Source organism: Thrips palmi, unplaced genomic scaffold (assembly GCF_012932325.1).
Source record: "Thrips palmi isolate BJ-2018 unplaced genomic scaffold, TpBJ-2018v1 HiC_scaffold_12, whole genome shotgun sequence".
Taxonomy (NCBI): Eukaryota; Metazoa; Arthropoda; class Insecta; order Thysanoptera; family Thripidae; genus Thrips; species Thrips palmi.
This window is the reverse complement of record NW_023144623.1, coordinates 979,513-1,051,601: the sequence shown is the minus strand read 5'-3', so window position 1 is coordinate 1,051,601 and position 72,089 is coordinate 979,513. Positions and strand designations below refer to the sequence as shown.

At 44.1% G+C, this 72,089-nt stretch overlaps 2 protein-coding genes across 5 annotated transcripts; one reads left to right on the top strand and one right to left on the bottom strand.

The window, feature by feature from the left end:
- The first annotated feature begins 1,378 nt into the window (after nt 1-1,378).
- LOC117640569 lies at nt 1,379-11,090 on the top strand. Of its 2 annotated transcripts, none has more exons than XM_034377140.1 (4): nt 1,379-1,519; nt 7,119-7,399; nt 8,902-9,015; nt 10,375-11,089. In XM_034377140.1, exons 1-4 carry the CDS (start codon nt 1,508-1,510, stop codon nt 10,700-10,702), a joined length of 735 nt encoding a protein of 244 aa, XP_034233031.1. In that variant the 5' UTR covers nt 1,379-1,507; the 3' UTR covers nt 10,703-11,089. The 2 variants fall into 2 exon arrangements, with proteins under 2 accessions (XP_034233031.1, XP_034233032.1); XM_034377141.1 differs by lacking the exon at nt 1,379-1,519 and adding an exon at nt 5,165-5,195 and having other exon boundaries at nt 10,375-11,090.
- Nucleotides 11,091-15,570: 4,480 nt separating this feature from the next.
- Nucleotides 15,571-59,023, bottom strand: LOC117640554 (NFX1-type zinc finger-containing protein 1-like). 3 transcript variants are annotated; one of them, XM_034377089.1, is made up of 11 exons: nt 58,853-59,023; nt 38,713-39,172; nt 36,514-36,687; nt 35,695-35,908; nt 33,984-34,112; nt 33,015-33,195; nt 29,984-30,067; nt 24,996-25,270; nt 24,166-24,306; nt 22,290-22,464; nt 15,571-16,427 (listed from the first exon to the last, which is right to left on the bottom strand). In XM_034377089.1, exons 1-11 carry the CDS (start codon nt 58,881-58,883, stop codon nt 15,862-15,864), a joined length of 2,430 nt encoding a protein of 809 aa, XP_034232980.1. In that variant the 5' UTR covers nt 58,884-59,023; the 3' UTR covers nt 15,571-15,861. The 3 variants fall into 3 exon arrangements, with proteins under 3 accessions (XP_034232980.1, XP_034232981.1, XP_034232982.1); XM_034377090.1 differs by lacking the exon at nt 29,984-30,067; XM_034377091.1 differs by lacking the exon at nt 38,713-39,172 and having other exon boundaries at nt 58,853-58,967.
- Between the last annotated feature and the right edge of the window lie 13,066 nt (nt 59,024-72,089).

Here is a 72,089-nt window from a genome sequence, read left to right as displayed (position 1 = left end):
TCTCGCCGCACTTCGGATAATGCCACTTTCGTACGTCCTTATTTGGCAATTGACTATTTCGCTAGTTCCACTTCAACCCCACAAGCCTCCTCTTATCCAGGCGCTGAGGCTTATTGAAGGAGGCTTTTGATAGGCTGACGCGACCCGACTTCCGGTGCATGTACTTTTTCGAAGGATTGAAGTGGATCCAGCGAAATAGTCTACATATTACTATTTCTCCTGTAGGGCCTATGCGCAATGTAATGCAAACTTAATAAACGAGATTAGATTCCAGAAGCTCACACAAAAGTAGTTCTTGACGAAGTAAAGTTACGTGTCAAACACCTGGACCGGAAGTCACATAACAAAATTAAAGCTCAAGACGGCCATTAGGTACCTTCTTTCGGTAAAGGCTATATAAGCAAATCTTAGTATAACCCTCAGTGCACGCGTCGACGCTGGTTGCATGGGATATCAAAGAAAATGGACGACTTAACTTTGAATACGCTGAAACTTATTTGGGACTGGCTTTCGTTAAGGGTCGTCCATTTATTACGTTAAGTTCATTACATTAAATATGGGAGCTCATTTCAGATGTATACAAACACTACGCAAGAGTAACTAAAGCGATTACCTCAGAAATTTTCCGTGCCGGTAACGGTACGCTGTTAGAGGCCCTGGAACAGCGTAACATGGGGGGGGGGAGGAGGGATCAAAAAGTGCTCGATATGCCGAATATATTTCATGGACAGCCCCTTACTTCCGGTCCAGGGACTTGTAACGCTAGCAGCATGTTGACGGACACCCAGTACGAAAGAAAAATTCTAGTCGTGGCCGAGTGAAGAACTAAAATGATCACGAAAGACAACTTTTTAGCACTTTTTATTCAAATATTTAAGACCCTTTGCTTGGCAGAAGTTCATTAGAATATTTTATGGTGAATTCAATACATTTTCAATGAACGCATACACTCTGACTGCCCTAAATGAGTCTTATGTGATTCTTCTCGTTCTTCACCTGGCTGGTCAAATGTGGTCAAATGTGACGAAGATTCACAGAAAATCAGAATAAACTAAATGTCAGGCTTACAACATGCTTATCTAAAAATTGTTGGACCCTCATACCTTATCTGGTGGCTGAAAATGATGTGAAGGGACACTGAGACGGTTTGTTGAGGTCCAATTCGGGCCTTTGAAATCGGGGCGATGAGACGTACACAGCAGAACCCCCTTACAACAGTCTTGAAGCACTCGCGTATGAAAGTACACAGAAACGTGTAAACTGAAGCACGGTCACGGTCTCCGGCGCACTAGACCTGACGTACCGCTGCCTCCTGGCTGGCTGGCGCTCCCCCACCCAACGGCCCACGCCTCCCCCCCCCCCCCCCCCCTATCCCATGCGGTGGTGGGGGTGCATGTGTTCGCTGGACCGTGTCTTGGCGTACCAGGCTCCGCGATAGCGCGCCTTCGGCAGGATTCTCTTCACCTACGCTACCCAAAAATTTTCGTCATCAGCGCTCTGAAATAGTATGATAACCAAGGTAGGTTTACGCCAGACCGCGTCTTGTCGTAACATGCGTTGCGATGTCTCGCGGCCTGTTCCTCCAATCCACGCCTGGCGTACCTGCCTTGGCCTGCGGCGCGGCGCATGCCTGCCTTCGGCAGGCATTGGCTTGTCCATCCCCGGTTACCAGACCCCCGTACATTCTAAATAGAGTTGTTTCATCTACAGATAACACGATCTTGACCCTTGTCACTTTTAAACTTGTCGAGGCTGGGGGGCGGACCCCCCTTTCTCCAAGACAGAAGTGATCTATCTGCAAAAAAACTCGATTTTTCGCCGTTTTTTAGGTTTTTTTCGGCTATAAAAACTGAACCAGTTGAGCTAGGATAGTGAAATTTCGCGTGTGCCGAGCCAAGAACATACCTAATAAGCCTGCAAAATCTCAGCCAGATCGGCCGAGCCGTTTAGGAGGAGTAGTGTACACACACACACAGACAGACAGACGGACAGACAGACAGACAGACAAAACTTTTCAACCGCACTGGAGTAACGGGCTTCGCTATCGCTCAGCCAATTATACATAACATACACGGTAAGGTTTATGCCAGACCGCGTATTGTCGTAAACAGGCTTCGCTGATGTCTCGCGGCCTGTTTCTCCAATCCGCTCCTGGCGTACTACCTGGCCTGCGCCGCGAAGGCCTGCCTTTGGCAGGCATTGGGCTTTGTCCGTGGCGTTACTTGTTGCATGCTGGGGGGCTCCGACCCCCAGACCCCCCTTAAAGTCGATAGAGTTGCTTCATCTACAGGAAACACAATTTGACCCTTCGTAACTTTATTTACTTGTCGAGGCTGGGGGCTCCGCCCCCCAGACCCCCCTTCGTCTTCACGCCGAAGTGAATCTACCTAGAAAACTCGATTTTTCGCGTCGTTTGTTTTATGTGGTTTTTTTTCGGCTATAAAAAAACTTAACAGTTGAGCTAGGACAGTGAATTTCGCGTGTGGCGAGCCAAGAACATACCTACTAAGCCTGCAAAATCTCAGCCAGATCGGCCGAGCCGTTCAGGAGGAGTAGTGTACACCACCCCCAAGCAGACAGAAGACGGACAGACAGACAGACAAAATTTTTCAACCGCACTGGAGTAACAGGCTTCGCTATCGCTCAGCCAATAACATATAAACGTATCTGTGCATGCATAACTATGCATAAAAAAGTCCAAAAGAATTTAGTGTGCTCTGAAGCGAACCATCCTCTGTTGTTGAACCCTTCTAAACTAAGTCAGGCCGTACGAAGGAGACTGGGGGTTTCACGAGTTATTTTCAGCATATGTCATGTTACGTTATTCGAACTTCAAAACGCATCTACTAATGGGCGTGACTGCCTACCTACACGCCATTCCTGTGCCTTACCTCCTCTGCCCGCAAATTATTTTTGAAAATAGAATATTTAAACCCTTCGTAATGTACTACCCACTAAATGAAAGGGCCGCGTCACGATTTAATGACTGCGACATCGTATTCACGCTTAAAACCGTCACTAGGAACACTTTGAGTGTATGTAAAGGTACAAATTGTTGTATTGGATTGTATTGTTTATTTTCAGCATAAGTAGTTATATACAAAATTTGTACACATCGCTGATGTCACAGTAGTGAAATTAGGCTTATTTCGCCGCATTAAAAGAGACATATAGATTAAGAGAAATTCATAAATAGTATCACAGTTGACCTATCTACTACCTTCAATAAACTCATCTACAGAATAGAATTCCATGTCCATCAGCCATTGCTTCACTTTTTTTTAGGAATCTTTTGTTATCACAAGTAGGTTTACGCCAGCCCGCTCTTGTCGTAACAGGCTTTGCGATTCTCGCGGCCGTTCCTCCAATCCGCGCCTGGGTTTCCTTGGCCTGCGGCGCTAGCCTGCCCGGCAGGCATTGGCTTGTCCATCGTCGGTTACTTCTTACGGTTTCATCTGGGGGGCTCCGCCCCCCGACCCTCCTTAATTCGATAGAGTTGCTTCATCTACAGATAACACGATCTTGACCCCTTTTCACTTTTTTTCTTTTCGAGGCGGGGGGGTCCGCCCCCAGACCCCCTTTCTTCAAGACAGAGGTGATCTACCGCAGAAAACTCGATTTTTCGCCGTTTTTATGTGTTTTTCGGCTATAAAAACTGAACCAGTTGAGCTAGGATGGTGAAATTTCGCGTGTGCCGAGCCAAGAACATACCTAATAAGCCTGCAAAATCTCAGCCAGATCGGCCGAGCCGTTCAGGAGGAGTAGTGTACACACAACACAGACAGACAGACAGACGACAGACAGACAGACAGACAAAACTTTTCAACCGCACTGGAGTAACGGCTTCGCTATCGCTCAGCCAATTAATATCCTTGAATACTGATGGTAATTTATTATACATTTGGGCCGAATGATCAAAGACTGATTTATTGCTGCTGTGTTCTCTGAACACACTTTTCCCATTCCTAGTATTATATTGGTGCTTTTCACCAACAGTCAAAGAATTGCAAAGTCTAATATGTTTTACACATTGGTACAGATGTATTGAGGGAAAAGTTAGTATTTTGAGTTTTTTAAAGAGGCCCCTGCATGTTTTCCTATTGAGAGATGGGCCATAGAAGAGAAGTCTAACAGCTTTTTTCTGCTTTCTAAAGATGGATTTAGTCACAATAGTGGCACAGCTAGGGTTTCCCCATATTAGGGCACCACAGGTCAGATGGGAGTGGACATAAGCATAATAGACATATAGTGCTTCTGATCGATGTAGCATCTGAATTGCCTGAGATAAGGTATAAATCCCTCTGTTTAGTTTGGTTAGGCAGCCTTCAATGTGCGTTTTTGGCTGAGCGATAGCGAAGCCCGTTACTCCAGTGCGGTTGAAAAGTTTTGTCTGTCTGTCTGTCTGTCCGTCTGTCTGTCTGTCTGTGTGTGTGTGTACACTACTCCTCCTAAACGGCTCGGCCGATCTGGCTGAGATTTTGCAGGCTTATTAGGTATGTTCTTGGCTCGGCACACGCGAAATTTCACTATCCTAGCTCAACTGGTTCAGTTTTTATAGCCGAAAAACACCTAAAAAACGGCGAAAAATCGAGTTTTTGGCAGAAAGATCACTCCTGTCTTGGAGAAAGGGGGGTCCGCCCCCCAGCCTCGACAAGTTTAAAAGTGACAAGGGTCAAGATCGTGTTATCTGTAGATGAAACAACTCTATTTAGAATGTACGGGGGTCTGGTAACCGGGGATGGACAAGCCAATCCAGGCACTTTTAAAGTGTACAGTAACTTTTAACTTCCTTTTCATTCATTGCATACCTCGAAAAATTTCATAGTAACTTTTCTTTGAGTTGAAGTTCGATGTGAGACGCCCTCCGATTTCTTGAGTCATGCCAAGAAATCGGTAAAGGATGCCAGAGTTATTACAAGCCCTTAAATGCAGTGCAAGCATCTGGGAACAACTAGAATAATTGCAGTATTATCGTCTTTCTGACTCTACGTTACATTATTTTTTTGCTCAAGTAAATGAACGCAAGTAACCAACCCAAAAGTGATAAATTTTTATCATCATTTAAATGGAGAAAAGGAGTATTGTCATATAGAAGCACCGGTAAAAGCGATAAATGTTCTATTGAAATGTCAGGCAATTAAAATCTCACGGACTTGTAACACCTCTGGTAACGACCGCTCGCAGATACCCCCTGGGTCGGTTGGAAAGTCTGCGGACTCGTTGCGTTTACACATTTCCTCCTAAGTTTCAGCTAGCGGATTGTCTTCTCAATAGACATTGTCCTTCTAGCACACCAAAGAAACCTCTCCTTCACGGGAAAAGTTTTACTGAATTGCTGTGGTTTCAATAGCTCACTATTAAGAATTGGCTCAAAACAGTTTTGGACCTCGATTTGAGTGCATAAAAAATTGTAACCCTGCACATTTGGCATACTCTGCATATTCTTCTTCAACCCTTCACCACAAAGTGCTCTTCTCATTGCTTCAACTTAAAAATCTGTGATAGCTTGCCGAAGGCAAGCAGTAAGCGCCGCAGGCCAAGGTAGGTGTAAACGCCAGGCGTGGATTGTCGTAACTAGCGGAGCATCGCGAAGCCTGTTACGACAAGACACGGTCTGGCGTACACCTACCTTGTCCACTTGAGATCATTTGTTAGAGTCAACCCAAGGAAATTTACTTTTTTAACAATTTTGATGGTACCACTCTGGGTGCAAATTTTATCAAGGGTTTGAACTGTATTAAAGATCATTGCAAAGGTTTTATCCCAATTTAGTGCCAAATTGAGTGAAGTAAATAGATCAGCAATTTTATCAATTATTTTTTCAGCAGCTTCCCTTGCTTGGTCAAGGGTAGGTGCTTTAATGATGATGTTAGTATCATCTACATGCAATACAGATTTTCCCCCTAGTTGTCTGATAGTCTCTTCAATGCTATTAACATATATTAGAAACATAAAAGGACCAATTACGGTTCCTTGTGGCACGTTAAACTTAACTGTTTTCATATTAGATCTTATTTTGTTAATAGTACCTTCGCTATTGAGGTGTTGTATTTCAACACATTGAACTCTTTCTTGTAAAAAACTTTTCATAAGTTATGGGCGTTACCCCTTAGTCCACTCTTATACATTATATCGAGTAATATGTCGTGCTTGACACAGTCAAACGCCTTGCTAAGGTCTAAGAAAATAGCAATGACAATTTCTTTGTCACATTTAGCAGTAGCTATGGTGTCTACTGCATATGTAACTACATCTATTGTTGACTTCCCTTTTTTATACCCAAATTGAAAGTCACTTATTAGATTGTTATTTCTAAAAAAGGGTTCTACCCTATCAAGGAGGATTCTTTCGAATACCTTCGAGAATGAGGACGTTATGGTTCAGATTGTAATGCGAAGAAATTGCTCGCAAACTATGAAGTATTTTCTTTGTAAGCCAATTCATACTACACTCATGGCCTAAATTAATTTGTAACGTTTCCTGAGCACTCAAACGAACAGTGCGAAATTCACATCTTGACGAACATGAAGTCACAAGTCACATTCGTCGCGAACACACTGTAAATCCAAAGGTGATACTTTTAATACTTTTTCTGGCGATACAATTGAGCATCGCCAAAAAGTGAGCTTAAGTACACTGCTAGAAATTTTTGTTGATTTACGAAACATTTCGTTAAGTATTGTTTAAAAAAGCTATCTTGAAATTTAGAGATTATTCCGTACTTTGACATTATAAATCTTGTATTAGCCACAAAACGATATTTGTGATATTTTTAGCAAACATTTTGTAGACAAATGAAAGAGTTGTGAAATTGACAAAATACGCCGGAGAAATTGCCAAAGCCAGCTGGTCATCGAGCTTCAAATGCCCCTGCATGTTACTTACAATTATCACAAGTATAACGGAATGTTTTGTAGATTTACAAAAGTATCTTGTAAATTGATGTTTACGATGAATTTTTGGACTTTAAGGCATATTTTATCAACTACGTTTTATAAAGCTCTCGTTTGTAAAAATTTCCAGTAAAATCTTCGTAAATTTACGAAAAAATTTCCAACAGTGTATCGCCTTTGCATTTGCAGTGCAGTGGTCTTACGGCGGATTTTTCTGCATCCCAGGTGCGTAAGCTGCTGCGCCTGCACTGCTACAGTCACCTCGGGTGGAGCCTGCAGATCCTGCAGGCAGTGGCGCCGCACTTGGAGGAGCTGGACGCGATGGAGGCGGAGCGAGAGCATCTGGAGGTGGTTCGCAACATGCCGTCGCTGCGGAAGCTCCGACTGCGGACCAGCGACCTGTGGGAGGAGGCGCCGCCGCTGCCACCTCAACTGGAGGACCTGGACGTCTACCGCGGCAGCCTGGACCACACCCTATCCATTCGGCGCATGCCCCGCCTCCGCAGGTACACAGCAAATTCGCGTCAAAATATGGCGAGACATTGAAGTCTCGCCAAGTTTTGGTCCGACCTGAAAGTCTCGCCAAAATTTGGTCAGTCAAAAAAGTCTTGCCACAAAATGGTCAGACAAAAAAGTTTCGCCATTTTGTGGTGCACACTAAATTCTTATGGACTTTTTTATGCATAGTTATGCATGCAGAGATACGTTCATATGTTATGTTTAATATTATGCATCACTGAGTACATTTTATGCAGGAAGACGCTTAAAATGTGCACAGTGATGCATAATATTATACATACCCTATGGACGTTTCTGCGCATGCATAACTATGCATAAAAAATGCGTCCTTATGCATTTAAAAAGTCCATAAGAATTTAGTGTGTGAGACTTTCGTGTCTGACCATGGCCTTTAAGCCGTAACCGTCCGGCGCATTACGGCTATGTCTTGCCATTTTGTGGTGAGATTTTTGTGTCTGACCGTTCTGTGGCGAGACTTTCAGGTCTGACCAAAACTTGGCGAGATTTTCATGTCTCTGGCCTCTGGAGTGGCGAGAAGTCTGACCTTGGGATTTGTAGTGTAGGAAGGTTCGGCCTAGAATCTTCTCATCACTCTTTAATACCTATATGAAGCATTTGCTTCATACTACGTAGAAAACGAAAGCTTTGTAGAATTGCTTCGTATTATGAAGAAACGCTCCCTATTCAGAAGGATTTTTCTTCTTAATACGAAGCATTTCTTCGAAGCATTTTTCTTCTTAATACGAAGCATTTCTTCAAAGCATTTTCTTTGTAATCCGAAGCAATTCTTCGCACTCTCAGCACGTTACTGACTTTTTGCTCATTTTTCAGTACTTATGCAAGTAATTTGTGCAACCATAATACGTACTTTTCAGTGTTTGAAGAACTAATAAGAAAATTTTAAATAATGTACTGACAATTTGGTTTTGCACATAATTTTACAAACGAAGTAAGTCATACTTACTTAGAAAATACTTGGTAATATTGCTGCTTATACGAATACGTAGTTAATGAGGAAATAGTCAGTAACGTGCCGGGAGTGCGTGGAGTTTTTACTGTGGTGGTTCTTAGCGAATGAATGACCGATCCTACGGACGCCCGGAGTCTAGATTCACTGTAAAAATTAAACCGGGAATTAACAATGGCAGCTCTGGCAGAAATGTCGGTAGAGGTTCCTTTGTGAAGTTCTTGGATTGAAAATATTTGTAAATTTCCGAGAACACTCTTTAAAGCCTACGAAGCATTTGCTTCTCATAACTATGAAGAAAATGAAGGATTTTGCTTCATAGTACGAAGCATTTCTTTGTGGATTTTACATCGCCTTCATCTTTTTCGTATTACGAAGCGATTCTTTGTTGAGTTTTTATTGTGAATCTTTGTCGATTCTGCGTGAACTTACGAAGGTGCCTTCAGCAACATTCTTGCCAGAGGCACCTTCGTAAATTTCGTACATTCTTGCTACAGTCTGCATTCTTGATTGTCGCACCAGGTTGACCGTGAGTTACTGCCGCATGAAGTCCTTCCCGCCGTTGCCACCTCATCATCGCGGCCTGGAGTACCTCAACATCCGCGGCAGGGGGTGCAGCGAAGACAAAGACAGCATCCCAGTCAACAAAACATAGTCCCGGTCCGGGACGGACCATGTTCGGACTATCCCTGTAGTGGTCCCTGCATGGTCCCCTGGGGATGTCCCTCATGTACCTCCCAGGGACGTCCGCTCGGACCACCCGGCCGGTGCAACCGACGGGTCCAGCCGACAGCAGACGTCCTCCATAGGTCCGGCGGACGTTCCATCGGGACCCGTGAAAGGTTGCGAAGGGCTAGATCCGGCCGACGTCCCTGGGTCGTCCCAAGGACGTCCTTTTGGGACATGGCCCCGCGTTGCTTGGGCAAAACGCCGATGTACCAGTGGTCCGAGGCCTGTCCCGCCGGGCTAATCCCGGCGGATATCCTTTGCGGACGTCCCACACTCTAAATGTCTTACGAAGAAATTTCCCATAATACGAAGGAAATGGCGCAAGCATAATACGAAGGTGGTTTTTCTTCGTATTACGAAGGTTTCTCTGTGTATATTACAATGAAAAAGGTAAAAAGATTTGTATTACGAAGGAATATTGCTTCGTATTATGCTTGCGCCGAATTCACTGTAACATACGAATAACATAGGTCAAATTTCATTGTAAGACATTTAGAGTGCAGGGACGTCCTATTGGGAGATGGCCCCTGGCGCATAGGCAACACGCCCGACTGCCAGTGGTCCCAAGCTGGTCCTAGCGGGCTAGTCCCGGAGGATGTTCCTTGAGGACGTCCCAGGTACATACTGTTCGGACATGGCCCTTCGATGAGATGACAACACTCTGAAGGAAAAGTCCAAAGTCATGTCTCAATGTGTGAAACGAGACCCATGCATATGGTCCCGGGCATGGTCCGCGCGGGACCTCCCTGGGACCTCCCCAGGACGTCCGACGGGGACATCGCTACGGTGGACGCGACGTATCATGTAGTCGAGACACTACACGTCATGTTGCATGTGAGCGGCATGGCACAGTGGATAAGTGCGCTGCTTCACAACCTGAAGGTCGGAGGTTCGACTCTTCTCAAGTGCAACGAGTTTTCATCGTCCGAAGGGAAAGGTGAAGGGTAAGGACGGTCGGGAGTGGCAAATTGAGGTCAAGCTAACACACTTGCGTTCAAATTTTTAACCAAAATTTTTAACGCTGAACATGGGACGTCCCTCGGTGGTCCGAGGGACGTCCGCCGGGATAGTCCCTGCGGACGTCTGCGGCGGACGTCCGCGGAACGTCCACCCGGGACGTCCGGGTCGGACGTCCCTCGGACCTCCAGGGGACGCGTTTTCTTTGCCATCCGGAGGTCCCCTCGGACGTCCGACCGGGAGGTCCGGGTAGTCCCGGCCGGACGTCCCTCGGACGTCCACGGGACTATGTTTTGTTGACTGGGATCATCATGTCCTTGATCCGTGCCCACGGCGCCACCCTGCAAGAGCTGCACATCTCGACCACCAGCCAGAAGCTGACCAAACCGTTGGCGACGGGCGACTTCTTCGAGGACCTGGGCCCCAAGCTGGGGCAGTGCGGCCTGCGTTCTCTGAAGTTCCTTGTTCTGTCGAGAGACCCCCCTTGAGGTTCCGTGACGAGGGCGAACCCAAGGGGCACAGCGTTCCGTCCTGCAAGCAGCAAGTGAAGGAGATCACCGAGGCCCTCAAGGGGAGCAGCCCGATCCTGAAGACAATAATTATTTGTAGCATCTGCGACAAGCACTGGCTCAAGTAAAATTTCACTTGGAGATTAAGTGAGGTACCTGACCCTCGGTTGTACTTTGTCACCTAAGTCAGTTTTGTTTCTTTCCAATCTAGAATTCAAATATTGTATAGCAAGAATTATCTCACGTCTGTCCAGTATCTCATTTGTACCGGATTTAAGATCACTGCACTCGTTGCCTGTGAGAAGTTGACTGTCTTGGAATTCTATAAATTGATGCCAAATTGTACTGTTATCAAGTTCTGTGCAGTTTATAAGGAAAGTTCTGTGCTAACATAATTTAGCTGCTTCAAACTGTGTGTGAGCACTGTTACTAAGCGGTAAAAAGTTTCTTTGCAGTATGAATTTTTTTTTCTGGCTCCGTAAATGGATAAAAATGGAAGAATCTGTAAGTTATTTCAGTTCGTTTGTGCAATTGCATTTTTTCATACTGGAATGTTCTTGTATTCAGAGTAAATAAAAGAACTGATTGTAATGCAACGCTGTCAGTGTTGGATTCCTCCTACGCATACAATCAAAAGACGGAACTCCATTAAGCGGCTCCGGAGGGTTTTTCTGAACAGAGCCCTGGATTGTTCTCTTCATGTCCTTCTGAGCTAATTTATTTAATACGTGCAACGCCTTCCCATGACCCCCTCCGATTCTGACCAAAATTTTTTTCTGAGATGGCCATATGGTAAGAAAAAACATCCTAAAATATTAGGTCGCTAAAAAATTTATTGGCCGAGAAAACCAATGTTTTCTAAATTTGCCACTTTTTTTACTAAATTTGGGAGTTTCTTTACTACTCTGAGGTTTTTGGTGCTACGTGGCTAAAAATCAGTATTGTTATGTAAAATTGCCCAAGGAACAAGAATATGGTCACAGATTTGATCTACGACCGATATCTTGAGAAATACTTACCCAAAACGACCAAATTTTACTGAAAATACCCAAATTTTGGGGAAACGGTCAAAAATATTTTTTATCCACGATCCGTTGACGCCATCTTGTAGAAAAAGAGCTAATGAAGCTAACGAGCACACGCCCAGGTTCGTAGCTCAAACCGTTTAGAAGCTGTAAGGCGTCAAAGTTGGAGGTTTTTTGAGGGGGCCTGAAAACCGGCACTTTTGACCTCTGCGCTCAATGTCCGACACCCGAGCCGTACCAGCCATGATCCTTGCTTTCGAGGTGAGGTCTGCGTGCGCAATGGGAGTCAAGAAGAGGGTGAAGCGGCACAGCGTTTCTGAACAGGGTCCTCTTTAGAGCGCCTGAACAGCCGAGGGTTGGTATGCTCACCCAACGGCGCTTGGAAAGCACTTGCTGCACCGTGGGCTCGCTCAAGGCCACGAACAATGCTATTCGGTGTAAGTCTAAAACTGTCGCCCTCGACAAGCTTCGGATTCTGTTGGCTGCCCCTTCCTTCTCTCTCTTTCCCACATGGTCCAAAGCCGTTGCCCCCGACCCCTCAACCTACCCCCAATACCGGATATATTGTGTGTTGTTTCAGATGAATTTCAAGCTTTTTGTCGGAAGCTGTCGCCCTTTGGTATACTTTGGAAGTTCTTCGGAATCTGTCAGTGTTTCCCCGGCGGTTTTCTCGCTTTCCCAACCCTGAGGGGTCGAGGGCGAGGGGTTTGAAAAGTTGGGAAAGGGTGGAAAATGGCAAGGGGCAGCCGACGACTTGCGATTCTCTCCCGAACCTTCCTGAGGGCGACAGCTTGAGCATGGTGAAAACGGAACCTGGTTTTCCCAGGAAGCCTTTGGTAGAGACACAGGCCACTTCCAGGGAGTTCCTGGGAAAACCAGGTTCCGTTTTTACCGTGAGACCATAACCGATCAAAAGCTTGAAATTCGTCTCAAACAGCACACAAGTTATCCAGTGTTTGGGAGGTTAAGGGGTCGAGGGCGGTGGTTCGGCAATGTGGGAAAGGAAGAAGAAGAAGAAGAGTGAGGAGGGGGGTGGAGATTGCGGCCGACAGAATCCAAAGCTGTTAGAAGGCGTTAGCTCGCTGTCTGAAGGTTGAAACAGGTTTCCCGTTTTCGATTTCCCTAAATTTGGCCTTCTTAATAGGGTGAAACTTTCTATTTTCTCTGACCTTTTTCTCTAGTTTTATTCGCAAGGTTCAATACTTTAAGGAGGTATAAATAGGTATTAAATACGATATTATTGATTTCCGGAGCGAAACGCATGAGCTAAGCAAGCACCCCTACTTCGCATTACTTACACCTCATGCAAGCTTTTAAAATTTTCCCAATCCTGGTTGCGATTTTCCCTTACCTAATTACGGTTTTCCCTGACCTCCAACGCCTCTTTAAATTTCCCTTACTTTACTATGACTACCCTTATTTCTCTGACCAGTGTGAACGTGTGAACCTTGCGTTGCCCTCGAGCTGTCGACCGCACTCTCAGACTGTTATTGACTTGTCTGTAGTTAAAGAGCATTTTACACAGCAATAAAAAGTACTTATTATATATGTAAGATTTTGTTCGTTATATTGACCTAGGGTCAGGGCGGGGAAGAACTGGACAGGGGAAGAACTGGAAACCCCATATTTTACTTCAAATACCGTAGGCACAGGAATAACCACTATCAAAAGTTGTTCCGTGGCATCAGCGGTTCATTACACGACAGTTGTCAGGTCAGTACACGGCAATTGAAGTAAAATGTGGGGTGTCCAGTTCTTCCCCTGTCCAGTTTTTCCCCGCCCTGATCCTAAGCAGATGATTTTCAAGCTTCTGTTCGGTTATGGTCTCAAGCTGTCGCCCTCAGGAAGGTTCGGGAGAGAATCGCAAGTCGTCGGCTGCCCCTTGCTGTTTTCCACCCTTTCCCAACTTTTCAAACCCCTCGCCCCCGATCCCTCAGGGTTGGGAAAGCGAGAAAACCGCCGGGGAAACACTGACAGATTCCGAAGAACTTCCTAAGCTTACCAAAGGGCGACATCTTCCGACAAAAAGCTTGAAATTCATCTGAAACAACACACAATATATCCGGTATTGGGGGTAGGTTTAGGGGTCGGGGGCAACGGCTTTGGACCATGTGGGAAAGAGAGAGAAGGAAGGGGCAGCCAACAGAATCCGAAGCTTGTCGAGGGCGACAGTTTGAGACTTACACTGAATGGCATTCTCCGTGGCCTCGAGCGAGCCCACGGTGCAGCAAGTGCTTCCCAAGCGCCGCTGGGTGAGCATACCAACCCTCGGATGTTCAGGCGCTCTAAAGAGGACCCTGTTCAGAAACGCTGTGCCGCTTCACCCTCTTCTTGACTCCCATTGCGCACGCAGACCTCACCTCGAAAGCAAGGATCATGGCTGGTACGGCTCGGGTGCCGGACATTGAGCGCAGAGGTCAAAAGTGCCGGTTTTCAGGCCCCCTCAAAAAACCTCCAACTTTGACGCCTTACAGCTTCTAAACGGTTTGAGCTACGAACCTGGGCGTGTGCTCATTAGCTTCATTAGCTCTTTTTCTACAAGATGGCGTCAACGGATCGTGGATAAAAAATATTTTTGACCGTTTCCCCAAAATTTGGGTATTTTCAGTAAAATTTGGTCGTTTTGGGTAAGTATTTCTCAAGATATCGGTCGTAGATCAAATCTGTGATCATATTCTTGTTCCTTGGGCAATTTTACATAAGAATGCTGATTTTCAGCCACGTAGCACCAAAAACCTCGGAGTAGTAAAGAAACTCCCAAATTTAGTAAAAAAAGTGGCAAATTTAGAAAACATTGGTTTTCTCGGCCAATAAATTTTTTAGCGAGCTAATATTTTAGGATGTTTTTTCTTACCATAAGGGCATCTCAGAAAAAAATTTTGGTCAGAATCGGAGGGGGTCATGGGAAGGCGTTGCACGTATTAAATAAATTAGCTCACTATGTAAGGTGGCTAAGTTTGAGCAGTGTCCAACGACCAGAAACGCGGAGTCTCTGTTAACTAGCAAATCCGGACGAACCCGTATGACTCTCAGCACGTTAATGACTTTTCCTTTGTCAATAATTACGTAGTTATTTCAGCAAGGATGACATTAGTATTTTCTGAGTAAGTTTTACTAGTATCCTTTCTAACATTACACTGCAAATCCAAGTGTGGGATGGATTCTAGATAACGGGGAACGAACTGTCAAGCGCTTGGAAGCGTAGGACAAAGTGTCCCGTCCCACGTTTGAAGGCGTGGGACAAACCGCGTCCCACCTGGGAGAAACTGTGCATGCCTGTCCTACACGTTGGTTTGCAAGTGTATTAATGAGAATAAACCTGAACGAAAAAGTTAACTGCTTAACACTTCCTAATCAGTCCTTTATCAAACGATAGGTACGTATAATGTTTGCCCAAAATACTTCTATGAGTACAGACGTTAAAAATCAGTAACGTGCTGAGAGTGTGGCATGTCCGTCAAGCATAGCAAAAATTTGTTGTCACTTCATACCATAATCGTGGTTGACATTTTCATCAAAGCGCCTTTAGTTAATGCATGGACATGACAACTAAGTCATCAAATGTTTTGATGACACCCTTGAAAGGAACATTAGCCTTTAAATTGTCAACAGGTGACAACCAAGCTTTTCACTGTGCGGCTGCTCCTAAACCAGTCAGACTGCACACTTCATGTTATGTACACTTTTGTACGAAGCATCACAGTTTTTGGTGCACACGAACTTTTTGTACAAATTTTGTACGAAAAACTGCACATACATTCCCATTTTAGTGCAAATTCACGTACAAATTTGTGCTAAAATTTCGTGTGCACTGAAAGCAGTGATGTCTCGTTCAAGAATTTTACAAAAACATTTAGTGTGTACCGGTTATACAGTTTCAGTTCCTTGCGACGAACCTGCTGACGTGTTCACGACTTCCCCCTCTTTTCGGCCATGCAGTGCATGCAGGATTAAGTAACAAATGACGAAAGTAAGAACAAGTTAGCTTTATTGAAAAACTAAAAATTAAACGAGTTACTGTTTTAAAAAACGTTTCTCAGACAGACACGTTACAGTTATACTATTTCTTGGAACAATGTTGACAAAATATCAAAGAGAAGATGTAGTTGTCATAATAATTGTTTAAAACTCCAAGGTCAAAGCTACATAAACAACATTAGAATATGACAAATCTAGACACTCATATTGTTTAGAAAGAAACGCTGTCCTTTTTTTAAAATGAAAACATGCCAATGCCCAAACTACCATGATGAAGAGAGAAGCTAAGTTAGCACGAGTCTTTTCATCAGGGAACTCATCTCAAACGCCACTCCACTCTTTGATAACTTCTTCTGCAGCGACTCGAGGGTCTCCGTGGCGAGGTCTACCTTCCCCTGCTTGAACAGCACCTCAGCTTCCCCGCACTGCTCCCGTAAGGCCTTCTCCTCCGCCTCCCGGACGCGCAGCTCCCTTTCAAGACGCTTCTTCGTATTGAGGCGGGCGGCCTTCTTCGCCAGCGCCTCGAGGCGTTCCTCTGGAGTGAGCTCCTCGTTGGCAGCATCACCGGTTAGTGCAGCCAGTTCCATCTTGACAGTGTCCAGCTCAGCGGCAACCGTCTCGGTGAACCGCTCGGCCTCGGCGAGGGCGGCGGCCAGGCGGCACAGGGCGCAGCCTTCCTTGGCTTCCCGGACGTCGGCGGCACTGAGCGCGGAGAACCTCAGGCCGTGCGGGCACACCAGAGGCAGCGCCGGCCCAACGCGGCGCGCCTTGGCCAGCACCTCACTCACGTGCCGCCACGAGGCGGACCCGGACGCCGCCAGGCACGTCAAGTTTCCCAGCATGAAGAAGCCTGTTGAGGATCAAGAGAATCACTGTTCACTGAAAATCTATCGGCGTGACTTAGTGCCGCTGCAGGGGCGTGAATTAAGTGTCACGCCAATAAACGGCATGACAGAAAAGTCTCGCCAAAAATCGGCGTGACTCAAAAATTCACGCCAATTTTTGGTGTGAATTTCTTCTCATGCCGCTTTTTGGCATGACTTTTCTTATAAAACGCGTTGTCATTCACGCCAAATGAGGGCGTGACTCACACGTCACGCCGTTTTTCGGCATGAATTTCGTGTCATGCCAATTTTTGGCGTGACTTTTTGTCACGCCATAATTTGCCCCTGTGTCCGACCAATATGTTTTCAGTGTTATTCCACTTGCGATACAGACCGCAATTTCGGAGCAATACAAATTTCATCGCACTTTTCTGTAATGATCATTGCAACAAGCTAGGGCCCGCCCTTCCGTCGAACCGAGTTGCCAGCTGGGTGATTCCGTACGTAGGGGCCGTTTTAGCCACCTTAGAAGTCACATAATCAATCTTGCTTGTTCGGCCTGAATATTGCCTAGATGGCGTCAATAGGACACCAGGAAGACACTCTGAGCATGGGCGAGCTAAAAATTGATTTTCGTTTTCTCCCCCTATAAAATATGACGAAATATACTGCAAATATGACGGAAATTACGCTAAACGGAAATTACAAATAGATGTTTCTGGCTCACTGCAAATGCCCATCGCCTCAGAAATATGCCATAAGTTTGGCACACTAGTCCGACGTCAAGACACGTCTTTTCACGTGTAGGATGACTTTCTAAACCCAATAGGAGAGGGGCGAGAGGGGCATACGGAAATTACATCAATTGTTACAACCCACCGTTTTCACACACAACTTCCACTCGCACACTCAGCCCCCTTACTTTTTCGCCACCGGAATTCGTTCATAGGGTAAACAGACCGTGCTGATTCCAAATACGGCGGTGGTTTTGAGCAGGGAGCACTCCTAGTAGTTTAGATGATGGTTACTTTGAAACTACACTGTGGAAAAAAGGGACATTTTCTCCGTTAATTTATGGCCAGAACTTTCCGTGATTTCAGACAGGATTTTCCGTGATTTCAGACACAGGATTTTCCGTGATTTCAGATCCAGGCTTTTTCCGTTGTTTGAAACCCAGAGATTTCCGTATAGTTTGCACAGTGCGTTGAAAGGCCATGGCAGTAAAGGGCAGACTTTGTGAGGGAAGTTTCTAAACTTGGCCAAAGAAACAATTACCTACAGAAATGGATGCATTCGTCTTGTGAAAGTTAACAAAAAAAATTTCATCCCACATCCTAAACACACGTTCGAAATGATGGGTTTGAGCTTCAAACATATCAAAGTTCCGTATCGCTATGAGATACGATGATTTTTGGCACTATTGACATAAAAAGGTGAAAAATCAAATATGTGGAAATGGAAAACTGACGACGGGAATGGATTCGTCTCGACGAAATGAAAAGAAACATACCAATATGTCATAGGTTTAGACTCGAAATGGCCGATCTACAGAATCCAATAGGTCGATTTTGACACCCCTTTTTCAAAGGCGTTGCAAATACGTGCTAAAATTGACCTATTGGATTCTGTAGATCGGCCATTTCGAGTCTAAACCTATGACATATTGGTATGTTTCTTTTCATTTCGTTGAGACGAATCCATTCCCGTCGTCAGTTTTCCATTTCCACATATTTGATTTTTCACCTTTTTATGTCAATAGTGCCAAAAATTATCGTATCTCATAGCGATACGGAACTTTGATATGTTTGAAGCTCAAACCCATCATTTCGAACGTGTGTTTAGGATGTGGGATGAAATTTTTTTTGTTAACTTTCACAAGACGAATGCATCCATTTCTGTAGGTAATTGTTTCTTTGGCCAAGTTTAGAAACTTCCCTCACAAAGTCTGCCCTTTACTGCCATGGCCTTTCAACGCACTGTGCAAACTATACGGAAATCTCTGGGTTTCAAACAACGGAAAAAGCCTGGATCTGAAATAACGGAAAATCCTGGGTCTCAAATCACGGAAAGTTCTGGCCATAAATTAACGGAGAAAATGTCCCTTTTTTTCCACAGTGATACTGAGACAAAAGTCGGAGTACGGTGGACATTTTTTACGCGTTCTGAAAGGACACTTCCAATCAAAATACGATCTTAAAATTCAAGCAAGATAGTCACTATACGTTAGAGATTTGATGGGTGTGTGTGGAATTCGAAGATTACAATGGAACAAATGGTCACAGAGCCGCAAAGTTGGTGAAAGGTGCGAATGGACATGACGGAACTTACAAAATCGACCCTTTTGGCCCCCCTCCGGCGTCACATGTTAGCTTTGTAAGTCCATATACAAAGGGAACAAGCTAGTCTGGTGCCAAACAAGATTTTTAAGTGCATAAATGGACTGCACTCGAATAAGTTTGCCCTGGGGAGGGTGTGGACACGAAAATGCCCTCTACGCGCGGAATCACCCAGCTCCGCTTCGCTGCGCCGGCAACTCGGTTCGACAGGGGGCCGGCCCAGCTTGGCCTGCCGGCGGCCTTTCCTCGGACCTTCGGCCCTCGCATCAGACCCAACTTGGCCAGTCGAAGGCCCGGGCCTTCGGCCCGCTCGCATCACACACACCGTGAGCGGGTAAAGCAAAGTTATCGATGTACCATCGTGACTTAGGCCCGCCCTTTTATTCACAATATGCAAAAGTCCTTACTCTTTTTACTCCAACTGTCCTTAGAATATGCCCATTTCATTTGTCTCTTCGCCCTCATTCCGAAAATACCCATAATTGCCATGCTACTGCAACTCCTTGCAATTGAGGCCCAGCAGGAGCGCAAAACGAGTCCGTCGCACTTTTTCCCATAACTCATGAAGGTGGGCTCCTGGACCCCCCTTCCGACCCCTCGTTGAAGAGGTCTCGCCAAGACCTATCGAAAACTTAAGTCAAAATTTTAAGTCGGTCGACCCCCTTTTTTCAAGATCCTGATGTGACTAATAGACGAAGTCGGGATCCTAGACCCCCTTTCCGACCCCTCGTTGAAAAGGTCTTGCTGAGACCAATCGAAATCTGCAATAATTTTTTTTAGTCGGTCGACCCCCTTTTTTGAAGATCCTGATCTGGCCAACTTGTAAAAGCGGCCGATGGGATCGGGACCAAGTCCATTCATCTAGTCTCGTCGCTCCGATTCGAAAAATACCCCTATGTGCCCTGCTAGCACCAATAATGACGGAAATCCCCCTCCCGCTCATGTAAACCATGATGCACCTGCAGCAGCCCTTGTGCGACCCGGACGGGATTTGCACAACCGGATTATTTGTTGGGACGGTACTCCTGAAGTACCCTCCAAATCTGGTTACTCTAGCTCAACTCCTTCCTTGTACGCAGACGCCAACAACAACAACAACAACACACAGACACAAAGGCAAATGCATATGCCCTCCCCCTATTTTTGGCTGAGCGATAGCGAAGCCTGTTACTCCAGTGCGGTTGAAAAGTTTTGTCTGTCTGTTTGTCTGTCTGTTTGTCTGTCTGGGCGTCTGCGTGTGTGTGTGCACTACTCCTCCTGAAGGGCTCGGCCGATCTGGCTGAGATTTTGCAGGCTTATTAGGTATGTCCTTGGCTCGGCACACGCGAAATTTCACTATCCTAGCTCACGTGGTTCAGTTTTTATAGCCAAAAAACACCTGAAAAACGGCGAAAAATCGAGGTTTCTGCAGGCAGATCACAGACAAGTTAAAAAGTTACAAGGGTTTAGATCGTGTTATCTGTAGATGAAGCAACTCCATCTAGAATAAAGGGGGTTCTGGGGGGCGGAGCCTTCGAGCATGCAACAAGTAAGAAGTAACGGACGATGGACAAGCCAATGCCTGCCGAAGGCAGCCTAATCGCCGTAGGCCAAAAGGTAGGTACGCCAGGCGTGAATTGGCGGAGGAACAGGCTGCGAGACATCGCGAAGCCTGTTACGACAAGACGCGGTCTGGCGTAAACCTACCTTGTTATAATAGAAGGGCGGGCCAAAAAGGTGTGATGAGCTACAGTATCGCATAATTTTGCAATGATCATTGCAAAAAACTGTAATGATTGCATATTTTGTGTTGTCATCATCGCAGTTTTTTGCAATAATTCCGATTTTTATTGCAGAAAGTTGCGATGATCATTGCAGAATTTTGTTCGGTACAGAAGTCGTTGCATCTCAAGAGCAATGATTCGTGGGAATCGCTTTTTGGATATCATCGCACGTTTTTCTGTTGAAAGTATCGCAACTTAACAGTGATACAACTCAGTACATTGCTTGGAATCTTGGAATCTGTACACTGAGAATCCCTTGAATATAGAATGGCGTCGATTGGTGCAATGTTATGGCATTGCGCATGATGTGCAATGCCTTCCCATTCCCGTGCATTAGCAGAGGGCATTTTCGGGACGCATTTCACGTATGGTGCAATATGTCTATGACATTGTAAGTATGGAGCGATATCTAAGAGCATTGCACCATTCGTGCTATGTTAGCGTTTGGGATCACAGTACATTTCTATAGGGATGTCGCAAGGACTACACTCAGAATCCAACTGCTATGAATACACAGCAAATCCAAGTGTGGGACACGGATTTGTCCCAGGCTTAGAAACGTGGGGCACGGTTTGTCTCTCGCTTGCAAGTGTGGGACACGGCTTTGTCCCACGCTTGCAAATGTCGGGATGCATTGCACGCATTGTGCAGTATGGCTATGGCATTGCACGTATGGTGCGATATCTCCGAGGGGGACACAGTTTCCCACATTCATTGTACAAAATTTGACCACATTCCACATTCAGGTGGCAAAAACGCCTATAAGTAGGCAACATGTGTGGCAAAAATGCCAGAAATCTTGCACATTCTTTCACATTCACACAGTCACTGTACACAAGATTTTACAGTGGGCTACCACTCGGATATCTCAGCCAGTGCATTGCACCATACGTAGCGTTTGGAATCTCAGTGTAGGAGTTCATGACTCCCACACGACGCAGCACACTCAATCTCGGACGGTGATTTACTGTACAAAAAATGTCCTGTCAATGCCGTTAATTAATTACCAATGTTTGCTGTTATGCAATTCGCCGCATTTGCTGTGAACTACAGATAGTTCACGGCGTTCACTGTGATCTGGCCCTGGCCACAGTAAACGCTGTGAATTGGAGCCTAATTTGCAGTACTTCGGTGCTCAGCGTCGTCAAACTCACAGTGTTTACTGTGGACCAGATCACAGTGAACACCGCGAACAAGATCACAGCGAATCCCGTGAGCAGATCACAATAAACGCTGTGAATTGGCCTACAGTGAAAACTGGTAATAAATTAACGGCATTGACAGGACATTTTTTTTTACCGTGTACGCATACGCACTTGATTATCTTTTGGACGGTACATTTGTGTATCGCCAACAAAGGGCCGTACAGAAAATTTTACCTCTAACGTTACAAATCTAAAAGCGATACTTGAGTATCTTTGTGGTGATAAAATTAGGTGTCGCCGGCTTTGCCGAAAAATCCTGTCTTCAAAACGGCAATACTCAAAAGTGTCGCCAAAATCTGACAATAAACAATGAAGTTGTCCCCGGAGTTTGTTCACAGTGTATTGTCAAATCTCGGCGATACTCCGAAGTATCGCCGAATTTGGCGGTACATTTGTTTACCGCCTTTTTTAAGGCAATATTTTCTATGCGGCTCTTTCCTGGCGATACTCAATTGTATCGCCAGAAAAGGCACTAAAGGTATTACCCTTGGATTTTGGAGTGTGAAAGAGGGGCACTAAAGGTATTAATTACCCTTGGATTTTGGAGTGTGAAAGCGGAAGACTAAAAATTTTGATTGCCTTACCAGTTCTGGCTCTGCTTAACGCGACGCACGCTCTGTTCTCTTTCTCCAAAAAGCCGATACAACCCGACGAATTACTTCTCACTAAAGACAAGATGATGATCTCGTTTTCTTCGCCTTGGAAGTTGTCTACACATGTAGCTCGGATGGTCTTAGCATCACCTCCAATGTGGCGCAACTGCAATTTAAAAAAAAGTTAAATACAAAGAATTTTAAACCTAAGTGCCAGATGAGATCACTGGTAAATCTGAAGCGTAACTCTATGCTTGAGTCAAGCATAAAGTTACGCTTGAAGACGTTACGCTTGAAATCAAGCAAAGACTAGAAATTCACCCATGCATTTAGATAGGGGGAATCTTGGCGGATAGGCCTGTTACGCTTGATTTCAAGCGTAAACTGATTACGATTGAAAACAGTGGGTAATACTACGCTTTAGTTTAAGGGGGGACCCTGGTGAAACTTTCAAGTAGGCTTTGAAATAATCCCAGAAAGTTGAAACTTTGCTTAATTATTAGGTTCATTATGGTGAGTTCCCAAAACAAAATTCAATCAAAAATGTTGAACGGTCTCTGAGAAAAGTGGCTTTTTAGTGTTTTTTAGAGCGTTGGGGAAAAATCTTCCTGCGTCTTTCATTGGAACGGAAAGTCTTGAAAAATTTTTTGGGTTATCCTAAAGATGTATAGAAGAGATTTTAGTGACGGAATTTTCAATTTCAACTTCTGTCCTAAGATATGAATTTTCAAGTTTTAACATTAAAAAAAAGTGAATATTTTGCTTTGTTTTCAAACTTTTAGGTGTTTGTAAAAAAAGTAGGGCTGATATCAAGATTCCGTCACTAAAATTTGTCGACAAGTCATCAATGAATAGAGTCCATGCAAGACGACTCATGTAGGTGTCAACCAGGAACGCAGGAAGTCTTTCTACGACCATATTTTTTGTCAACTGAGCAAAGCTGTGAAGTTGAGCGTATAAGCCAACAACAACTGATCTCAATGTTATTTCTTTCCAAATGATGAAGGAACTACCCACATAGTTTAAAGGTGTTCAACCTGTTGAATCTGAAGTCTTCTATGCACATTTTTATCTATGAACCTCGAAAATACTACTTTTGGCAGTTTTGGCCATTTTTTCACCAGGGTCCCCCCTTAACCAGTGATTTAGACTATAAATTCCACTAAACCTGAATTTTTGTCATCTCTGAAGTACTTTTTGATTTCTATATGATCTACTGACAGTTTTATGCTAGAAACGATCAAAATTGGGCATTTTTAAAGAGAAAATTGTACATTTTACGTCTGCCCAAAACATCTAGGAAAGAGAAAAATAGTCCATATGTGACTGAGAGTGTACTAAAAAACCAATTTGATTACCCACTCCGGATACTTTAAGGGCTTAGGCAGACCTCTAAATCAACATTACTGATAAAACAGAAGCGTGAGGTAACTTTATGCTTCACTTCAAGATGTTACGCTTGAAATAAAGCATACACTGAAAATTCCCTCAAGTTTAGTTAAGAGGAGTCTTGGCGAAAGAAACTGTTACTCTAGATTTCAAGAATAAAATGGTAATGCCTAAAACAAAGGGTAACACTACAATTTGGTTTTATTAGTGATATTAGACTTGCAGCACAAAGTCAAAAGTATTTCGAATTCTAATGTCCACTTTACTGTGTTTGACTCAAGATAAATATCGGTAAAGCAAGGGCAAGGTGAAGCAGGATAAAGAATTTTAAGATTTTCATTAAAGTCCCTTACTGCCGTGAGTTGCGCTTAAAGGGGGCTTTATTTGATGACACCGTTCCAGAGAGTAACGCTTATACGCTGAAAACGGTCGAAAGAAACAACAGTTGAAAATGGTCTGCGCTTGAAAACATACGCACGTGTTTTAGCACCAGGCCGAGCTGTTTTCTATACGTTGTCAAAATGGTGATCTTGTCTGCATCGTACCCTTGCTGGAGCAAGTAAGCTCCCAGTTCTGCAGCCATCTCTGCCTCTTGAGCGTGGCAGTAACCAGTACCTTCCTACAAAATCAGAAACAAAACAAGTAAGGCCAGGAATAGCAGTCACCAAGAAAGAGAAAGAAATTTAGGGTCGTGCTGCAAATTGAACCGGTTGGGAACTACAGCGTACTTAAAATGTTCCTTATCACCCCCTCAACATGATTTTTATATGTTTCGAGGATTGGTCTAAACAGTATTAACAGTCTAAACAGTAACGAGTATAAACATCCTCAATCAGGCGATTTACTGTTCGAGTTTATCATTTTAATCAATTTGGTACAAATTTTCACCCACACCTCACCTTAATCCTCGCCGAAATTTGGTCAGAGTTCTAACTCTTCAATTTTCAGTGCTCTTACGCTCATACATGTTCCACACAAAGAGAAAACGCGTCGGCCAGCCCTCGATCTCACTGCTTTATTTAAAGATCGCACTGAAAATCCAAGTGTGGGAGGCATGCACTAGATAACGTGGGACAAACTGTCCCACGCTTGTAAGCGTGGGACAAAATGTCCCACGTTTGTAAGCGTGGGACAAACCGTGTCCCACGTTTGTAAGCGTGGGACAAACCGTGTCCCACGTTTGTAACCGTGGGACAAACCGTGTCCCACGCTTGGAAGCGTGGGACACTTTGTCCCACGTTATCTAGTGCATGCCTGTCCCACACTTGGATTTTCAGTGCGTAAAGAAGGAAACAAGAAAACACGTACCCGCGTTTCCGGCTCTGCCTTGTTGATGAAGAACACCGGAGTCTTGAGATCAACTCCTTTAACGGGTGGCCTCCCTGCCGTCGAGGGGTGGTTGGTGAGGCTTGGGTAGATGTTCGCCACCAGCTTCTTAATGGAGGGTCGCATCCGCCGCTGCTCGTTCAACATGGGGCACTCCAGCCCGTTGTTGATGAGCCGCTCGAAGAGCGAGAGGTCCAAGTTGTGGCTGCCTGCCAGGGCGTGATGGCTGCAGCTCGGCTGGAGCTGCTTGTGATCTCCTTTGCGAGGAAATAAACAGAAACCGTCAACTGCCAGGTTTTATAAAACCAATAGGGCCTATTTTCAAAAAATATTAAGGATGATTTGTTTAGTATTAATTTTCTCTCCAATGACGGAGCGTATTTGACTATGATTCAATACTTGCAGCTCGGGCCATAAGCTGCATTATTTTTCTGAAACATTCACATTGAGATGGGTACCGGTTAAACCTGCATTGATTTCAGATTTTTGGAATCAGTACAAAAATTTACAGTTAAGCTAAAGTGCGATGAAATTTGTACACACTGAATGTCATGGGTATGCAATTTTAAGCACAAAAGTCCCATGACATTTAGTGTGTATTGCGCTGGAAGTGCGGTCTGTATCGCAAGCATGGAATAACGGGAGTTCTTCACTAACCCGAATCATCACTTGCCCGAATTGTCACTAACCCGAATCTTCACTAGGCCGAATTATCACTAGCCCGAACATCCCATAAGACAGTTTCACTAACCCGAATTGTCACTAACCCGAGTTATCACTAGCCCGAATTTCCTGAAGTAGTTCCGTCCTTTTGCAATATTCTGGTTGTGTCTCACTAGCCCGAATTATCACTAGGCCGAATTGTCACTAACCCGAAAGCCACGCCTGTGAAATAAATGTTTCACTAACCCGAATCTTCACTAACCCGAATTGTCACTAGCCCGAAACTCGCCACCGGGGTGGGGGACGTATCGGCTTCTGCTGGGTTAGATCTGCCGCGAATAGGGCTGGTCTGTCGCGGTTGGAGTAAGATCTGGCTCGGTTAGAGCAAGATCTGTCGCGGTTAGAGTAAGATCTGTCACGGTTAGAGAAAGATCTGTCGCGGTTAGAGTAAGATCTGTCGCGGTTAGAGTAAGATCTGTCACGGTTAGAGTAAGGTCTGTCACGGTTAGAGTAAGATCTGTCTTAGTTAGAGTACGATCTGTCGCGAGCCCGTTAGGTTAGGTTAGGTTGGACAATTTTGTTTCAGACACTCTTGGAGACAATAGCTGCGGCCGCCCTCTCCACCACATTTCGGGTTAGTGACAATTCGGGTTAGTGAGACAGGGAACGAAAAGGTCCACTTTCGGGCTAGTGACAATTCGGGTTAGTGAAAATTCGGGACAGTGAAACAATCCCCCTGCACGCATGTTTTCGGGCTAGTGATAATTCGGGTTAGTGACAATTCGGGTCAGTGAAACAAATTTCGTTTTTGACAAAATGATCGTGTTTTCGGGTTAGTGATAATTCGGCCTAGTGAAAATTCGGGTTAGTGACAATTCGGGCAAGTGATATAGACTCGGAATGAGTAACAGTGCTGTTGCCAAACTTCCACTTAAAGTTGTTTTTCGCCTTAGTGCTAATAACATAAAAAAATCATAACTTGGCCATTTTTTGACCGATTTTCAAAAATGAAATGGGGATTTATTTGTTTTTGAACGCTTATTACGAAACATATTATGCCGAACCATCTGTATGGTTTTCCTTATTTTCAGGAGCAAATAATGACTAAATTTCGGCTAAAATTATAATAACTTACTTTCGGCTAAAATTAGCAAGAATTTAAGATTGTGGGCCGTCGCAGAGCCAGTACAAGGCCGCCCTTTGAGCGTGGCGGGATGCTCGGGTGATTCCGTGCGTAGGGGCCGTTTTAGCCACCTAAGAAAGTCAAGTAATCAATCTTGCTTGTTCGGCCGGAATTTGGCCTAGATGGCATCAATTGAACCCCAGGAAGACACTATGAGCGTGGGCGAGCTAAAATTTGACTTTCGTTTTCTCCCCCTACACAAGGGGTACGCGCCGTTTTGTTTGGGCGCGTAGTAGGCGAGCGATGCGTCTTGTAGAAGATGGTGAAGAATATATGCAAAGTAAGGCCAATACAGGGTCAATGTGAAACTCAATTTTAAAAGTTTGGTCACAAATTGGCAAATTTTGGGGAAAGTAAAGGTCTGGGATGAAATTGGAAGTCATTTTCGTGATCAGCACACCATAAACTTCAGGAATCTATGTAAAACTCGATGTAAAAATTTTAGTCGGAAATTGGTAAATATTCGGAAAAGTAAAGGTCTGAGATGAAATTGGAAGTCATTTTCGTGATCAGCACACCAAAAACTGCAGGAAACTATGTAAAACTCGATGTAAAAATTTTGGTCCAAAATTGGTAAATATTTGGAAAAGTAAAGGTCTGGGATGAAATTGGAAGTCATTTTTGTGATCAGCACACCAAATACTGCAGGAAGCAATGAAACACCGAGGAAATTTTGGTCCTAAATCATGTAATTCTAGTTGAAAGTATGGGTCTTCAGTTGTGAGGTTTCTTTAAGAGCGTTTCCTGTTCATGGTGTCATGCCATGAACCCTGACCCTGTTACTCAGTCGAGTAACATTTAACAGCCAGCATTGAATTGCTTAATACGATTCACAAATACTTCAATTACCATTCGATATCTCCTTGTTACTGAACTTATGAATACGCAATAATATAAGTAATACCTAAAAAGCCTTTCTCCCTTTTAGTTTTAACTAGTAGATTAAACTATATTGATTTATCTGCATTAATTAAAAAGAGACATATTTGCGGGCAGGCTGATTTCAACTACTTTACGGAGAAGACCTTCTGTCAGATCCAATGAATCGTTTCATAGAATCCAATGTCGAGGCCACTTATTGCTAAACGCAAGTTTATCTTATTCATAATGATAGTCATGGTGTGTTATTTAATCTTTGAAACAGTTTAGCAAAAGTATTTACCTAACATTCTGAGTAAATTAAAAAAAAAAGCCAACTCAAACCATGACCAACACAAATTACCAGTTGTCGCAGACAATGTATGATTAAGTTAAAAGAATCGTCTCATGAAATCGTATGACCAAGTCAGTGAATCGTCTCATTGAATCTGATGTCAATGTCAAACCTTGAATGCGCTACACTCACTCATCATATGGTTTTCTTTAAGGTTAGTCCTATAGTAAACTCACAGCATTGCAATGAAGCCTTTTCCCAGAATCAGTGCCCAGAGTCAGCAAAGACTATTTACTTTGGCAAGATTAGCATCTGGTTTGTACTCATAGAATGTATTAATATATTTTCTAACTGTTATTGAGCAAAGCAAACAACTAAAAAATATAGTGTCTGAGAATATAAATGGAAATACACTCACAAAGGTTAAAAAGACCAAATCATTCTTGCAATTATCAAACACACTCCACTGACTAAAACATTTCCCCTGTAGCGGGGGAGGGGAGAGGGCGGACGGACGGACGAAACGCGTAATAATTGTCACTTTCATTTTCCGTATTTCACTGAGTTGACACTCCGGAGGGGTTTCTATCATTCTAAAATATCGAAAAACTATGACCGTACTCACTTCTAAGCCCTTCTGCTCTTTAGTTTGTTTTATTTGCCAATGTTTTGCCAGGTCCCGTATTTGAGAGTCGCGGCCGCAAGTATGAAAAATTGCTACGAGCTGCCAACCACTGCCAACCTAACCACGCTAAGAACCTAATTCAAAAAGATGTTTTGAATAACAATAGTAATCGTGAATATAAGATAAACTCCCCCTGGGGGAGATTAAGGAGCCTTCCGGTGCGAAATTTTGAAACTATTTGTGCGGTAGTTACTTAGAAACGTGAGTGAGTTACAGACAGACAGACGCACGACCAGTCACTTTTTGGTACCCCCAAACACGGCAAGGGCTCGCTATCGCTCGCCAAAAATATGACGAAATTAACTGAAAATATGACGGAAATTACGCTTGACGGAAATTACAAACAGGTGTTTCTGGCTCACTGCAACTGCATATCGCCACAGAAATATGCCATAAGTTTGGCACACTAGTTCGACGTCAAGACACATCTTTTCAAGTGTAGGATGTCTTTCAAAACCCAATAGACGAGGAGCGAGAGGGGCATACGGAAATTACACCAATTGTTACAACCCACCGATTTCACACACAACTTCCACTCGCACACTCACCCCCTCACTTTTTCGCCACCGAAATTCGTTCATATGGTAAACAGACCGTGCTGATTCTGAATACGGCGGTGGTTTTGAGCAGGAAGCACTCCTAGTAGTTTTTTTGGTGCTTACTTTGAAACCGCTAAGGTAAAAGTCGGAGTACGGTGGACATTTAGTACGCGTTCTGAAAGTACAGTTCCAATCAATATACGATCTTCAAATTCAAGCAAGATAGTCACTCTTAGTTAAAGATTTGATGGGTGTGTGTGGAATTCGAAGATTTGAATGGAACGCAGGGTTATAGAGCCGCAAAGTTGGTGTAAGGTGCGAATGGACATGACGGAACTTACAAAATCGACCCTTTTGGCCCCTCTCCCGCGTCACATATTAGCTTTGAAAGTCCGTATACAAAGGGAACAAGCTATTCTAGTGCCAAACAAGATTCTTAAGTGTATAAATGGACTGCACTCGAATAAGTTCGCTCTGGGGAGGGTGTGGACACGAAAACGCCCTCTACGCACGGAATCACCCTGCTACCACCAGTAGGCAAGCCACATCGACAGAATTGGGGTGCCAGGTGCCATTTGCCTACCCCCCGTGAGCATCAAATTCTTGATTCGTCTGAAAATCTATTAATGGTGATGTTTCTTGGGGCTTCCGGGCACTCGCCAGGCGTAAACAAAATTGTTTCAGCGTCGGACGTGCGCTAGAGATTGTCCCCTAAGTAAGAGGCAGGCAGAAGAAGACATCACATACCAATCTGGATAAGGTGCTGGACGTTTTTAGGGATGGAGGCCAAAACAAATGCCTCCAAAGCCTCAGCCGCTTCCTCTACAATGACTGAAATCAAAAGAAGATTCGAAAGTGACAGTGTTTGGCTGCAAAGGCACAAATTCTTTTAAGGTAGAGGTAGTAAAGCAGTGAAGCTATCAGATCTTCGTTGTAACTGTCACCTGCAGACCTGCACAGTCGCTTAGTCCCATCACCTGCCCACCTTAAAAATGCAACTTCTGCAATAACGTGTTTAAAAGTGCCGTAAAGATGGCTTGCAGTCGGCGTGATGACACTGAAACTGCGCACCTCTTCAGTGTCTCCTCGTTTTGCCTCCAGGCAAACTTGACAAACTCCTAATGCCCTGAAGTTCGAATAAATTTTCAAAATTGACCGACCGAATTGAATGGAATATTCTCTCTCTCTCTCTCTCTCTCTCTCTCTCTCTCTCTCTCTCTCTCTCTCTCTTTTATATATATATATATATATATATATATATATATAATATATATATATATATATATATATACTCGCGCTGCTCGCTGGGGGCTCCGCCCCCAGACCCCCGCATGTGTGGGGCGCGTGCCGAAGTATTTTCAGTACGTCCAAGGTGACCAAAGGCAAATTTTCCAAGGAAGTAAATGTACTGCTTCTTTGAAAGGTCTATTTAACAACTTTTGACCATATAATTAAGCTACTTTTACTGCCCAAATAGATAGCTTTTATTGCATTGGCTACTGTGGCAGTCAATGGGTGCACACAAGGTCCGGAAAATATTGAAGACTGCTTTGTCAAGGATAGAGGTGAATGGAAAAAACCGAAAGTCTCTACGACCACCCCTTGACCCCAAACATTTCTATAAGTGAGTCAGTCAGTCAGTGTCAGTCGGATTGCCGGTGACGGGACCCGATTGCGGCACAGTTTCGGAAATGTCTCGACCAGACCTGCCGATAGAGCGAATAAAAATTTTCAGTCGGTCGGTCCCCTTTTTTAAAGATTGAGTGGATTTTGTTAATTGAAGGCCTTTTTAATCGTTTTGAGAATGTTGCCGGTGACGGGGACCCGATTGTGGCATAGTTTCGGAAATGTCTCGACCAGGCCTACCGATGGGGCGAATAAAAATTTTTAGTCGGTCGGTCCCCTTTTTTTGAAGATTGAGTGGATTTTGTTGAATTTAGGCCTATTTTATCGTTTTCAGGATGTTGCCGGTGACGGGGACCCGATTGCGGCACACTTTCGGAAATGTTTCGACCAGACCTACCAATAGGGCGAATAAAAATTTTCAGTCGGTCGGTCCCATTTTTTGAAGATTGAGTGGATTTTGTTGAATTTAGGTCTATTTTATCGTTTTCAGGATGTTGCCGGTGACGGGGACCCGATTGCGGCACACTTTCGGAAATGTTTCGACCAGACCTACCAATAGGGCGAATAAAAATTTTCAGTCGGTCGGTCCCCTTTTATGAAGATTGAGTGGATTTTGTTGAATTTAGGTCTATTTTATCGTTTTCAGGATGTTGCCGGTGACGGGGACCCGATTGCGGCACAGTTTCAGAAATGTCTCGACAAGACCTACCGATGGGGCGAATAAAAATTTTTAGTCGGTCGGTCCCCTTTTTTGAAGGAGTGGATTTTGTTGAATTTAGGCCTATTTTATCGTTTTCAGGATGTTGCCGGTGACGGGGACCCGATTGCGGCACACTTTCGGAAATGTTTCGACCAGACCTACCAATAGGGCGAATAAAAATTTTCAGTCGGTCGGTCCCATTTTTTGAAGATTGAGTGGATTTTGTTGAATTTAGGTCTATTTTATCGTTTTCAGGATGTTGCCGGTGACGGGGACCCGATTGCGGCACACTTTCGGAAATGTTTCGACCAGACCTACCAATAGGGCGAATAAAAATTTTCAGTCGGTCGGTCCCCTTTTATGAAGATTGAGTGGATTTTGTTGAATTTAGGCCTATTTTATCGTTTTCAGGATGTTGCCGGTGACGGGGACCCGATTGCGGCACACTTTCGGAAATGTTTCGACCAGACCTACCAATAGGGCGAATAAAAATTTTCAGTCGGTCGGTCCCATTTTTTGAAGATTGAGTGGATTTTGTTGAATTTAGGTCTATTTTATCGTTTTCAGGATGTTGCCGGTGACGGGGACCCGATTGCGGCACACTTTCGGAAATGTTTCGACCAGACCTACCAATAGGGCGAATAAAAATTTTCAGTCGGTCGGTCCCCTTTTATGAAGATTGAGTGGATTTTGTTGAATTTAGGCCTATTTTATCGTTTTCAGGATGTTGCCGGTGACGGGGACCCGATTGCGGCACACTTTCGGAAATGTTTCGACCAGACCTACCAATAGGGCGAATAAAAATTTTCAGTCGGTCGGTCCCCTTTTTTGAAGATTGAGTGGGTTACACGGATCCGTCGCAACAGGCCAAAGAAAAATTTCTCCACATATCATAGACCAGAATGCAAACTGACAAAGTTCGCTGAAAAACTTAAATGTGTACCTATTACACACTTATGTGCCCATGCGTACATGTGTACACGAAATGACATGGGACTTTATATGTGTCATGGCTGACGCAGTTTCAAGCACGTCCGATGGACAAAAAGTGTGCCATGACATATACACACTAAATTCTTATGGACTTTTTAAATGCATAATGACGCATAATTTATGCATAGTTATGCATGCGCAGAAACGTCCATAAGGTATGAATAAAATTATGCATCATTGTGTACATTTTATGCACCTTCCTGCATAAAATGTACACAGTGATGCATAATTTTATACATAACATATGGACGTATCTGTGCATGCATAACTATGCATAAAAAAGTCCATAAGAATTTAGTGTGTAGAGTGTACTCAGTACACACTCAGAAAATTCGGCCACTAAGGAAAAGGACCTTAATTAAGACTCATCCCCGCAACTTCTCAAAGCCGATCAATCGCTTTCAGGAGTTTGTTTCACACGACGCTATCGGTTCGCCAATGTTAAATGAGAACGCTCACCAATGTTTATTCCCAAAAGGTCCAACGTAGAACGCATGTAAGCCGCCCTGGTGGTGGTCATAGCGAGTATGTCCGCCTCCCGCATGATGTCGGTTTTCTCATGTTGGCTGGATTCATCATAAGTCTCTTGAAGTTCACCGTACTGCGATCTTCCATGCTTGTCGCTGTAGCCATGGATAAGCTGAAAGCCGACCAAAAATAGTAATGTCCACACTGAATACCGTCATTCTGAGACATCTTTTGCCACAAGTGTTGTGCAACTTTAAGCACATGCGACGGTGGTCCCGAAGCCTACTGCTAATTGAATATTCATCAGACAATTTGATCCGCTTGGCAAACACAGAATTGAATCACCGTCGGATGTGCCTGAAATTGCATAATTCACGGGCCTTAACACTGCAAATCCAAAGGCTATACTGAAGTATCTTTTTTGGCGAGAAAAATTGAGTATCGCCAACAAACGGCTTTACCGAAAAATCCTGCCATCAAAACGGAAATATGCAAAAGTATTGCCAAAATCTGGAATAAACAGTGAAAATACCTCCTTAAATTTGTTCAAAGTTTATTGCCAAATTTTGGCAATACATTAGCTTATCGCCATCGCCTCTTTGAAGACAAGATTTTCTGCATGGCCCTTTGTTGGTGAGAGTACACGAGCTTCGTGAGTTTGTATGAGTGCAGTCTCAGCTGTGACAGAGGGGGCGATTTCAGGGAGGGTCCAGGTGAGTGTGATAGCTATATTATTGGGGGAGACTCGGGGTGCAAGGAGACTAGCAGGGCGGTGAACAAAGGAGGGGTTAGCGGAACAGAGAACATAGTTGAGGTTAAGAGGGAAAAGTGGGAGTGCGTGAGGGAGGGTGAATGGCGAGTGTAGGGGCGCAGCAGTACGTAATTCGGCGTAAGGTGTCCCTTGAGTGACATTTCACCTCGGACACTTGCAATAAATGAATAGTGTGAAATTTTACGAACCTTATTTGTAAACAGCAGACAGCGACTCAGGAACTCATGGACTGCATGATTTGTTGTTGTCACCACTAATATGGGGCCTCTGAATACATTTGGGTTCGTGCCTTTGAGGCTGACGAAATACTCAGCAATCTGCAAACAAGAAAAGAAGTTACGCTATACAATCCATGTGCTGATGGGGCGATTGAATGCCCTTTCAGCACTCCAGGCGGGAGGGGGCTACCGACAGGGGCCATGCGCCTCTCAGGCGGGTTTGCCAACTTGTAAAAACGCACTTGCACACTAAGGCGCCGGTGCAAATAAAGAACAATAGTGCCACTGATTTTCTAAGTGTAATAATTGTTTAGGAAGTATAGGCTAGTTCCATATTCCGCCACCAGGTGGCACTGTTAGCGTCAGCTAGAGCTCAGCTGGACTTCCAGCGATCAGTCTTGTCCGAGCAGTCAGTCGTTATGTACCAAGTGCTACAATAAACCGTGTTACAAGTCAACCAACTCGTTTGCTTACCCCGCCACGATACAATAATGAGCTAATTGAAAAAGCAATACCACTTTTATTGCATTAGTAGCGCCATGAAAAAGTTATTGCATTACAAGTGCCATAATTGAGGAATTGCACACACTAAATTCTTATGGACTTTTTAAATGCATAAGAACGCATTTTTTATGCATAGTTATGCATGCGCAGAAACGTCCATACGGTATGTATAAAATTATGCATCACTGTGTATAGGAAGATGTGTGCAGGAAGATGCATAAAATGTACACAGTGATGCATAATATTATACATAACGTATGGACGTATCTGTGCATGCATAACTATGCATAAAAAAGTCCATAAGAATTTAGTGTGCATGAGCGCATTTGTCACTTTATTAGCGTAGTTATCATTCTATCACACCACTGCAAATGCAAAGGCGATACTGAAGTACATTTTTTGGCGATACAATTGAGAATCGCCAATAAACGGCCTTACGGAAAAGTATTGCCTTCAGAACGGCGATGCAAAAAAGTATCGCCAAAATTTGGCATTACTTTTGGATATTGCCAAAACCACGGCATTAAACCAAGGTCTTGTCCCCTTGATTTGTTCGACGTTTATTGCCAAATCGTGGCAATACTCCCAAGTATCGCCAAATTTTGGCGATACTTTTGTGTATCGCCATTTTGAAGGCAATACTTTTCCGTAAGGCCGTTTATTGGCGATACTGAACTGTGTCGCCAAAAAAGGTACTAAAAGTATTGCCTTTGGATTTACAGTGACCATAACTGTGATAATCTGGGCCCAGACCGGCCAAAACCTAAGACACTTATTGCATTTTTAATGCGCTAATTTTTTAGTGCTTCCACAGATGCAATAATTTGAAGGAATCACACTAGCCTTTTTATCGCTGCAAAATTGTATGAAACTTATTACATTAGAAATACCAGTGGCAACGTTCACTGAGATTTCCAAACGCCATGAGTATAGCACGAATGGTGCAATGCACTGAGATATCGCACCATACGACGTGCAATGCCTCAGCCATATTGCACCTTACGTGCAATGCGTCCCGAAAAGGCCCTATGCTACAACGTGGGAATGGGAAGGCATTGCACTTCATGTGCAATACTTTTGCAGTGCACCAATTGACGCTGTATTCATAGCGTTTGGATTCTCAGTGTTACGCCTAAGGCGTACAATGTACACGTGAACAATGGGGATTCGTACTCACTTTGCATCCGAGGTACGTTTTGCCTGTACCCGGAGGTCCTTGCACTAGGGCGACTCGCCTCTGAAGGACGCTCTCGAAGGCAGCTGCCTGCGATTTGTTGAGCCCCCGCACGACATCGGCGCGTAGATGTGCAATTCTCCACCCAGATGACACGTGACTCAAGTACGCCGGCGGTTGAGATGTCTGGCCCCTCACAATTTCATCAGTGAACAAACTGCAAGAAGAGAACATCTGGTAACGCCTTCGACTGGAAAATTTCCGGGCAAGGCGTGCGCAGTTTCCTGGGCGTCGTAAAGCGCGAAAATTAAAAAATGAAAACTCCGTACACTGGATAACTAAGGCGTAGTATTACCCTCTGTTTTCTAGGGTAACCAGTTAACAATTGGAATCAATCTTAACGGGCTCATCCGCCAACAGTCCCCCTAAATGCAGGGGGAATTCCAAAAGTATGCTGAAGTTCAAGCATAAGGCCTTCACACGCTAAATAACTGTAGGTTTGTCTGCGCGCTAATGCCCGAATTTAAACATGCACTTCATAACATACAAATATGCCCGTGAAAATGCACGATTTTCTGCATACTTGCGCAGGAAATCGTGCATTGTCGCGCACAAATTCGTGCGTTACAAAGTGCATGTTTAATTTCGTGCATTCACGCGCAGAAAAACCTACATAGTAATTTAGTGTGCAAGCGTAACTCAATGCTTGACTCAAGAGTAGAGTTAAACTTTAGTTTAACCAGTGTGCGGAAGTTTATTAAGCACTCGTTTAGTGGAATGAAAAAGAGTGCATATAATCTGAAAACAAAATTGATGTTTTACCTCTGAAATCGATTCTCCCGCAAGGCATTCGTAACGTGGAGGTAGGGAAAATAAAACGCTGCTGACTCAACTAGGTGGTATGTTTTTCCTACAAACTCAGACTGATCCAGCATCCTGAAGTATTTTTCGTCGCTGTTCACACCGGATATCATCTTGATTACGACACACCCCTTCCTGCCCAAACAGAGAAATCAAATGACAGAGTACATATCGTGAAGACTAAAATAGCAGGAAACGTGACGATACAAGTCAGCAACACTGAGAATCCAAACGCTGTGTGTATAGCGTCAATTGGTGCAATGCAAAAGCATTGCACATGAAGTGCAATGCCTCCCCATTCCCATGCATTAGCATAGGGCATTTTCGGGACGCATTACACGTACGGTGCAATATGGCTACTGCATTGCACGTATGGTGCGATATCTCAGCTGCATGACACCATGGTACAATGCAGCTGAGATATCGCACCATACGTGCATACGTATGCATACGTGCTTACTCATAGCGTTTGGAATCTCAGTGAACTATGGCCCGTCTCGCACTATATAAAATTCGCGAATTTCAAACCCAGTTCGGGGTCAAAGCGGATGTCAGTTTCGTAACCGACGAAAAACGGGGTATAAACCAATGCCAAATTGACAATGGGAAATGTTGTTTTGACCCTGACGAGATTTCAATGGGGGTCCGCCGGTCCGGGGTCAAATCCGATGTCATTTTCGGCATCGGTAAAGTCGCTGCGCTGTCGGCCTTTCGAAATCTTTGACGTTTCGCCACTTGACGACTATACTTTAGCGTGGCGTGTAGTTGGCTACACACTAAATGTCATGGGACTTTTTTTGTCCCATGAATGATGCAATTTTAAGCACATCCGGTGGTGATGCAATTTTGTGCCCGCCAGGCGGGACAAATTGTCGGTTGAAAGTACAATTTGCAGCAGGCGTCGGACAAAATGTGTCGCCAGACGGGAACAAAATTGTATCAGCGTCGGATGTGCTTAAAATTGCATAAATCGTGGGACAAAAAAAGTCCCATGACATTTATTGTGTAGCATGCTGCAGCGTGAAGTGTACTTGCCGGGTGCTTCAACCTGAAGCATGCTATGTCATTGGGCTTTTTTGTTCACACTAAATTCTTACGGACTTTTTAAATGCATAAGGACGCATTTTTTATGCATAGTTATGCATGCGCAGAAACGTCCATAAGGTATGTATAAAATTATGCATCACTGTGCACATTTTATGCGTCTTCCTGCATAAAATGTACACAGTGATGCATAATATTATACATAACATATGGACGTATCTGTGCATGCATAACTATGCATAAAAAAGTCCATAAGAATTTAGTGTGTTCCAAGGATGATGCAATTTTACACATGGGCATACAATTTTGTTCCCTCCTGGCGACACATTTTGTCCAACGGCTGATGCAAATTGAACTTTCATTAGACAATTTGATCTGCCTCTGAGAATGAATGGGTCTCCACCATCACCCTTAAAATGGTTCCCACTCACATCTGCAAGATGACTTTGTGATTGTAACGTTGTGTAAATTTGCAGCAGGCATCAGACAAAATGTGTCTTCAGGCGGAAAGTAGCCAGATGTGTTTAAAATAACATATCCATAGAGAATGAATGGGTGATGCAACTTCGTTGCCCAATTTTGGGTGACGAAATAAATATTCATCACCCGAAATTTGGTAACCGGCGTTATGTCGCCCAAATTTGGGTAACGTTGATGACGCCGTGAGGTCCCCGATGGCGTCCTTCCGGCGCCACTACGATGATCGTCATGTGACGTCGTGACCGCCGTGAGGGCCAGAGGCCCCAACGCCACATGAGCATCGGGCACCTCACCGCGTCGCCGACGACGTTACCCAAATTTGGGTGACCTAACGCCAGTTACCAATTTTCGGGTGATGAAGGATGAATGTTTCGTCAAAAGTACAATTGCCCCCCGCCCCCTGTTGCCCCTGTAAGTAGGCAAAATGTGCTACTCCCCCCCCCTTGGGCCGACTCTGGATCCGCCACTGCAAAGAACCTTAGAAGATTTACGAAGGTGCTTCGTAAGTTTCCATTCTCATTGTAAAATCGACAGAGGTCCTTCAAAAAAATTACGAAGGTTTTTGTACATATATGAGTGAATGCGGGATGTGTTCAAATTTTGTACAATGAATGCAATAAGTTCTCGGGTACATACCTCAAATGATGCGGGCTGCTATCATGCACCACGCCCACGTCAAAGGTGTTCATTCCGTTTCGGCTGAGGAACACGAGGTTCCCGGTCAGGAACCGCTTGTCTTCGTCCCAGCGGACGTGCCCGTACTTCTTGGGATCGAAATACATCTTAACCCCAATTTGATGCCTTCCGCTTCTTCCGTAGTTCTGGGTGAGCAGAACTCTTTCAGCCTTCACCTCGTAGTGCGCGGACGAGCTGAGCAGCTTCGGGTTTGCCCGTATTTCATTTATCTGCTCACTCACTGCTCGGCGGAAATCCTCCGCAAGCAAATCATGTTGAGTTTGGCACAGCTCCCTGTAGCTCGAGTACGGTCCAACTCGTTTGATGGGAGTCACAGAGGGGACCCTCCTGGCAGGATTGACGTCCTGGAGAGTGAGGAACAGAGGCCGGCCCTCGGCACCAGTCCCCTGGCGCATCCGCTCTGCAAGCGACGAGAAAGGAACGTGTTACTGCGGATTCTCCACACTAAGTGTCATGGGACCTTTTTTTTGTCCCATGGATAATGCAATTTTAAGCACATCCGCACCGAGAATCCAAACGGTACGATGAATACAGCGTCAATCGGAGCAATACTTTCCCATTGCACATGAAGTGCAATGCCCTTCCCCTCGCCCTCCAATTCTCAACGCATTAGCATAAGGCATTTTCGGGAAGCCGTGCACATAAAGGTGCGATATCTCAGTGCATTGCATCATAAGTATATTCATAGCGTTTGAAATCTCCGTGTGGCTGTCGAGGGGGCAACCACTCGCGAAATCCTGTGTACACTTAATTTGCCGAAATCTTGCGCGAGATCGGTAGAAATCTGCACGGTGAAACCGATGTCTGGAAATTTCCAGACATTTTTTCCCATTTCCAGACATTGTCTGGAAATGGCCGTTTTTTTCCAGACAATGTCTGGAAATGTCTACTTTTTCCAGATAATGTCTGGAAATGGTCAAATCCCAGATACATATCTGGAAAAAAACGGCATTTCCAGACAATGTCTGGAAATAACATTTTCCAGATAATATCTGGAAATTTCCCAGATAATGTCTGGAAACAAAGGCCTTGACGCCGAGGTCCACGGATTTGCGACCTGGGGGTCCCCAGGACACGAGGAGTCCAACGCCGAGGTCGCCGACGCTCTAGGACAAGCGGTTCCGGAGATACGAGGACGTACCACAAGGAGTCCGTCAAAGCAACTTTTTAGTTGGAGGCCAAAATCATCATCGGCCTCTGACTGCGTTCCACTTGGGTGTCCGGGACTTTTGACTTCAGCATCGTGTTAAGGTAGTGCTAGACTACCAGGAACCCGTCAGAGGTTGCCGTCGGACCACCGGTGCGCCCAGGATGCCGACGAACGTGGCTGCTGTGCCGCCACACGGTTCAACACCGTTGTCGCCACCACCCAGGTGGTCCCCGATGGTGTCCTCGGGGTCCCCAGCACACGGGGAGTCCAACGCCGAGGTCGCCGACGCTCTAGGACAAGCGATTCCGGAGATACGAGGACGTACCGCAAGGAGTCCGTCAAAGCAACGTTTTAGTTGGAGGCCAAAATCATCATCGGCCTCTGGCTGCGTTTCACTTGGGTGTGCGGGACTTTTGACTTCAGCATCGTGTTAAGGTAGTGCTAGACTACCAGGAACCCGTCAGGGGTCGCCGTCGGACCAACGGTGCGCCCAGGATGCCGACGAACGTGAGGCACGCCGGAGCGCCGTGGCGTGCCGGGTGCCTAAACAATCGTCGCCACCGCCGCTGCCGCCGGGTCCTCCGCCCCAACCGCGAGCTTGGACGACGGAGGCCGACGCCGTTGGCACCGACGCCGTCGACGTGTACGTCGACGCCACCACGTGCTTAGTCGGCCGTTAGTGTGCTCCAACGGCCGCTTCGGCCTCTGGCTGCGTTCTACTTGGGTGTCCGGGACTTTTGACTTGAGCACTGCGTTGGGGTGCTCCCGGGCAACCATGAACCCGTCAGGGGTCGCCGTCGGACTACCGGTGCGCCGAGGGTGCCTACGTAGTCAGGCACACTGGCGCGCCGTGGCGGGCAAGGTGCCTGAACGATCGCGTTGCCCCCGCCACCGCCGTGTCCTACGTCGCGATCCACAGCTTGGACGACGGAGGCCGACGCCCTTAGCGCCGACGTGTCCGTCAACGCCAGCACGGCCAAGGCCGATGCGGCCGTTGGAGCACACTAACGGCCGACTAAGCACGTGGTGGCGTCGACGTACACGTCGGCGGCGTCGGTGCCAACGGCGTCGGCCTCCGTCGTCCAAGCTCGCGGTTGGGGCGGAGGACCCGGCGGCAGCGGCCGCGGCGGTGGCGACGATTGTTTAGGCACCCGGCACGCCACGGCGCTCCGGCGTGCCTCACGTTCGTCGGCATCGTGGGCGCACCGTTGGTCCGACGGCGACCCCTGACGGGTTCCTGGTAGTCTAGCACTACCTTAACACTATGCTGAAGTCAAAAGTCCCGGACACCCAAGTGGAACGCAGCCAGAGGCCGATGATGATTTTGGCCTCCAACTAAAACGTTGCTTTGACGGACTCCTTGCGGTACGTCCTCGTATCTCCGGAACCGCTTGTCCTAGAGCGTCGGCGACCTCGGCGTTGGACTCCCCGTGTGCTGGGGACCTCAAGGACACCATCGGGGACCCCCAGGTCGCAAATCCGTGGACCTCGGCGTCAAGGCCTTTGTTTCCAGACATTATCTGGGAAATTTCCAGATATTATCTGGAAAATGTTATTTCCAGACATTGTCTGGAAATGCCGTTTTTTTTCCAGATATATATCTGGGATTTGACCATTTCCAGACATTATCTGGAAAAAGTAGACATTTCCAGACATTGTCTGAAAAAAACGGCCATTTCCAGACAATGTCTGGAAATGGGGAAAAATGTCTGGAAATTTCCAGACATCGGTTTCACCGTGTGATGAAATCCCTTCGAAATCTGGTGAAATCTCGTAATTCGTAATCTCATAATTCGACGCCTCCTAATAGAATAATCCTAACTGTCAGTGCTGATTCAAGACAATCCTAACTGTCAGCGCAGATTGTACAACGTAAAAAGCTATTTCTTATAAAATTCTGTGACACCAACATGCTGCTCCCAATTTTCTTGGCAATGGACTTGTAAAAAAGTATAAGCCTTGCATATAAACGTGGAAGCTGTATTTCAGTGATATCATGATTCGCTGCTTTGGACTGAAGAGAGCTAGAGCAGTTTTGACTTGGATTAGAACTGGCAGTTAGGATTATTCTAATAGGAGGCGTCAAATTGTTGCGCGAAATCCTGCGAAATCCCGACGAAATCCCTACCTTTCAAGGATAAGGGAGGGTGGGGCGATTCGTAACAGGGGCGATTCGTAACAAATGCGTTTATTAATTTAAGGGGGCACACCAGTGAAAATGCAGAGGTTTCGAAAAACGACCATTCTGAGGAAAGTAACCTATGTATTCGATTGATATTTTATTCTTGGCTCAAGATTATGTCAAAGAAAAGGGAAATCAGTATGGGAGGGCGAGGTGGCGATGGCAAGACGGAGCGCCAGTGTACTTCATTTTTCTGCGACCTTGCTTCACTCCTGCCACGATTCCGCCCCTCTGGATTGAGCCTCGAGCACGGGATTTGAAAATTTCTCAACAAGACACATGTGGCTATGGTCTGAACCACGGGCATGCAAAAAGAATGATTTTGAATTTGTTTTTTCAGGAGGCAAAAATAGAAACAAATATTTAATGCAATTTTTTCGCGCTTTCATGGCTGCAGCTCACCTCTTATTTATGGGATGGCCTTTTCCGAGGTTCAGACCATAGACGCAAGTTTCACGAACATTTTGCCGCAAACCGCATTCAATTATCTTTATTTTTGCGCCCGGTAGAGTGGCACAAAGGTACAAAAATGGTGTTTTGAGAAAAAGCCCTTTTGGTGAAAACGTAGATTTGACGTGTTTTTTCGGATTATAAATGCGTCTTATGACGTATTTTAGTTCAATTTGCGCCAAAATGTTTTTCTTTTCAACTGCTTTTGGGTGGTTCAAGGGTTTTGTAGTTGAAGTTCAAGTAAAAAACCTAAACGTTAACAATTGGTCTAAAATATGCAACAATAATTACCTTTTTAGCAACTTCAAAAATGTGCACAAGCCAAAGTAAGGGGAATTTAGGGGTGGGGCTTGCGGCATTCGACTCGGGATGAATAGCAGAAAAATAAGAAAAAATAAAAAAGAAGGCAAAAATTTGACCATTTTCACTGGTGTGCCCCCTTAAGTGGAGGGAGCAGAGGAAACTCTGAGAAGGGTCCCTGTTTCGCTTCAAGTAGAGGGTCCTTGAAGAATCGAAGCGGATGTGATCGGTGCTTAGGTAAGTTTTGAAGGGAGTCTGAAATATAGGGTACACCGCAAACAGTCAAATTTTTTATTTGAGTTCTAGGAAGTTTCCGTCTGAGACTCCCCAGGTATGAATCACCATCGAATATCGTTCGGGCCTTGAAGCGTGACCCTTTTACAATGTAACCACGCGGCAAAAGTTGCCTTTACTTAGTCCAGTGGTAGTTAGGGACGTATTTCTAGCGTAATAGGCATTTGGGGTGATTCGTGACAGACCCGTTTAAAAACAAGAATTCAAGTAGTTTATGCAATTAAATGCTTAATTATTTCTCGAATCATCTGCTGCCTTATTCCAATACATTTACCCAGCACAAAATGTTTTGTAAAGAGAGTTATTCTAATTTTTACTCCAAAATTGAAAAAAAAAGAGGTGAGGATTCACATAGCCGATCAGTTAATGCTAAGGCGGTCAACGGCAGCTTGCAGTGTAGATTTTTTTGCAGGACATCCGAAGAACAACTGCTCGAGGAGATATCATTCCCGACGATGTTTCATTTAATGTGTAGGATGTTATGAAAAGCCCCATGGCTGATACAAACCACCCCATGGCGGGGCGATTCGTAACAGCATGCAGGGGTTTGGAAAGCGTCTCAGATTTCCAAGATTACGGATTCCAGATTGATCCAATGGAGCTGTGCAGTCTAGATGAAGGGCCAGACTGCTCAACTGGCATAAGTTTGGAACCGATATGCAGAATCTTCTTTATTTTGTATAGAGAATTCAGAAATCTGTTACAAATCGCCCCACTCTCTCTTACTGTGTACTTAAAATTTTCAAATGATTGCCCCTTTGGCGGCGGTGATACAGTTTTGTTCCCGCCTGGCGACCCATCTTGTCCAAAGCAGGATCCAGGCGGAATCGGCCCGACTTCATCCCGATTTGGCCTCCAATTTTTTTCTTACTCGCCTTGGTCCCAAAAGACCAAAAAAAAAATTAGTGCAAAAATATTGAGTTTTGGCGGAGTTGTGGGGGACTCGAGTTTTTGACCTTTTTCAAAATGTTGAAAAGGTTGCAAAACAAAATGTTGTTTTTTATTCGGATGTGCTTAAAATTGCATCAACCAAAGGACAAAAAGCCCCTTGACAGTGTGTCGAAACGTAGGGTCAGTGTGAAGGAAAATCGGACACCTGCAACGTGGGGGTGAAGCACACTCGCAACTTTCATCACATATTGGCATATTTTGGGACCTGAAAAGTAATTCAATATTGCTCACTGTTGGTCTGCCAGATTGCCTACACAAGTGAACCACCATTTATTAACAGTGTGGGCGCCGTGAGACCTAGGGGTAGGTTGGGTAAGAAAAGTACACTCGAGGCTCGGGTAAGAAAAAAACACCCGTTATATCTCCGAACTAAAACTACACTGAACCATCACGTTAGTGGTTTTCGAAAGATTGGTCATCCCGCTGACAAAAAATAAATTTAGCCCAGTTCTACTTATAATATTTAGTATCAAACTGCATGTTTGAAAAAAACATTAAAAATAACTATGAAAATCTTTTTTTTAAATGTTTGTACTTTGAAGTACAGCTTCCTGCATAATCAGCCGACAGTCCAATGTAAGGTACCACCTTATAGCTTAGACCATCATCTTTGAAAAACAGTGCCGTTCGATGCTCTTAGGCTTCAACACAATTTTTTATAAGTGTAAAATTGAAATGGGGAAGAAAAGTACAGTCGGCTGGGGAAGAAAAGTACAGCCATTGGGGAAGAAAAAAACACCCTCGAAGAAACTAAAAGCGGGATGAAAATTAAATTGATCACGGAAATAGATTTGATTAGGCGAGACAAGCAAAAAATGTCAACACAAGTTATAGAATTAGACTCGAAATAAACAAGTTATTGCGCATTTACATAAAATGGGGAAGAAAAGTACAAAAATGCTGTACTCACTTATCTCTGAGAAAAGGCTTTTTGCACCTTCTGTGATGAGTCCATGTAGAATCAGAACCAATTGACCGATTTTGACGAAACTTGAACTAATGGCAAGTGAAAACTCTCCACTTTAGGGGTAAACCTGTATTGAGCCAAGATTAGTGGTCTCCTGGTTCGAAATCGCAATCATTTTCGTTGTACTTTTCTTTCCCGGTGGTGTACTTTTCTTACCCTTTTCGAGGAGTTCCAAAATCACATACATTTTGGCATGTTGTACGTAATGTGGGGAACTATAATCAATGAACAGTGATCCATTTCATTAGGTAGGCATTGGATTAAAAGTTCACGAGAGCAGAATAGTTGAATCCCAGGTGGAACACGAATGTCATGATGATGTCATGATGACGTCATACTGACTGATTTTAGTCAAGAAAGGGTCTGTGTCAAGGAGGTGACATGGGAATGACACATTAATGACCCTCATGTACTTTCCCCAACTTTTGCTCCTACGTGCTCATAAAAGTGTCCGAATACCTAAGAGTTCAACAAAAGTATATTTTTTTCGGTTGAAACAAAATTTTGGGTACATGTCAAATTTATGTCATGTTGACGTCAGTATTCTAATTATCAAAACTGCCGCTAGGTGTCGCACGGAGAACCGTAATTACTCTTCGGTTCGTATTTTCCATAAAAATAATGTGAAAGATGGAAATTTTTTCTTTTAAGCAATTTTTAGATTAGAGTGATGTGTATTCTAGCCGTCGGCAATGAAACAATAAAAATGACGTATCATTTAAACGAAAAATATATGGTTTCTGGTCGCCTCTCGCTGCCATCTGCCGTCTGTGGTTGGGTTGGGTCAACGGGTCCTCGCCCTCCTTGCAAGTTGTGAGTCCGTAAGGACGCATGACGGAGATACCATCCATGGTGGTATCCGTGGTGGTATTTCCAATTTTTTGGCCTTAGAGGGGGGTGTCCTCTTCTCCCTCAGAACAGAACTTATTTCTGTAAGTCGGTAATGTTAGTTGGTGTCGGCCGAGGTCATATTTACGTCAGTGGGACATCATCAGTATGTCATGAAATACTCTGCTCGATAGCCACTTTGATGTCATTATGACCTCTTCCGGCATGACTAAAATCAGATATCATCGTGACATCATCCTGACATTGGTGTTCCACCTGGGATCCTCATTTGGAACTTCTGTACAGTGCAAAGTACGCGTTTTGTACTTTTCTTCCCCAACCTACCCCTAGGTCGAGCTGTACACTCTCAGCACGTTACTGACTATTTCCTCTTTAACTACGTAATCGTATAAGCAGCAATATTACTTAGTATGACTCATTTCCTTCGTAAAATTATGTACAAAACCAAATTGTCGGTACATTATTTCAAATTTACTACGTAGTTCTTTAAAAACGGAAAAGAACGTGTTATGGTTGCACAAATTACTCATATAAGCACTGACAAAATGAGCAAAAAGTCAGCAACGTGCTGAAAGTGTGTATGACGAGCGGGGCAAATGAAATTTACTGTTCGAATGGTCGTTCCTGCGGCACGCGCGGCAGGAGCATGCTCTGCACGCTTAAAACCTTACCTTATTTTGAGCACACATAGTACAAACTAATTTTACATTGTTACTCTTCCCAAAAATAATATACTTTGTTTTAACCAGCTGCTTCTCTCTGCAGTGGCGTAGCAAGCACCGGATCAGAGGGTCAGCTGACCCCCCAGTTTTTGAGCTGCCCCGGGTCAATCCCCTGCGAGGTAGGCAACATACAATGCATTGACAACCCCCCTCAAAAAAAAATTATGACGTTCCTACGCGCCTGCCTCTCTGCAAGGCCTAAAATAGTTTGCAAGGCTTTAAGAGACCAGAAAAATGCTTCGTTGGTCCAACCGAGTGAGTCATCGTTTCGTGTCCGCCCACAGTTAAGCTGTTTTCGTTCTAGTAACGATTATTTCGTCGTCAGGGGAGCGGAAAAGTCCACTACCGCAACGAAGCCATCGTTGCAGCAGCAAAATTGGATCAATGCAGTAGCGACTGGATGTTGGTCGAGCCAAACGAGCCCGTCCGCTGAGACGACGATTATAGACTTCACAGCTTTAACGAAACACACTAAATGTTTAGGAAGAATTTTGTACGTGCAACTTGCATGATTTTGTGCATACGTGGAATTTACTCAGTATCATGCGCAGAAATGCTAAGTTTATGCGAATTCAAGCACATTTAAGAGTCAATACGCACACTCTTAAAACCTTACGAAGTATTTTGAGCATACATATAACTAGGGGTACGCGCCGTTTTGTTTGGGCGCGTAGTAGGCGAGCGATGCCTCTGTAGTCTTGTAGAAGATGATGAAGAATATATGCAAAGTAAGGCCAATACAGGGTCTTCCGTAATGAAAGGCCCGGAATTAATGTCATTTTCGTGATTATCTTACTGAAAACTGCAGGAAACAATGTGAAACTCGATGTAAAAAATTTTTGGTCACAAATTGGTAAATTTTGGGGAAAGTAAAGGTCTGGGATGAAATTGGAAGTCATTTTCGTGATCAGCACACCAAAAACTGCAGGAAACTATGTAAAACTCGATGTCAAAATTTTGGTCCGAAATTGGTAAATATTTGGAAAAGTAAAGGTCTGAGATGAAATTGGAAGTCATTTTCGTGACCAGCACACCAAAAACTGCAGGAAACTATGTAAAACTCGATGTCAAAATTTTGGTCCGAAATTGGTAAATATTTGGAAAAGTAAAGGTCTGAGATGAATTTGGAGGTCATTTTCGTGATCAGCACACCAAAAACTGCAGGAAACTGTGTAAAACTCAATGTATGAATTTTGGTCCGAAATTGGTAAATATTTGGAAAAGTAAAGGTCTGAGATGAAATTGGAAGTCATTTTCGTGACCAGCACACCAAAAACTGCAGGAAACTATGTAAAACTCGATGTCAAAATTTTGGTCCGAAATTGGTAAATATTTGGAAAAGTAAAGGTCTGGGATGAAATTGGAAGTCATTTTGGTGATCAGCACACCTAATACTGCAGGAAGCTATGAAACACCGAGGAAATTTTGGTCCTAAATCATGTAATTCTAGTCGAAAGTATGGGTCTTCAGTTGTTAGGTTTTTTAAGAGTGTTTCCTGTTTATGGTGTCATGCCATGAACCCTGACCCTGTTAGTCAGTCGAGTAACATTTAACAGCCAATGCTGCATTGCTTAATACGATTCACAAATACTTCAATTACCATTCGATATCTCCTTGTTACTGAACTTATGAATACGCAATGTTATTAGTAATACCTAAAAAGCCTTTCTCCCTTTAAACTGGTGGATTAAACTATATTGATTTATCTGCATTAATTAAAAAGAGACATATTTACAGGCAGGCTGATTACAACTACTTTACGGAGAAGACCTTCTGTCAGATCCAATGAATCGTTTCATAGAATCCAATGTCGAGGCCACTTATTGCTAAACGCAAGTTAATCTTATTCATAATGATAGTCATGATGTGTTATTTAATCTTTGAAACAGTTTAGCAAAAGTACTTACCTAACATTCTGAGTAAATTAAAAAGAGAGCCAACTCAAACCATGACCAACTAAAATTACCAGTTGTCGCAGACAATGTATGATTAAGTTAAAAGAATCGTCTCATGAAATCATATGACCAAGTCAGCGAATCGTCTCATTGAATCTGATGTCAATGTCAAACCTTGAATGCGCTACACTCACTCATCATATGGTTTTCTTTAAGGTTAGTACTATAGTAAACTCACAGCATTGCAATGAAGCCTTTTCCCAGAATCAGTGCCAAGAGTCAGCAAAGACTATTTATTTTGGCAAGATTAGTATCTGGTTTGTACTTATAGAATGTATTAATATATTTTCTAACTGTTATTGAGCAAAGCAAACAACTAAAAAATATAGTGTCTCAGAATATAAATGGAAATACACCCACAAAGGTTAAAAAGACCAAATCATTCTTGCAATTATCAAACACACCCCACTGACTACAACATTTGCCCTGTAGCGGTGTAGCGGGGGAGGGGAAGGGGCGGACGGACGGACGAAACGCGTAATAATTGTCACTTTCATTTTCCGTATTTCACTGAGTTGACACTCCGGAGGGGTTTCAATCATTCTAAAATATCGAAAAACTAAGAACGTACTCACTTCTAAGCCCTTCTGCTCTTTAGTTTGTTTTATTTGCCAATGTTTTGCCAAGTCCCGTATTTGAGAGCCGCGGCCGCAAGTATGAAAAATTGCTACGAGATGGCAACCACTGCCAACCTAACCACGCAAAGAATCTAATTCAAAAAGATGTTTCGAATATTTCAAACAATAGTAATCGTGAATATAAGATAAACTCCCCCTGTAGGAGCTTTAGGAGATGTTCGGTGCAAAATTTGGGAACTATTAGTGCTGTAGTTGCTGAGAAACGTGAGTGAGTTACGGACAGACAGACAGACAGACAGACTCACGACCAGTCACTTTTTGGTACGCCCAAACACGGCATGGGCTCGCTATCGCTCGCCAACAAACTAAAATACTTTGTTATACGAAGAAATAGTTCGTAAATTACGAAGTATTTTCTTTGTAAGCTTACATATGCTCAAAATACTTTGTTATACAAACTAATCTTCTTTGTAAGGCCCAAAATAGTTTGTAAGGTTTTCTCAGTACTGTTAAAAAAATTTAATTACATTTTCATTACATGGTAGTGAAGCTATAATCATTACAATGTAATTAAAGTTTTCATTACACATATGTTATTAAAATTTTCATTACAGTGTAATGAACGAATGTAATGAAAATTTTAATGACAAATACGTAATGAAAATGATCAAAGTTGACGCAATTTACGCAACTTGTTGTTTCGATTAGACAAAGAGTGAATTCACAACGACTCTGGATGCAGAGAAGAGGTAAAATTTGAGAGAGCTAGGACGGCTCTGGTGAGGCAGTTAAGTTGCCTGAGTGGTATAGATCGGGTGCTGACCCTACCAAACGGCAGCCCGTAGACGCCTTCGAGCAACATCAGACAAACCTATTTGGTCACTTCAAATATCGCTCTATTCCCCCAAACTCTTCGCCATTAGTTTAACAATCCAGCACTTCGCATGAACTACGGATACATTTCAGAATATCTCCTCACGTTTTAATATTTTAATACGAAATACAGAGTTGAGAGAGATCCCCGTGTACCATGCGACACCTAGCGGCAGACTTGCGAATGACAGGTTTGGCATATGACGCCGTCATTGACGACTGTAGGAGAAAAATTGATGTTGGCGGCCAATAGAAGGCTAAATTAGTTTGAGTAAGCTTCACTTAGATCCTGGACAAATCCAAAAAATTTCAGTCATGCTTAAATATTTTTGAAAAAATTAATGACATGTAATGAAAATTTCATGACAAGGCGCATAATGTAATAAAACTTTCATTACATGGCTAATGTCATTAAACTTTATGACCAAGGTAATGAAATTTTCATTACAATGTAATGGATGCGGAGATGTAATTAAAAATAATGACGTTCAATGAAAAATAATGTCACAAATGTCATTAAATTTCATTCATTTTTAACAGTGTGCAATTGACTTCAAAAAGAGTCAATAATTGATGACTATTTAGTCTGTATACAGGGTGAGTTTCCTCAATGGGTCAATAATTTGCAGGCACTCTACAAATCGAAGAGTGTACATGGTATGCTCTAACTGGAGCATGCCTGCAAGCACGCTCTAGCTAGCGCATGCCTGCCAGGCATGCACTTACTAGCGCATACACGCATGTACACGCTATCTGAAGCATGCATCTAGTGCATAAGGGATAGGGAGTTGTCTGCATCAGGAAGCGTGTACATGGCATGTATGCGCTAGTAAGTGCATGCTTGGCAGGCATGCGCTAGCCAGAGCGTGCTTGCAGGCATGCTCCAGTTAGAGCATACCATGTACACTCTTCGATTTGTAGAGCAGTTTGAGCATCCCTAGGGGACCATTTTTCCTCAATGAACTAGTGGGCCCAAACGTCTAGGTACGGAGATAATTGGTGTTTTGTAATTGGATTTTGCGCCTACGAGGTAGGCACCCGGTGCCACTGAGGGCGGCAGGACCTGTCGAGGGGGTGTCGCGGGACTAGCAGTACTCGCGGGAGTGCCACTGACCTCGCGGAAGTATCCGTGGAATCCCGCCACCCTCGCAAAGACAGCCGTGAGATCCACTGTAACGGGGGCCACCATGACAGACAGCCTCTTGAGACCCGCGGCAACCCCTCCCAAAAGACATTTGCAAGGTCCGCCGCACCCCTACGAGACTCGAAGCACCCCTCCTAGACCCGCGACACCCCCACATGAGGTCCTGCGACCATCAGTGGCAGCGGGTGCCTACCTCGCAGGCGCGAAGGCCAATTACAAAATACCAATTATCTCCGTACCTAGACGTTTGCGTAGAGGCTCTACCTTGCGAAACGGTCAAATTCTTATAAATACCGAAAGGGTCCGAATGAATGTCCCGTTGTGGTTGCCCACACAGATCTCACTTCTTTAAGCGTTTAAACAGAAACAAATTTCACCAGGGGGTGGCAACAGCCCAGGGAGAGCGTGAAGCCATGCTCGCGCTATCAGTGCAGAGGTTACGGCCTTTTCTTCGATTGTAAAAACTGGGCCGTTGTTTGCAAAACGCTTTGCACCGATGGAAAGAGCTTGGAATTTAGGGTGCATTAGGCTAATTGCTAGACTGTCCCACGAAAAATTACATGTTCTGTTAACGCACGGGACACTTGAAAAGTAAGTTTTAAATGTAAAAAAAGGAATAAATTCTTTTGGCCCAAGCATTCGGACTGAATTTAGAGGTCGCACATCGCTCCGAAAGTGAAAACAACCGCTTCTTGGCAAATTTCACGTTTTCTTCAGAGCCACGGCGCTTCCCGGCCGTCCCTCGCGACTCGGTCGGACTCTTAGTACCCTCGCGTAACATTCCAGCAATAACCCGACCCTTGCCGACCCCAAAAGCCCTTTTATAATAGCCCAAAACAATAATTTTTTTCAGAAATTTTTGTTGAAAAGTGCTGAAAAAGGTGCAAGGAGTGAAGATTAGGGAAATCTGTGTGGCTCAATCGATTGGAAATCATCGAAAACCCAAGTACCCAAAATTGGAAGTACCCACGGTCAGAAATGGCCGCACCCGTAGCAGTGCAAATACGCAATTTTCGAGAAACGGCCTATTTTCCATCGAGGCGTTCCAGACCAAAAAAGCCACTTGGCCGGCGACCATCTCGGATCAAGCTCAAACTTTTTTCAGGGTTCTTTCATCTCTACGGACAGCTAAAACACCATAGGAGTGAGATCCGACTCAAACTCCGGATTTTATAGGGGACCGAAAACCCCCAAAATGGCTGTTTTTGAGGGTTTTGGACTTGTTGGGTTGGTGGAACAGGCTGGCCAAAAAATCTTCCCTTTAGATTTTTTTTGTAGAAAATAGTACGCTCTTTCGAATGGCGTTTCGAACGAGGCTCTACGACGTCGGGCTTCGACGCTACGGGCTCTCAAAGTTGCCCAATTTCACTATTATCACTGGAGATTTGAGCATATCAGGGCCGTTCGAAGTATACCATCGGCTTAAGTGGTGTCTACCTATAGGCAGGCGCGTAAGTAGGGGGGAATTTCGGCTTTTTCGCGGATTGTTTCTTTGTATTCATGCGTAGACGTTGTTACTGTGATTAATGAAACTTTAACAATACAGTCAAACTCCTCGTTTTGTCCCTCTACCCGGGAGTTGCTGCGGACAAAACGAAGGACCAAGCCCGGCCGGCCGATGCGGATTAGGCCGCCCTAATCCCTACCTGGCCGGCCAGCGACGGCAGGCATCGGCCGGCGGGGCGCGACCCGCGCCACGGTGGTGGGGATGACTCTGGGACAAAACGAAGGCCCCAGAAGAGGGACAAAACGAGGAGTTTGACTGTATGAGCACTGTGTAGTTGATATATTATGTGCCGTACTGTTTTAATCAATACTACAAAACGGACAAGTTTGCCCCTTACGTTATGCAACCCGTAACGCCCCCCCCCCCCTTTTAGTCGACTCTCATTGCGCCCCTTCCCATAGGTCAACACCCCCACAAAATTTCAGCCATCTCAGGCAATTACTAGAGGAACTGTGAACAATACAACTTTTGGGCCTTTTACCACTGGTACACAGTAAATTGAAATGGCAGAATCCGTAACGGTTCGGCACAGAAACCGCCAGTAAATGATTCTGAATTTGGTAGTCACAGAAACTGGCATGGGCTAACAGAAACTGACAAAGGCTCCTCAGAAATTGGGATGGGCTCACAGAAACTGCTAAGGGGTTGCGGCTCGCTAGCCAACCTAACCTCACTGTGTCTCTGGATGCTTTTGTTGTTTTGGACATTATTAAGGGGGCAATACACTGAAAATGGCCCAAAACTGACTTGTGCGATTGCTTCCATACGCGTTGTTGTGCGTTGTTCAATCTTTTCATGTGTCAAGACCTTACAAAATGAAGCATTTAAAGCCCAGAATGGCGTCGATCGGACGTCAGGGAGCGGAGCAGCGCCCAATCAAATTTTCGTCAAAAATCGAACTGGCGGGCGTCCCTCAGTCCGCAAAAATGAAGATTTCTCGACCCCGTTTGTGCCAAAATGTAGGTAATTAAAGCGGCTATAGCGCAAACTAGGATTATGAACATCGAACAATCGAAAGTACAAAATTTTACGAAAAAACCTGTTTTGATCATTTTTGCAAAATCCTCAAAAAGTGTTTTTGGATGAAATTTTGTACTTTCGGTTGCTCGATGTTCATAATCCTAGTTTGCGCTATAGCCGCTTCAATTACCTACATTTTGGCGCAAACGGGGTCGAGATATCTTCATTTTTGCGGACTGAGGGACGCCCGCCAGTTCGACTTTTGACGAAAATATGATTGGGCGCTGCTCCGCTCCCTGACGTCCGATCGATGCTATTCTGGGCTTAAAATGCTTCTTTTTGTAAGGTCTTGACACATGAAAAGTTTGAACAACGCTCAACAACGCGTATGGAAGCAATCGCACAAGTCAGTTTTTGGCCATTTTCAGTGTATTGCCCCCTTAACATATTTTGATGAGTGTGCATACTTTTCCTTGCTTTGACAAGTCTATAAATTAATATTTTCCTTACGCGGTACATCTATACTCTCTATTTCCAATAATATAACATCTCAAAGTCGCGAGGTGGAGGGAATCGCAATTGACGATTACGGTCCAGTGTTGTCTGGATTCCGTGGCGAGTGCACAGATTCCGTCGCCTGTGTGCAGAATGAGTTTGCCGTTGGCGGTTTTGGTGCAAAACCGCCCCGGATCTATTTACCTGTCGGTTTCTGCGAATTGGGGCTCACAGACCACTACAGATTCTGTCATTTCAATTTACTGTGTATTAGGGTAAGGTGCCTTAAGGGGGGACCCTGGTGAAACTTTCAAGTAGGCTTTAAAATAATCCCAGGAAGTTGAAACTTTGCTTAATTATTATGTTCATTATGGCGAGTTCCCAAAACAAAATTCAATCCAAAATGTTGAACGGTCTCTGAGAAAAGAGGCTTTTTAGTGTTTTTAGAGCGTTGGGGGAAAATCTTCCTGCGTCTTTCATTGGAACGGAAAGTCCTGATAATTTTTTTGGGTTATCCTTAAGATGTATAGAAGGGATTTCAGTGACGGAGTTTTCAATTTCAACTTCTGTCCTCAGATATGAATTTTCAAATTTTAACATAGAAAAGTGAATTTTTGGCCTTTTTTTTTCGAACTTTTAGGTGTGTGGAAAAAAAAGTAGGGCTGATATCAAGATTCCGTCACTAAAATTTGTCCACAAGTCATCAATGAACAGAGTCCATGCAAGACGACTCATGTAGGTGTCAACCAGGAACGCAAGAAGTCGTTCTACGACAAAATTTTTGTCGTAGATTACGATGCCATTTATTCACCAGGGTCCCCCCTTAAGCCAAAGAGGAGTGAAATCGCCGATGGTATACTTCGATTCGGCCCTGATATGCTCAAATCTCCAGTGATAATAGTGAAATTGGGCAACTTTGAGAGCCCGTAGCGTCGAAGCCCGACGTCGTAGAGCCTCGTTCGACACGCCATCCGAAAGAGCGTACCATTTTCTACAAGAAAAATATAAAGGGAACATTTTTTGGCCAGCCTGTTCCACCAACCCAACAAGTCCAAAACCCTCAAAAACAGCCATTTTGGGGGTTTGAAAAAAGTTTGAGCTTGATCCGAGATGGTCGCCGGCCAAGTGGCTTTTTTGGTCTGGAACGCCTCGATGAAAAATAGGCCGTTTCTCGAAAATTGCGTATTTGCACTGCTACGGGTGCGGCCATTTCTGACCGTGGGTACTTCCAATTTTGGGTACTTGGGTTTTCGATGATTTCCAATCGATTGAGCCACACAGATTTCCCTAATCTTCGCTCCTTGCACCTTTTTCAGCACTTTTCAACAAAAATTTCTGAAAAAAATTATTGTTTTGGGCTATTATAAAAGGGCTTTTGGGTCGGCAAGGGTCGGGTTGGTGCTGGAATGTTACGCGAGGGTACTAAGAGTCCGACCGAGTCGCGAGGGACGGCCGGGAAGCGCCGTGGCTGTGAAGAAAACGTGAAATTTGCCAAAAAGCGGTTGTTTTCACTTTCGAATGCTTGGGCCAAAAGAATTTATTCCTTTTTTTACATTTAAAACTTATTTTTCAAGTGCCCCGTGCGTTAACAGAACATGTAATTTTTCGTGGGACAGTCTACTAATTGCCCTGCTCGAAACTCCCACCTTACTTAAAAATAAATTGGAGTAGAAACACCCAAAAACACGAAAAATCACAAAATGCAGGAAAAATTTCAGCAGCGCCATGTTAACACTAGAAGCGCCGAACGGGCCCATTTGACCCATTTTGAGTTTTGAACTGTAATTTCGACTTTTGAAAATGAAAGTGGCAGCCCCCTAATTTCTGACTTTTCCTAGAATGATGAAATGCGTCTAAAGTCGAAATCTGGACGTTCTCGGACCATATTTGACCGAGATAAATTGACTTTTACCGTAAAGCGCCAAGCGGGCCAAATTGACCCACACGGCATTTTGACCACATTTTCGCGTTTCTACACAACGTAATGAGCTATAAACTGACTCTTCACCACTAAAAATAACTTATGTCGCATAAGGAATGCGTTAGGTCCGCGTTTATAACGAAGTAGGCAACCCGCACGACATTTTCTGGCTGGAGACACCGTGCAGCTTCCTTTGACGTAAACTGCCAATGTCTTAGGCATTTTGGGTAATGCGACTGACTTCTAGACGCCCTAGGGTGTCTCTCGAACACTGAGGCGCTAGTCTACCTTCAGTGGCACTCATAGCACGCTCAGCCCGAATCCTTGGGACAAAGGACTCCATCACTTACTCATGCGTAAAGAGATAAATAAAATGCCGATGTCCACTTTGTTGCTCTCGTGTCGAGTGTTTCAAGGTAGTTCACTTGCCTCCATAACTATTAACTAGTTCGGCAACTATTCATTCCCTAGATGTTTGTACAAGCCGGTCAGGGCGATGGACGACACGGAAACCCATCTCAGGGTTATAGCAGGAGCAAAACTGGTCAGGACAGATCACTGAATGCTAGTTGACGAACGGACGCAAATTATAACCCACTACGCGCCTTGCTGGTTATGGCGAGTTTATTGAGTACCCGCAGGTGTTTACACATGTCTCTGACATTCCAGCAGCACAAGCTCAATCGAGCACTCAATCCTCCCTACTATGAGCTTCTCCATTGCTATGAATCCTGGTTTCCGGGCATGCCTTCCAGCTATGCTTTGAGGGTTTGGACAGGTCTTAATGGTCTACCGGTTCAGTAATTTGATTAAAAATCACTGTCTCGATTACAAGGCGGTTACAATTATGTCATCTATTATCATCAAAAACGTTTCGGCAACGAGGCTACAAGGCCTAATGCACCCTGAATTTCATGCTCTTTTGATCTGTGCAAAGCGTTTTGCAAACAACGGCCTAGTTTTGACAATCGAAGAAAAGTCCGAAAACCCTGCACCTCGCTCGAGCATGGCTCGCTCCCTAGGCCGTTGCCGCGCCCTGATTTCACATTGCAGTTTTTGAAGAAGTATTTAACAACGTAGGCTCCCTGCTCATCCGCAACTTGCCGACACCAACTCGCTTGCCATGAGGCTACGCAACACACTGAGGAGGGGGAGGGCGGTGAAAGAGGTTAGGAAGTGGGGGAGAGAGAGGAAGCAGAGGAGGGGAGGGAAAGGGGAGCAGAGTGGATTGCGGGGGCTGACGTATATCCGCGCGGCGGCGGCGCGCTGCACGAAGAGATAGAAATTGGTGCGAAAAAGGGCACAGTGGGTCTAAGTGGCTAATCTTTTCTCCATCGCAAAGAGAACACTTTTTGGCCCGCCCTTCTATTAAAAAAAACGGTTCTTGGGCTATAAGTTGTCCGATTTTAATGACATTTAGCTCGTTGGAAAGGTAATTAAATTTCCCATCTTTTGAGACTTCAAGATTTATTATATCCCATCTGGTCCGTGTGTAGTTGAGAAAACACTCCAACTTTAAGCTGCATATCCACTTGGAACCCTCTACACTGTCTAAAAAAGTGATTCCCGATCAAATGCGGCTTAGTTTTGATCTTAGAACGGAGAGGTCCGTTACTTTAAACCACTCTGTAGTACAAGGAGGTGCCAGTGTCAAGTTACGCCACTCAACTTCCGTCAAATTCAATGAAATTTGGTGTCTCAAGTTACCCCGTACAGTTACCATTTTCTAAAAAAGTCAGTATTACCCGATGCATGATGGGTTACTCTCAAAACCAATGCTGCAATTAGAATGTTGAAATAATAAGGTTGGAAGATACTATGGGCATTTGGGTCTCAGCAAGACGTGTTTCGAGTACCAAGGGAGACTTGTAAACACTTCTCTAAAATTGTTAAATTTACTAAAATTGAAAAATCGTTATAGAACTGACCAGCTGGGTCCTAACCCGGCATTCAAACGCTTAATCGTCTTTCCAAACAAGTATGAAAAAAAGTGCTAGGGCACTTTTGACCTCCGAATGTGCCGAGCCAGGTGGCAGCTCCTAAAAGGTGGAAAAGCAGAAGTGTCTCAAGTTACCCTTGCTGTCTCAAGTAACCCCGGTTTACGGTACCTGCACTGCAAATCCAAGTGTAGGACAGGTCGACACTTATAAGCGTAGACCAGTTTGTCCTACGCTTGCAAGTTTCGACCAGTTGTGTCCGACGCTTCGAAGTTTCGACCACACTGTGTCCGACGCCTGCATGTGTAGGACACTGTTTGTCCTACGGCAAATTACACTGGGTTTCCTATTGTGACCCCACACCTTAGCCGTCGGACATTCTGTGGTCGACACTTGCGGGTGTCGGACAGTGTGTGGTCGACACTTGAAAGCGTCGGACACAACTGGTCGACACTTGCAAGCGTAGGACAAACTGGTCTACGCTTTAAAGTGTCGACCTGTCCTAAACTTGGATTTGCAGTGTGACTGTAGTGCCATCTCTCGGGAGAAGGCTACACTACCTGAACGAAAATGGCACGGAGTATTCGCAAAAACGATTCCCCGTCAAAACACAAAATAAGTTCCTTTAGCCATCGCCGGAGTCCGGCAGGGGGGCAAGCGCCTTATGTCATGCGTCCGCTAAAAATTTGCGGAAACACGGTGTCATTTGACCTTGCGTAGTGTACTACCCCCTCAAAGCGAACAAAAATCAGTGTCTCAGAGAATTTGCCCTTCGTGTCAAAACCAAAGGGCCGAAATTTCGCTGAAACACTCATTTTCTCGCTGAATCCGCGAATCCAACTTACCTATCAAACGTAATCGGGCACTGAGATCCATAATTCTTCCGCTATCGAGAACGACGGTGCTCGCTGCAGTACCACGGCAGCCACTGGAGTAAACAAACGACACTGCCTTCCGGCCAGGCTGCTGGCACTGCACTGCAACAGCACTGCCGACCGACCGACCGCCGCCCGAGACTCCCGAGCGATAACAATCGGCGAGCAGTCGCGTCGGGCCAGGAGTGGCGACGGAGGGGAGGAGAGGAGGGGTGGCGACGGTGGCGGGGCGCTCCGCCGCCTTAGCTGTGCACAGCACATTCTGGGTAAGGACCGCCCGCGCCTCACGGCCTCTCCCCCCTCCGCCTCAGCAGCGCTAGCCATGACTCAAACCTGAGACCAGCAAAATGTGTCAGGATGCCATCGTGCCGTGGGGACCACTGCAAAGCCAGTGGTAAGTTTGCTTGCCACAAATTTGGCAAGCCGTTTTGTATGCCAAAATTTGGCAAGCTTTGGTCGGCCATCTTCATAAGCTTCCCAAATTTGGCAAGCTGTGGAGTAGTTCCGGGCCAAGCTTGCCAAATTTTGGCAAGCTGGGGAGTATTTCCGGACTAAGCTTGCGAAAAATTGGCATTCAAAACGGCTTGCCAAATTTGTGGCATGTAAACTTTCCACTGGCATTGCAGTGACAGTGGGGACCAGGAAGTTACAACGAAAATAGGCGTTACATCGCTGCTATGCCGATTTTTCGCACGTCTACCGTAAGCCGTAAGAGACAATTTCGGGGTAATATGAGACGGAGTTTGGATTGCGTCAGATTCACTCTGAGCTCGCTATTCGGCCACAATGAGAGCCACTGCTGTAAAAAATTAATTTCTCTTTGTTGGTACCATTTTTCGCCGTGAAGTTTGACAGGGATGAGTCATCAAATGCCACGAGCATTATAACTCTAACGGCAAATATCAAGCGTCTCATATTACCCCGAAATTGTCTCACATTACCCCGGCCTGCGGTATTCCCCCAGAAAACGCACTGTACGCGCCAATACGGTATGTCGGAAGAGCTCTGCCGTTTCTTCCGTTTTTGTTCTTCTACTTCACTGAAATTCGATGGGTGAAACATCTGATAGATTTTCGGTGGTACAAAAAGTATGACCAAAAACTGGTCATACATAAATGTATGACGGAAAAAGTCATACTCAAAGGTATGACCAAACGAAGGTCAGACAACAGCGAGACTGGCCCTTGATTAGCGTGGGGATTTATAAACCTTTACCTGCGAAATACAATAAAGCATGGCCATTTTCCGGCCATACATCGAAGTATGACCATTTTTCGGTCTTACATGTCAGTATGACCCTTTGAGGGGTCAAAAGGCTGACTCTTCTATTTTCAGTGTTCCGAGCTACAGCTCCTCCGACATACCCTATACCTAGGCCACAGTCACGCGAGGCACCTGCAAGACTCACTCGTCATGCTGGTTCTCGGCGTGACTTTTCCTACTAGGCCGATTTTGGGCGTGGCTTTTTGACATGCGATAATGTGGCTATAGGGGTAGGTTGGGTAAGAAAAGTACACTCGAGGCTCGGGTAAGAAAAGTACACCCGTTATATCTCCGAACTGAAACTACACAAAACCATCACGTTAGTGGTTTTAGAAAGATTGGTCATCCCGCTGACAAAAAATCGAGGGGTGAATCACCCAGCGTTCTGGTGTACACATGAGCACATGAGTACGCGCGAGTACACCTTCCTTCACTCATAAATTTTTACATATCTAATCAATTTAAGGCTTAATTAAGCGTTTTAAACGACACTTGACGCCAAATCAGTCGAAAAACTAGTGAATTTCGCCCTTTTTGACCTTGTGAGTACACTGAGTATGGGCAAATTTGTACACATGAGTACACTAGTGATTCACCCCTCGCAAAAAATAAATTTAGCCCAGTTCTACATAGAATATTTAGAATCAAACTGCACGTTAGAAAAAAACATTAAAAATAACTATGAAAAATCTTTTTTTTAAATGTTTGTACTTTGAAGTACAGCTTCCTGCGGAATCAGCCGACAGTCCAATGTAAGGTACCGCCTTATAGCTTAGACCATCATCTTTGAAAAACAGTGCCGTTCGATGCTCTTAGGCTTCAACACAATTTTTTTTAAGTGTAAAAATGAAATGGGGAAGAAAAGTACAGTCGGCTGGGGAAGAAAAATACACCCCCTAAGAAACTAAAAGCGGGATGAAAATTGAATTGATCACGGGAATAGATTTGATTAGGCGAGACAAGCAAAAATGTCAACACAAGTTATAGAATTAGACTAGAAATAAACAAGTTATTGGGCATTTACGTGAAAAGGGGACGAAAAGCACAAAAATGCTGTACCCACTTATCTCTGAGAAAAGGCTTTTTGGACCTTCTGTGATGAGTCCATGTAGAATCAGAACCAATTGACCGATTTTGACGAAACTTGAACTAATGGCAAGTGAAAGCTCTCCGCTTTAGGGGCAAACCTGTATTGAGCCAAGATTGGTGGTCTCCTGGTTCGAAATCGCAATTCTTTTCGTTGTACTTTTCTTTCCCGGTGGTGTACTTTTCTTACCCTTTTCGAGGAGTTCCAAAATCACATTCATTTAGGCATGTTGTACGTAATGTAGGAAACTATAATCAATGAACAGTGATTTATTTCATTAGGAAGGCATTGGATTACAAGTTCACGAGAGCAGATTAGTTGAATCCTCATTTGAAACTGCAAACTGAAAGTGCAAAGTACGCGTTTTGTACTTTTCTTCCCCAACCTACCCCTAGGGCCGGCCATTCAATTTTCAGTACCATCACCGCCAGAGCGGGAGTTACATCCTTTCGTACGGAGATTCCGTAATTTTTCCTGGGGTATATTACAGCCTGGTCCGAGCCCTGTCCCAGGTCAAACCACGTTTTAACTGATTACAACACGGATTAACTGGCCGGGCCGGGTAGAACTGATGTTAATGATTATTTTAAGGACTCGGCTTTTACCTAGGCACAACGTACAGACACTTCTAGCATGGCCTAAAGTGAAGAAGAAGAACATGGACCGGAAACAGTGCAAGAAATCGGCGTTTTTCGGGGGTTTTGGCAGGCTCAAATCAAATTCCATCAGAAAATTAGGCTTTCTTGAATATTGGGATTGAGAATCAACCAGCGACCGCGGAATGTGCGGGCACGGCAAATTGGATGGAAAGGCTTCGCGCTAACATATGGCGAGACATAAAAGTCTCGCCAAGTTTTGGTCAAACCTGAAAGTCTCGCCAAAATTTGGTCAGACAAAAAAGTCTCGCCGCAAAACGGTCAGACACAAAAGTCTCACCACAAAATGGCGAGACTTTAGTGTCTCACCGCCGCCTAAAGGCCATAATGCGCCGGACGGTTACAGCCTTGAGGCCATGGTCAGACACAAAAGTCTCGCCATTTTGTGGTGACACTTTTGTGTCTGACCGTTTTGTGGCGAGACCTTTTTGTCTGACCAAATTATGGCAAGACTCTTAGGTCTGACAAAAACTCGGTGAGACTTTCATGTCTCGCCTCTGGAGTGGCGAGAAGTCTAACCTTTGGATTTGTAGTGGGGGGGCAGCGATCCTAAGGTGCATGCTGGGAGATCGGGCAAGCCGCTACGTAGTCCTCCGCTGCACCCATTTAGCCTTGAACGGCGGGGCTGTTTTCGCCGATGGGGCGTGGCAAGTTTGTGTAAAGTGCCCAAATTTGAACCAAAATACGCTAATATTCTCATATATTCGCTGGCTCTGCTCGCTTCGCTCGCCCTTTTTGGCTTTTTCCGTTCTTCAATGACTTTTTAATGTGTGTACTTGCTTTTATAAAAGCTCACTGTGGGAAAAAATCACAGTAAATCCTGTAGTGATTAGTACAGCTGTCACTGTAGTTCAGAGTACAGGATTTACTGTACTTTTTTAACAGGATCTTCTGTACTTTGTACGGGATTTACTGTACCACAGGAGTGGAGTACGGAATATCCTGTACCAGGTACAGTAGATACTGTAGCCTGGAACGGTTCATCCTGTGTTCTGAACTACAGTAAATCCCGGCAAAAAAAATTAACGGGATTCAGTGTGGATTTTTCGCACAGTGCTTTAGCTTGTACTTTCCGTATTTCGATGGCATCTGGCTCGCTTCGCCCGCGTTTCACTGAGTTATAGGGCCAAAAGCGGACTTCTAACTATTGTATATTCCACATTACACGCATCTTGTCCCGAATACCAAGTTATCTCGCAGATATGAGTGGCACGGGGCAGTCTCGCTACCTGGCCTGAACCAAAGTGACTATAACGCTTGCGAGTTGAGACACGGCCTGTCGCATACTTATAATCGCCGGTCCCGTGCCGTGGCATGAAGCCTAGAGCCTGTTATAGACGAATAACGGGACAGACCGTGTCGTACACTTCCGAGTGTGGGACATAGGTGCCGCACACTTGCAAGCGAGGAACATTTAGACTCACATCAAATAGTGTGAGACTGTTCCTCTACACTGTGATTAGCAGCGCAGTTCGCACTAGATCTTTCTTTTAATATTTGAGCGTGTAATTCAAACGTTGTAGAGCATACGTGGTATGATTTTGTGCGCAAGAATGAAACATTTGTACATGATGGTACGAAGGTTTAAAATTATGCAGCACCACGTACACTTGAACACCAAGCGTGTTCTAAAGTTGTGCAGGTGGGACGCGGCTTGCATTTGCAGCGCAGGGAATACCTAAGAAATACTGTGCGCGGCTCAAGGGCGTTGTGACGCACGCTCGCCGCGCCCTGTTACGCCACTTGAGGCTTGCGCACGCAGTATTCCCCGACTATCGTAAAACTTTTATCCCAAAATCGTTGCTTTGTGCAAATGTTCTCCATTGCGTGCACACTAAATGTCATGGGACTTTTTTTGGTCCCACGATTTATGCAATTTTAAGCACATCCGACGCTGATACAATTTTGTTCCCGTCTCGTGACACATTTTGTCTGGCGCCAGCTGCAACTTGTACTTTCACTAGACAATTTGTCTCGCCTGGCGTACACAAAATTGCATCACCACCGGATGTGCTTAAAATTGCGTCTTTCATGGGACAAAAAAAATCTCATTCGACGAACGTTAATGAAAGCAGATGATACTCGTTTGGTTTTCTTTCGATGATATTCGTTTGGTATTGTCGTGTGTGCTAGTTGTAGCGGTGTGCTCTCATGTCTGTTTTGTATTTAAAACAGCAAATAAGAGTGAGAACATATATGAATAAAAATTATATTCTTTAGGATGTGTCTTTGTAGAAATATTAAAAGTATTTACATTTCCCCTCCTCCTTCGCCTCGTCCGCGTGGGTCTGCTGGCGCTACCGGGGGAGTGAGTGGCCAGTGAGCAGGCCGTCGCGCGCGAGGAGGGGTGCCATTGTCGATGTTTCGCGCAGACTGCGAGCCATGCCTCACTCACCATCCCGCCCCGGCCGCCAGCCCCTATTATTGTTAGGATTCACGCTTTGGTTTCTGGACTCTAGAGTAAAAGCTAGCTGACACCTTTATGTGTCTTGTAATGCTCTAGGTAGCAATAAAGGTAGCAGTAAAGGTATCATCTGCTAAAAAGTCCCATGACATTTAGTGTATGCAAGGGTTGCTTCAGTTCCAGCACCACCGTCTCCAGTGAGTGCGATTGTCTTGGGAAGTGGAATTAACCACCAAAGAAACATCACTTGTTTTAAATATCTAGTTTCGTATCATTATCAAAGTGTTCAGTGTTGTGTTGGGCCAAATTTTGAGAGTTGATTGATTGAGCTCCGAAACCGGACCGACATGGTCGGGCAGGGGCAAGTCGGAGGTAACTGAACTGAGTCCAAGTGTCTCCATCAGCTGGTGGGATGGTGCACTCCCAATTTCCTACTGAGAAATGCCGTGCTGTCATAATACTAAGCGAATTCTTAGTACTTTACGACACAAATCTGTCATAATACAGAGAAATTTGTTCGTAATATGAACAAAGTGGTCATAAGTTACTGAGAACGCTTCACCATAGGTTACTACCTTCGCTGTGCTGTCATAATACTAAGCTTTTTGTTCGTAATACGAAGAAAAAGCTCAGTAGGAAATTGGGAGTGTGGCAAATAACGTAGGCAGAGTCCAAGGTAAAGGCTTCTCTGTAACAATTATTTCAATATTACGTGTGGTAATGTGTCAAATCATGTCTGTGTCATGTTGGTATGAGACACTTTTGATGTTTTGCCTGCCGGAGTTCCTAACCTGTAAGGGCACGGCTTTAAAAAGTCCTCAAATTTTTCACCAGCCTAAAACTAAGAAAAGAGGCACATCAACGTCTTCCTTATTTTATCATGGTTATTTAGAGACCAGCATGTAACTTTTTGACTAAGTAAAGTTCTAGGTCAGTGATGGTCAAAGTGAGAATGGTCAATACCGGTCAGGGTCTGTTCCTTAGCCGTCACGAACGTTCCATGAGTCCCAACGAGCTGCTTTTCGTCTTTCATTCCCGCGCCAGCTGTAGTCGAAGTCGGACGTGTTTGAGCTGCCCTGTCTAGTCCCCGTCGAAGCATTTTTTGGCTGTGGTTGCTGTGTGAGAGACAGCATTTATACTGTGTCATATCTTCACAGTTTCTGTAACTACAATGTCGGTATGTATCCAGCAAATCCATTAACAGTGTTATTTGGCGAGCGATAGCGAGCCCATGCCGTGTTTGGGGGTACCAAAAAGTGACTGGTCGTGCGTCTGTCTGTCTGTAACTCACTCACGTTTCTCAGCAACTACCGCACAAATAGTTTCAAAATTTCGCACCGGAAGGCTCCTAAATCTCCCCCAGGGGGAGTTTATCTTATATTCACGATTACTATTGTTTGAAATATTCAAAACATCTTTTTGAATTAGGTTCTTAGCGTGGTTAGGTTGGCAGTGGTTGGCGGCTCGTCGCAATTTTTCATACTTGCGGCCGCGACTCTCAAATACGGGACCTGGCAAAACATTGGCAAATAAAACAAACTAAAGAGCAGAAGGGCTTAGAAGTGAGTACGGTCATAGTTTTTCGATATTTTAGAATGATTGAAACCCCTCCGGAGTGTCAACTCAGTGAAACACGGAAAATGAAAGTGACAATTATTACGCGTTTCGTCCGTCCGTCCACCCCCTCCCCTCCCCCGCTACAGGGGAAATGTTTTAGTCAGTGCACTGTGTTTGATAATTGCAAGAATGATTTGGTCTTTTTAACCTTTGTGAGTGTATTTCCATTTATATTCTCAGACACTATATTTTTTAGTTGTTTGCTTTGCTCAATAACAGTTAGAAAATATATTAATACATTCTATGAGTACAAACCAGATGCTAATCTTGCCAAAATAAATAGTCTTTGCTGACTCTTGGCACTGATTCTGGGAAAAGGCTTCATTGCAATTCTGTGAGTTTACTATACTACTAACCTTAAAGAAAACCATATGATGAGTGAGTGTAGCGCATTCAAGGTTTGACATTGACATCAGATTCAATGAGACGATTCACTGACTTGGTCATATGATTTCATGAGACGATTCTTTTAACTTAATCATACATTGTCTGCGACAACTGGTAATTTGTGTTGGTCATGGTTTGAGTTGGCTTTTTTTTTTAATTTACTCAGAATGTTAGGTAAATACTTTTTCTAAACTGTTTCAAAGATTAAATAACACACCATGACTATCATTATGAATAAGATAAACTTGCATTTAGCAATAAGTGGCCTCGACATTGGATTCTATGAAACGATTCATTGGATCTGACAGAAGGTCTTCTCCGCAAAGTAGTTTAAATCAGCCTGCCTGTAAATATGTCTCTTTTTAATTAATGCAGATATCAATATAGTTTAATCCACTAGTTTAAACTAAAAGGGAGAAAGGCTTTTTAGGTATTACTAATAACATTGCGTATTCATAAGTTCAGTGACAAGGAGATATCGAATGGTAATTGAAGTATTTGTGAATCGTATTAAGCAATTCAATGCTGGCTGTTAAGTGTTACTCGACTGAGTAACAGGGTCAGGGTTCATGGCATGACACCATGAACAGGAAACGCTCTTAAAGAAACCTCACAACTGAAGACTCATACTTTCAACTAGAATTACATACATGATTTAGGACCAAAATTTCCTCGGTGTTTCATTGCTTCCTGCAGTATTTGGTGTGCTGATCACAAAAATGACTTCCAATTTCATCCCAGACCTTTACTTTTCCAAATATTTACCAATTTTGGACCAAAATTTTTACATCGAGTTTTACATAGTTTCCTGCAGTTTTTGGTGTGCTGATCACGAAAGTGACTTCCAATTTCATCTCAGACCTTTACTTTTCCAAATATTTACCAATTTTGGACCAAAATTTTTACATCGTGTCTTACATAGTTTCCTGCAGTTTTTGGTGTGCTGATCACGAAAATGACTTCCAATTTCATCTCAGACCTTTACTTTTCCAGTTATTGACCAATTTCGGACCAAAATTTTTACATCGAGTTTTACATAGTTTCCTGCAGTTTTTGGTATGCCGATCACGAAAATGACTTCCAATTTCATCTCAGACCTTTACTTTTCCAAATATTTACCAATTTCGGACCAAAATTTTCGCATCGAGTTTTACATAGTTTCCTGCAGTTTTTGGTGTGCTGATCACGAAAATGACTTCCAATTTCATCCCAGACCTTTTTCTTTCCCCAAAATTTACCAATTTGTGACCAAACTTTTAAAATTGAGTTTCACATTGACCCTGTATTGGCCTTACTTTGCATATATTCTTCACCATCTCCTACAAGAATACGGACGCATCGCTTGCCTACTGCGCGCCCAAACAAAACGGCGCGTACCCCTAGTAATGTTAGTTGAGTGTGGAGCGGGCATACCCCTTTAGCACATGTTCTGTCGGTGGGCGTGCAGTAGGCGTTGCCAAGCGGTTCATTGTGCTTCATGGTTCATGAATGGCTTATGTATTTTGTGTTTCAATTAAATCTTCCATTATCATCGGTATGTTGGTTGTGTGTGTAGCTGGCATAACCCTTTCGCACATGTTGCTTTTGGTGGGCGTGCAGTAGGCGTTGCCATGCCGTTCTTTCTTTGTGCTCTATGGTTCATGAATAGCTTATGTATTTTCGTATCTGTTAAATCTTGCATTATCATCGGTATGTTGGTTGTGTGTGTAGGTGGCATAACCTGTTAGCGCATGGTACTATCGCTGAGTTCAGTGCGTGAGGAGGCGTTGCCGTTCGGTTTCTGTACTTGCTTGTTCTTGACTGGTGCTTAGTTTGATTCTCGCCTTCTTGTTTCTTTTCCAGTCGAGCCCTTACAAGAAGTTGAAGACTTGCAACAAGTCATGGGTTGGATACATCTCGATGTCGAAGCTGGCACCTAACAAGAGCCACAAAATGTTGTTCATGACGGAAACAAAGCACTCTGAGTATGGCAAGGGCCAGCAAACTACAGTAGAGTGTTGTGATGGACGGCGATTCCGAGTCCAGTTGCTGGAGAAGTATCTGGCTCCAGAACACATAAATTCTTATGGACTTTTTAATGCATAGTTATGCATGCGCAGAAACGTCCATATGTTATGTATAATATTATGCATCACTGTGTACATTTTATGCAGGAAGACGCATAAAAAGTACACTGTGATGCATAATTTTTTACATACCTTAAGGACGTTTCTGCGCATGCATAACTATGCATAAAAAATGCGTCCTTATGCATTTAAAAAGTCCATAAGAATTCAGTGTGAAGATCTCTCTGACTGGAAGAAGGACATGATCAATGCCAAAAATCCATACTTAATTTATCGTGAAACAATGCTTGATAATTCATTCAGGATGGATGTTGTTGAAAAATGTAAGTGACTCCTTTTTAATTATCCTGGAATATGAGCGTGCACTATGTTATGTAAGTGGTAATGATTATAATGAATTGCATTGCAGCCACTTTGAGTGACCAACATTTTGCCAATGGGACTGATTATCCAGAGCTTAATGACTCTATTGATAAGAGTGAGGGGCATACTAATGGCAATGAAGGGGAGGATGGCAACAACGGTGGACTGTCCACAACTGGTGATGATGGGGACAAGTTGCACGACTAAAATTTACCATGATGTAAGTGAAAGACTGGTTTCTTTTCTGGTCGTTTTCATTGTGTTTTCAGCTGTGCTGTAACTGATTTATTTGTCTTTTTTTCCAGTTGAATGCGGATATGGTGCTGACTGATTATGCGAATTTTCTATATGTCTCTGTAATTTATAGTGTTTCTTTTTCGTCAATGTGAAATGTCTGCGACATAGGTTAAGACAAGCAGTATTATGTTAGAAAATTTGACAGTATTGTAATCATAATGTTTCTTAAATGAGGATATGGTGTAGACTGATTATGAGAATTTCTATGTTTCTGTATTTTATATTTTTTAGTGGTTTTTTTCATAAATCGACGGTCCCTATCGATAAGCTCTCATCTTTGGGCGCCTCTCTAGTACGCGCGCAAGTCCCAGGCACTTCGTAAAAGCGTTGCAGCTTCCGCGCGCCCGTCCAGACAGTCGTATCTTTCGCGCCGCGCAGCGAAGGAGCGCAACTCTCGCCGGCGCAGCCGAACCATCGCATCTCACTGGGCATCAGACGTAATCGCGTATCTTAGTCGTTCTTCTCCAAACAAATGTAAGTCTATTTTGAGGGGTTTTGAGATTTTTGCAGATTCAAATAGTTCAAAAAAATATCTTTCATTTTGCTCTTATAAGCTTTACTGTCAGTTGCTTCGTTATTTTATTGGCTGAGCCAAACTTTATCTTTATCTTTATCTTATACGTTAACTGGGCGAAGCCCTCCATTCAGCCCACAGCCCAGAGCCCAGTGGAGATGCCGGGACTTGGCGGGACCCAGCCGGTTGTCAAGTTTACTTTCGATCTTTAGGCGTGTTAAAACCACGAAAGTAGCATAAAATGTATATGCATGGAAAGGGGAAAGTTCAAAGATTACATTGACGCTAATTTTGACGAAAATAAACTCTTTATGTGAAAATGAGAAGACGACGGGCGTGAAATGGCGAAGGCGAGAGAAGGCGAAAACGATCGTCGGGCCGTCGTTTACTCGCATCTTTGAGCATGTTAGAACGCCGAAAGTGGCACAAATTGTATATTTATGGAAAGAGGAAGGTTCAAAGATTACATTGACGCTAATTTTGACGAAAATAAACTCTTTATGTGAAAATGAGGAGACGACGGAGCGTGAAATGGTGAAGGCGAGAGAAGGCGAAAACGATCGTCGGGCCGTCGTTTACTCGCATCTTTGAGCATGTTAGAACGCCGAAAGTGGCACAAATTGTATATTTATGGAAAGAGGAAGGTTCAAAGATTACATTGACGCTAATTTTGACGAAAATAAACTCTTTATGTGAAAATGAGGAGACGACGGAGCGTGAAATGGCGAAGGCGAGAGAAGGCGAAAACGATCGTCGGGCCGTCGTTTACTCGCATCTTTGAGCATGTTAGAACGCCGAAAGTGGCACAAATTGTATATTTATGGAAAGAGGAAGGTTCAAAGATTACATTGACGCTAATTTCCGTGAAATTGAACTCTTTACGTGAAAATGAAAAGACGACGGGCGTGAAATGGCGAAGGCGAGAGCGCACTAGCTGAACTGTGAATAGCATGATCCTGCCAATAGTGAAGCGCAGAGTCGTTCGAGCAGAAAGCAGAATTCAAGAAAATAATAACATTCTTTCAGATGACTTGACACTTTAACTGTACTTATGATTGTTCGTTCACCATAATTGTAACGTGGAATCGAAGGAAATGAGTACATGAAACCTGCATTCTATTGACACATCTCACCGTTCATAATCTTAATCTTAATAATGGAATAATATTTTACCATATTTGATTGGTTATGCATTCAAAGTAGTTTCTGTAAAACGATTGAAATTTATTATCATACATATCAAACATCTAACACTGGCACATGTATCACAGTGTCTTGTGTTTTTCTTGTAGACTAATATTCATTTCACAAAAGTTTATGATGCCAAGCGATAGATCAAATGAAATTAAAGACCTTATTCTGCGGTCATTCAAAAATATAAAAAGAGACAAGGAGAATCTTCAGGGGAATATATGGCCCTTGCCACTTTCTCTTGTCGGTGGATGTAAATTGTGAGCGCTTAAAGGCGTTCTGTGCGCAAAGGCGTTCTGTTGGGGTAGGCGTTCTGCCTGCCTAGGGGGATGTTATGTGTTAGGTGGCCTTTGCCACTTGTTCTTAAAATTACACATAAACTGTTGGTGCGCAGTTGTGTGGGTTGCACAAAGGCAACTAGAAAAAGAACAAACAGCTACAATCTATCTGATAGAGAACTTGATACCTTTGCAACCAATGACGTTCCTTAGCTTTTATTTGTAATGTGAAACTGACGGAAACATTGTCATTACATCTGTATTGTATTGACTTATATGCAATCAAAGAAGTTCCTGTTAAGGTTATTGTAAAGTGAAAAAAGTGACTATTTAATATTTTTTATTTACTTGTGTCAAATGTCTTAATTTATGGATAAAAGTTCCTTTCTATTGCATAAACTCATACACTAAGAGCAGGGCCCCACTTCATTTTAGTTTCCGAGTTATGGATGTTTACGGTAACTTTCAGTCGTTTCTCTCAAATTCTCCTCACGACAAAGGATTAGCTACCCAGTCCCCAGATTCAAGCAATTGTATTCTTCTTTGCCTAGGGAAAATATAGCGTTGCCCTTTTTTCAATATGTCACTTAGTTTTCTTCAAAATTCTAAGACCAAAATAAGACAAAATCTCTCAAATTTGAAGAAAGATAAAAATGGGCCTGGTGAAATAGCTTTTACAGCCTCTTCCAGACTGATATTTTCAAATTTGCCCACGCCATCTTTTTCCAGTGCAATAATAGATGTACTTGTCCGAATCTGAAGACTGGGTAGCAAATCATTTGTCATGAGGAGAATTTGGGAGAAACGACTAAAAGTTAACGTAAACATCCATAACTCAGAAACTAATAGGAGTTGGGGCTCCCAACTTCAGAAATAAATTCACCTAGTAGTGGTTGAATTTTGACCACAAAATGAACTTTCTGTGACAAATACTTTTAGGACATTCTAGTTTCACTTGACAGCCTCCTTAATCTAGAGATGTTAGGTGGCCTTTGCAGTACAAGGTCATAAATTAAATAAATGTACAGAGCTAAAATCCTAGCGGCACGGGGTATCGCCGCACGCTTCACGAGGCACGATGGGT

Excerpts from the sequence above, each read along its gene's own strand:
- LOC117640554 (XM_034377089.1), bottom strand. The coding sequence starts at position 58,883 with ATGGATCTCAGTGCCCGATTACGTTTGATAG. Across the intron at positions 30,068-33,014 it reads CCTTTTGGGAATAAACATTG|TCATTGTAGAGGAAGCGGCT; the intron begins GTGAGCGTTCTC and ends TTTTGATTTCAG. Across the intron at positions 25,271-29,983 it reads CCAGCACCTTATCCAGATTG|GAGATCACAAGCAGCTCCAG; the intron begins GTATGTGATGTC and ends TTCCTCGCAAAG.
- LOC117640569 (XM_034377140.1), top strand. Across the intron at positions 7,400-8,901 it reads CGCATGCCCCGCCTCCGCAG|GTTGACCGTGAGTTACTGCC; the intron begins GTACACAGCAAA and ends TTGTCGCACCAG. Across the intron at positions 9,016-10,374 it reads AGCGAAGACAAAGACAGCAT|TCATGTCCTTGATCCGTGCC; the intron begins CCCAGTCAACAA and ends TGACTGGGATCA.